At 37.8% G+C, this 61,964-nt stretch overlaps 1 protein-coding gene and 1 pseudogene across 1 annotated transcript; both read right to left on the bottom strand.

Annotated features, from left to right (window-relative positions):
• Positions 1-22,019: 22,019 nt before the first annotated feature.
• On the bottom strand, positions 22,020-34,260 carry LOC143389080 (HHIP-like protein 2; annotated as a pseudogene).
• A 6,468-nt stretch (positions 34,261-40,728) lies between these two features.
• On the bottom strand, positions 40,729-53,420 carry LOC143389082 (TATA box-binding protein-associated factor RNA polymerase I subunit A-like). Its single transcript, XM_076842391.1, has 7 exons — positions 52,749-53,420; positions 50,896-51,030; positions 49,147-49,307; positions 45,377-45,441; positions 44,521-44,644; positions 42,699-42,853; positions 40,729-40,942 (listed from the first exon to the last, which is right to left on the bottom strand). Exons 1-7 carry the CDS (start codon positions 53,418-53,420, stop codon positions 40,830-40,832), a joined length of 1,425 nt encoding a protein of 474 aa, XP_076698506.1. The 3' UTR covers positions 40,729-40,829.
• Positions 53,421-61,964: the final 8,544 nt, after the last annotated feature.

The following is a 61,964-nucleotide window of genomic DNA, read 5'->3' on the forward strand; positions in this document are numbered from 1 at the left end:
CAGATAATAAACTCAGTATTCAATATGTAGATTTTTTTTTTTACCATCAGGCTTATTAAGGTACAATTTACATTGAATAAAATAAATTCTTTCCAAAAATTCAGTTCGATGAGCCTTAACAAATAACTGTAGTCATAAAACCTCCATTGAATCAAAATGTAGACTACATCAGTCACCTCCCATGTTTCTTGATGTCATTTTCTCGTCAATCCCCTTTGCTACCTGCAGCATCTGGAAAACTGTTTTGTTGTCCCTAACCTTTTGTCTTTCCAGAAGCTCATGTAAATAGAACCAGACTGTCAGGCTTTTTGTGTCTTGTTGCTTTCACATATCATAATGCTTTTGAGACCTGTTTGATGAGTATTTGTGCTGTTCTCATCTTTTGGTGATTATGACTACAGATGCTGTCAACATTCATGAATAGGTCTGATCTCAGAGAAGAAATCTGAGCTGATTGATACTGCAAGATCCTCAAGCTTGTGGGTAGTGCCGGAACCTATGTAGTACATGCAGAGTGAGATTAATCAAGGGCCAAAAAAAATCCTTAGAAAATCTGCCTCTCAAAGGCAACTGGGGGATATAAAGTCCTGAAGGAAACTGAGAAAAAACGACAGAAAGATGTTGGATGCTCTGTAAGTGTTCAATCACAGAAACCCAGAGAGCAGAGTTAAAAGAGGTCAAACAATGTTTAAAAAGAAAGAGACACAATGAATGCTCCTGAAGCAAAACAAGAGACATGTTAAAGTTAATAATGGTGAACTGATTTGGGTTGCACTGTCAATATTAAAGAAATGAACTTAAAATAATTTAACATGTGAGATCCAAGATATCTTTATGTTTGCCTATTCTGCAAACATAAACATATTATGTTTGCCTTCTGAAGAAAATTTTTGTTTTTTGAGTTGGGATTCTGTACTGTTGTTTGGTCTCATCATCTTACTCAGATTTAAATCTTAGTGTTGAGACAGTTGGATGAGCCAGTCCTGATAAATCTAACTCCACAGAGTTCCAGAGAAAGGGACTCAATATGTCAGGAATGATTAGATAATTGGTGCAGCCAATTTGGAAAGCAGTATGGAGATTTCTTGGAAAACTGGGAATGGAACCACCATTTGACCCAGCTATTCCCCTTCTCGGTCTATTCCCTAAAGACCTAAAAAGAGCATGCTACAGGGACACTGCTACATCAATGTTCATAGCAGCACAATTCACAATAGCAAGACTGTGGAACCAACCTAGATGTCCTTCAATAGACAAATGGATAAAAGAAAATGTGGCATTTATACACAATGGAGTATTACTCTGCATTAAAAAATGACAAAATCATAGAATTTGCAGGGAAATGCATGGCATTAGAACAGATTATTCTAAGTGAAGCTAGCCAATCCCTAAAAAAAATGCCAAATGTCTTCTTTGATATAAGGAGAGTAACTAAGAACAGAGTTGGGAGGAAGAGCATGAGAAGAAGATTAACATTAAACAGGGGTGAGAGGTGGGAGGGAAAAGGAAAGAGAAAGGAAATTGCATGGAAATGGAAGGAAACCCTCAGGGTTTTACAAAATTATATATAAGAGGAAGTGAAGGGAAAGGGGAAAAAAACAAGGGGGAGAATTGAATTACAGTAGATGGGGTAGAGAGAGAAGATGGGAGGGGAGGGGATGGGGGATAGTAGAGGATAGGAAAGGCAGCAGAATACAACAGACACTAGTATAGCAATATGTAAAACAGTGAATGTGTAACCCATGTGATGCTGCAATCTGTATATGGGGTAAAAATGGGAGTTCATAACCCACTGGAATCAAAGTGTGAAATATGATATGTCAAGAACTATGTAATGTTTTGAACAACCAGCAATAAAAATTAAAGAAAAAAAATAGTGACTTTAAGAAGGCAGAATTCTTCCAACAACCATATGAGTGAATTCAAAGGTTGTTCCATTGAGACTTCATTTGAGACCAAAGCCCCAGTTGACACCATTTGTCCCTTCTTTTGAAAGACCCCAGCTCAGATTCCTGATCAACAGAAACTGTTATGTAATAAGCATGCCTTTTTTCAAGCAGTTAAGTTCTGGACTAATTTGTTATGCAGCAATAAATAACATGCATGTCTTGACTCCACATTAGTGAAGTCACTTTGGTAGCATGAATTTATCTATGGTGAACATTTCTGTCATTAAAATTGGTAAATGGCACAAGTCATGGCTTTTGCTCTCCTAAGAGAGCTGCTTGTTAAATATTTGCAAGCACATCACTGCATGCAAAATTCAGGATTCTGAAAGTCAGAGAGCAGGGTTTCCTTAGACAGTGAGATATGAGAACAAAAGTTCAAGAATTAAGATATATGTCTTGAAAGGAAAAGAAATGGCCTCATAAAGCATTTGAGCAATAGGCAAAGGATGCCAAGAGGAGAGCTTAATAGAGAACTGAAGATTTCTTAGATATGTCAAGCAGAACACCAGAGATGGTACCTTCAGATAGATGTACATGACTGAAGTATGAGAATAACTGCCAGCTACCCAGGTGTTATTAAGTGGAGCACAAACTAGCTAGCAATGTGGTATTTCCTCTGCCTTACTTTGCAACAGTATTACTATGAGATCATCACTTTAAAATAGCACTGATACACATCATTCTAATTTGTAGAAAATTCCAATTACTACTCAATAAAACAACAACAGCAACAAAAAAAAAACAACCTGAATGTAATGGAAAATTGTCTCAAATAGAAAAAAAAAATAGAATATGTGAGGATCAGTTCTGATTAAACAGCAAAAAGCAACAAATTTATTTCCTTAATGAAATTAGTAAATGAGATTGGTCTAATAGCAAATAAATATGCTCCATTCATTTAGAATTGCTTTTCTTTAATGTGGAATATTCTATTTTAAATTCATATGTACTATTAATGATAATTGTGAAATAAACTTTACATTGCTATGTTTGTATTAAAATTAGGGAAGCATTTTATTTCTTTGTGATTTCGTTAATTAATTACAGCTATGGATATATTACTCATCATTTGTGACAGCAAACTTTTGCTATTAGAATGATTAAACAATAGGTTGTTACAATAAGAAAGGAACTAGAACACAGAAAAATGGAACAACTAAGTAGGATCATACTTCAGGAAGTAGATAGGGCTTTCAACTAGACTAAGGAAGACAGCAGAAGCTCAAGTTACACAAGTGAAATGCAAGGCTAACCTCAGAGCAGCAGAGGTGGATCTGGACTATGGATCTTGTGCTAGAGACTTGGACAGAGTATTTTTGAGTCCGTCAGATTGTTCGATGAAGACTGAAGCAAAGCTTACTCTATAATAAGGGTTCAATATTCTTAAGTGTAAAGAAAGGCACATGGTCAGGGACAAATGAGTTTTGTGATCTAAGGCTATCTTTGATTATTTGTTTGTTACTGTTTTGTTTGCCTTATAAAATTTGTGCTTTTCATCTTCATGGCAAATTAAAATCCATAAAAATGTTGAGGAAATTTAAGTAAAAAGTCAACTTTATCCATTTTTCTTGATACTTTAGAAAATAGTGTGTTTTAATTACACCTTTCAAAACATTATTCCATGATATTTTAGAATTCAATTTCAAATTCCCTATCAGTCTTTTGTATTAAAGTTTATTTCTGAACCATATTTGAACTAAGTGCTCTGGGCTGACACTTTTTATGGATTGATACTTGGACCTAATGGCTCTAGGGATTTAATTAACATGCTATTTCTTCTTTCCTCCTAATCATTGATGAAGCTGTTAAAGAGCCTAACCGGACCTAACATCAGTCCCAGTGACATATACAAGACCCCTCCAATCAATTCGAATGTCACTGTTATTTGTCACTATTTTCTAATAACTTTCAAACTGCTATTTACTCATTTTTTAATGCCAGAAAGCTGCTAATGTTTTTTTCAAGTATTATTGCTTGAGATATCCTAAAATTAAATTTACCGCCTTTGAAATATTGCTTCTAAAATTGGTAGTCAAACAAAAATATAAACTTTATCTACTTATATTTGTATCCTGATCTCAAAGATTAGGATATTAAAACAATTTTCACAAATATTATTAACACCATGTTGTGTGTAATGCAATGAAAATTGAAGTCACCTAACAAAAATATTGTAGATAAACATTATGATAAAAATACAGATAGTCTAATTCTTGTTTCAGTATTCAATGTAATGGATTGACTTTATAGTAGAGCACCAAAACTTTCCTATGAACATAGTTTTAGAAAAAAATCAGGGAATCAGAACATTATTTGAACAAAAATTTCTTGTTAATTGTTCTTCTGAAGACCTCTATTGACAATATTTCACTCCTTTACAAATATTTAGAATTCCTGGGATTGTTTTTGGTATCATCTAAGTAGGTGTAACTAGGCAATGTAGATATTTATGGTGAGTATTGACAACTGATTTGCAATTGTATTTTCTCAAGAAAAATAGTTGATACTGGTGACACCCAATTTTTCAATGCTTTTCTTTTGTAGACAGAATAATTTTGGCATTAATTATCAATAGAAAATTCAGGGTTTTAAAGAATTTATATAGTACCATCTATCTATCTCTACTCTGAACCTACTTCTAATGCAGCCATTTCATGAATATGTTATTTTATTTCAGATGCAGTTTACTCGTTTGGACATATAATAAAGCATCAGTCTACATTTAAGCTTTATTATCTGTTTTTAGATGTTATTTTTTCTATGGTTTTAAGATACATCCTTGGCCATTTTCCAAATCTCAATACTGTATTAAGACCAAAGCTTCCTGCCAAAGCCAAAAAATTTATAATGAAATGAATACTCCTCTCTGTTATCAAAATGACAGTATTTCCTGGTTGTTATCTCAAATTATAAATATAGCTTTTTAGTTTATTGATTAATAAGTAATTATATCCTAAAATAATTTCAAAGTCTATGCCTTTGGAATTTTCTTTCCAAGTTTTTTATGGCTGCTTGTTTTGCAGTAGATAAGTAATACATAACCAAAAAAGATTTAAATATTGAATAACTATTCTACAATGGTTGGTGAAAAAAAAACCCCACCACCTCCAAGTAGGAAAGGATATGACAAAATATTAGAGAGGAACTTAGCAGTGAGACAGAGAAAGAGATCTTTCAGAAGAAACTTACAGATTTTTATCATGAAATCATATGCTGCAAGACAGTGTGGGTGAGAATAAATAAGAAAATGTTTCCTATCTTATAATAAAAATTCTTTTGTATATTTCAAGATACCTTTTCATGAATTGTGAGAGAAAGCAATACTAATGAGGTGCATGCTGATAGACTCGAATGGTCTCACTTGGCTACCCTGGCCAATCACATTGAGTCTTGTCTCATCATCTAAATGGTCCCTAGCAGAGAAAATTGTCAATAATCAGAGAAAATCAAGGTAGAAAATTGATGCTTTTTGGACACTTGAAGCAACATAGGTCACGATGCCCTTTGAGAGCACACTAACAAGATGATCCACAAAAAGTACCTGCCAATTTACTTGTGGAGTGTCATTTGATCATTGTTAAAGCGTTCAAAAGACCTTAAAGCTAGACCAAGTATTGTTTCAAGATGGTGATAGGCCCAGAATTAACTTTGACTGTGTTCCCCTTCACATATATATCTGTCAGTAAGGCAGAACAAACAATCGTTATATGTTTAAAGTTACATGTAATAATTGGGGATATTTATATATTATTCTTTAAACTGATATTAAGTGTCACTAGAGTGGAATGCTCTTTCATACATATTTGTCAAATCATTCTCAGCATAGCACTGAGCAGAGATCATAGCCTTCTGACAGAAAAGAGAGCAGTCCTGGTCCAATCCTTGCACAATCTACAAATTTTTGTGAGGATTGTGGAGCTGAGAAAGGAATAGGCTGTACCCATCTAAATTTACTCAGTTAAGAATATACCTCTTGTATTAGGGTAGTGGCTCAGTCGTAAAATGCTTGCCTAGCATGTGTGAAGCACTGGGATTGATCCTCAGAACCAACTAAAAATAAATAAATAAATAAAATAAAGGTATTGTTTCTGTCTGCAACAAATATACCTCTTATTGTTGATCATGTTATCAATTTTGCTACCTTGAACACTACTGTCCAAGAAATTGTAAAAGATTTTCTGACATACAGGATCTCATCTCTGAGTACTTGGATCCTTAAACATAGTACAGTACACACAGGAATAAAAATCATATATCAAAATATTAAAATATGGATGAACTCAAATAAGCCTTCATTCTTAGATACCAAGCTTAGATCCAGAATGGGTCTTTGGTTGTCTCATATAGATTTTCTTTTACCTAATAACTCTGTCTCTGTAATCTTAGTAAGAACAGTTCCTTTAACTTGTTTTATATCACCTTATGGCTTGAATGTATAAACAAATTATAAAGCGTATCTCATGTGTGAGATGTAGTTGAAATCCATTTGTGACATGTGATGTAAGTGTTAGGGAAGTAACAGTCATGTGGTTTGCTTGAGAGACATAGAATTTCATCTCTGGTGTAACATTTAGAGTGTTCTTCAGCTACTGAGAAAGTAACATATAATGAGTGGCATACCTCCCACTTTAGTAATCAGCAAGCATACAACACTACCACTGCCTGAATGACACAGAATCCATCGAGATCATAAGGGTGTTATGCTGCTACTGCATAAATTTTACTGATTAAAATGCTCTTGAATCTGATGGTGTTCAATTCAACAAGTCTTTTTATACAGCACTTACTATTTACATTTCAAATAACAGCATTATATTACTAAGTGATATAATAGATAGTGATCTTATTGAGAACAACAGCAAAATACATATCCATAGCATAGCCCCATAGATAGTATACCCATCATATAATATTGCCCATACTAGCAGTGAAATTTTAATCAATCATGTCACAAAGATTTTATTGGTTGGTATGGATACCATTTGTTTTTCCATTGAAGTTGTAAGTTCTCGGAAATATTAATATTTATTCAGAGTAAAGAAAATATTTTTTCAAAATCTAGATATAAAGATTTAAACTTTCTAGGTATACTGTATTTATGAAAAACCAAAAGATTCTGTTCAAAGAATTACAAAATACAATACTTTCTCATTTTTGTACTTGAAAGCAGTAGATATTTGGCAACATTCATGCCTTAGTAATTTGGAAGTCAAAATTTGAAAAATATGAAACACAAGAGACGTAACAATAACTAAAAAGTAAGCAATACTATTATTCATCAAACAAAATACAAGTGAAAATAAAGAAGAAGGCAAACCTATCATGAAACATCAAATAATTAACAAATGCACTTTCTAAGTATATATTGTGCTGAAGTATTTAAAAATTCAATTTTGTTTATAATTTCCTTTTCAGGAAAGAATGGAGAATTGACACATGAAACAAGTAAAATTCTATTGGTACAATCCTCATACCTGAATATTCTTCCTAGAATCAGAATGGTTAAATAATTTATACTGTTAATTATCTATTACTATGAGTGACAACAGATAATACTAGAGCACTGAACTAAACATTTCTTTGCAGAGAGAAAGAAAGAGGCTGGGATTCCTTCAAGAACACCCCCAGGGACCTAACTTCCTTCAAATGGCCTTATCTACTAAAGGTTCCACCACTTCCCAGTAGCACCAAGCTGAAGATCAAACCATGAACATGTGGGGCTTTGGGGAAGCTTTCAGACCCAAACCTATAGCATCATATTTCCTTTAGGTATGATTTTATTTGGTGTAATGGCATTTTTGCTATTGAGTTCAAAATTATTATAAGCAGTTTTTCATATTTAATATGCACATCTGCTCATTCATTCTATGTATTTCCTCAGTCATCTCTCCTGACTATTTTTGTTTAATGCCTATAGTGTTTCGGGTGCATTAGTGTTTGGTTCTAAAGAGAGCACATTGATGAACAAAATGAAATTTTGTAATGAACACATTTACTCAAGAACGTGTTGTTATTCTAGATGGGGATAGTAACATGTAAATAAGGAAGCTATAGGTGAAAGGCTGGAATGAACATTTCTATCTAGGGAAGCTGGTAAAACTCCATGAGAGATAGGGAAATGGAGGAAGGTTTTGAAAGAGGAGTAAGGGCCTGTCAAATGGAGCACAAAGTAGGAAGAGAGCATGGTAAAATGTGGAACACAGAGTTTGAAAGCAATAAAAACTAACAAAGGATAGGGAAACAAAAAAAATTTCTTTAGGTAGACAAACCCACAAAAAAAAAAAATGCAAGGACCTAGGTTGTTTCAGGTAAATTTGTTGAATTCTGGAGTTTTCAATATGGATTTTGGGTAGGGCAAATACCAAAAGGATTATTGATTATTGATTATAAAAACTAATGTACCCTAAACTTTTTTATCAATTCAGGAAAAAGATATTCAATCTCCAGGAAACTATTATTCAAATTATGTAAAACATCTAACTCCACTTGGTGTTCTCTGTTTTTGTTGTTGTTGCTTTCTGTTTAGCCTTTGGTTACACAGAGTATATCAGCTGCTAAGATGCTTCTGTGTCTTGTATTTCTAGTACATCCAGACTCTTCCTGGGGAATAGATTCAAATACCAAGAAGTAGCAGAACAAGAATGTAATATCTGAGTGTGTGTACCTCAAAAAAGAGCCACATGCTCATTTTCATTTAAGATAACAAAACTGGTAGCAAATCTTTTTATGAGGTTCATTATAATATTAAGAACAAGACAAAACACTGAGCCATTGACTCTTAAAGATAAGAGAGAACTTATGGATCATGCCATTAAATTCCTTTCACAATTAAAGAATTTTCTAAAACATCCCTGATGGATGGCTATTTAATATTTTATGGTTTCCCCAATTCTGACTTCATTGAAATCCATTCCATATCATTTAAAATGTTCTCCTTGAAAAGAAGTGTAATCTGCTCCTCTCTAGCTGTTAGTCACCAATCCTAGTTTTGTCCTCTGAAAAGTTTTACAATAAATCCAATTCCCCCCACCCACAATAGGCTTTCAAATATTTGTAGATTCCAGTCAAGCACCCTTCTCTATCTCCAGGCCAGATATTATACATTCCCTCAACATTTTCATGGGTATAGTTTTGGCGACCCAAGACCACCCCAGCATATTGTTGGGCTTAACTCTTGAGTTAAAGCTGTAGATGGGTCATCCTACAGCCTTGTTACAATTTTTGAAATAACAGAGCTAACCTCTTGCTCATAGTGTTTTCTTGTTTTCATAAAATGCTTAGCTTTTTACCCAAACTGCAACCAATTAAAGACTCCTTCAGGTTGAACTTTATATGTAATGGTTGAGCAAATCAGAGGTATATGAAATTTAAATGAAAACTTTAAATACCATATTTTGTATGTCCAGAAATTTAGCCAAATTCTCAGATTGAATTCCCAGAATATGCTAGGTACAAATTCTATGACTTCATCTGATTCTTGTGCAGAAGAATACAAAGGACACCTTTCAAAGTACATCACTAGAGTCTGGTTGCCATATTGAATATGAGCCAGGAGTCCACTCTGTTCAGCGATGGATGAGCTTCCTCGAGTACTGTGGTCACATTTCTCTACCTTCCAAAGGAATATCATGACAGTCTGTCAAGTGTCACCTTCACAATGACTTAGAGCTTAGCTTGATGCTCAGTCCTCCCTATTCATGGGATGAACTGCATTTACCCCCTTTTCTATTGTATATAACAAGTTTTCTTTACTTAGTTTTTACTGAATATAATACAAGTCATGCAAGGGGAGATCTCGTGCAATTTAAACTGTTAAGCAGAAGTTAAAATGTTCTCCATTCTTCAAAATAATTAAAACAACATCAAAAAGACTGGAAGTTCCTTTAAATGAGAAATACATAAAGATTGCTAAAATAAAGGGTAAAATCCATGCTAGTTAAGGATACTCATTAAACTTTTGTATTCCCATAAACTCAGCACATAATGTATTGTTTGATCAAAGCAAGCGTTCAACAATTTGACTTTCTTCTTATATCAAAGTATGACTCTTTCAGAATTTACATAATCCTGGCATTCTACCTTAAAATATAAGCTTCTTACAGGAATGAATCTTAATCAGTAAGCAGACCAATATAGACAGTGGCACTTGAAATTTATTTATGAAGTAAAAAATGTATACAACAAATGGATATCTGTGGTTTGCTTGGGTTGCTAACAGCAAGTTGTATCACTCTACCACTAACCTAGATAGCTAAATTAATAATCCTGTTGGATAGACTTTACACATATTATCTATCTGAATTTCAGAATATCTGTCTGAAATAATTTTGGTTTTGGCACAGTAGATATTAAACTGACAGTGTTTAGCCAGCAGGCTTAGTAGCTTATTAAGGCAGCTTCTGGAACCTAATGAGAAATCTATGTTATCAGTAGAGAAGTAGGTGCTTGTCTCCTTATTTCCTGTGGCAGGAGGGTATTCATTCAGATCATTTTAAAGCTGTATTAAATTATTTTGAAATAAATTAAAAAGAGGAAGAGCTAGGACACAAGTCTCTTTTTTGGATCTTGATTGGAATTTAGTGTTGAGGGTCCATTGCTACCTGCTCTGATTCTCACAGTGGTATTATGCTTCAGACTTTGAAGGAAACTTCATAGCATCAGATCTGTGCTGAGATCACATAGCTCAGCCTATAGTGATTCCTGTCTATAGAATCAAAGGCTAAATGTAGATCAATACTACTGACAAAGGCTTGCATTGTTCTCAAATATTTTCTCAGTATGGTGAAAATCTTCCACAAAAGACAACTGAAAAATAGGGTAGATGTTTAGCAATGGTCAACAATGGACTGAGACCCGCATTTATCTCATAAAGGATATTTTGTTGAGGGACCCAGTTCTGCTGTATTCTAAAGTATAATCCTCCCCAGGGAGGTCCTTGTTCTTCTTTTCTAAGTTGAAGTATGTGGACATATCTGAAATTTTTGAATATGCTTTCAGCAAAGACAATCTTCTCAAGTCAAATTATTTGGATCCATCTTTTTGAATTCTAGGTCCCAGCATGGTGCCTTAGTTCACACAAGTAATAGAGGCATTTTACTAGAATTATTTCTAGTGTTTTGATAAATTATACAATAAAAACAAGCATTTAAACAAAGAATGCTATTTGCTTACTTAACTGGAATGACTAGTGTTAATCAGTCACAGCCCAATTTAGTGGCTCCATCTTTCCTCTTGGTTATGTGTTAGCTGCAGCTCAATCCTCACAGTTACGCTTCTTCTGAGCTGAGGTATTGCCCTCCTTTACTCTGTTGCACCTGGTCCCTTCATTATCCAGAAAAAGATGGAAGAACCAGTCAATTTTCATGATTATTTATGTTGCAATCATGGCTTTTTAATGCACTCATTTTCTCATGAGTTAACAGTTACTTGCAGTCTTCAAGACACTGTAGATCCATCATGTTATCCGATTCTAACATCATCTCCTAAAGTGGGTAGAGCTGATATCATTACCTTCATTTGACAACATTGACAGCCAATTTCTTGTTGAGGTCACAGTTAATAAGACTAAACAAGGATTAAATATTGACTTTCTCATCCTGGATCTTTTACCTCTACCATGATACCTCTGAGTCATTCTGGAAATGAGGTGACACTTGTCCCAACAGGAATCTAGACTGGAACTGAGGCTGCTTGTACTGAACTGGCACATGCTGACTATACATCTTATGCCTGTCCCTCTTGTTTCACGTTTGAAAAGGAAAGAATAAAAAGATAGATGAAAATAAATAAAAGATAAATTGATGGGTAATACTTTAAAGGAAAACGAGATGAAACAGTAAAAGTAGACAAAGTACAAACACAAAATTCAATTAACAGACAGAATATCCTCAAAGGCCAAAGTTAAATCTTTCATCTGAATTTAAAATCATTTAAAACAAGAAATTAGTGGACTATAGGAGTAAGACAGAGAACTTTTGTAGTAATCACATAGGGTATGCTTGTGTTAAAAACTGTACATGGAAATTTCCTAATTGCTATCACCAAACTTTTGTTGCATGCAAGTATACAAATAAAGAAATGGCCAAAGACACAAAGAAAAGAGAGATTTTATACAAAAGCTAGAAAATCAGAGGTGAGAAGAAGAAAAATAAGTTTCAAAAAAATTTAGATTTCACATCATTTGAACCAATTTAATCAAAACCTTACGGAACAAGTTAATCACAACTTAACTTCTTTTTTAAGAGTCCAAGACATATGGGTTCAGAAAGAAGAAACTCTTGGAAGTGTAGGAATTGGTTAATGGTATGCAAAGCTGAAGTCAATAGCAGAAACAGTTGAGTTTCTGGTAATAAAAACAATGTTCTTGGTTCACTCCTGAATGTTTTGATTGGTATTTTGAGATACGGCCAAGAGGAATTGGTCATTTTAACCCAATGAAATCAAGAAATTTCTTTTGAATTGGGTCTAAAGTTCTTGTCTGTTGGAAACTTTGGTTAAGTCTCCTCTGTGAAACAGTCAGAGATACAGAGATAGACAGGTGCCCTTTCTAGTGAAAGAACTGAGAATTGAGACTTGGAATTGTGGTGTGTAATTCTCAGCTGACTATCCATAATGTTGTCAACATATGCACAATCTCCGCTAGCATTTTATCTGTGATTCAAATGAATTATGACTGTAATAAATGCCTGTGTTTTTTTTTCCAGAACATTGATTTGTCAGTTTTATCAAATGTTGTCAAATATGAAGGCGAATGCAATGTTTTGTCTTTGTCGGGAAACCTGACAATCTTAGCAACATGTTTGTTAATGCTTCTCTGAGTGGGGCTTAATGTGTTCTTGTGTTTATTTTGAAACTTACAGCAACAGAAATTAATAATAAAACTTAGTATGTACATGGCACTTTTCATCTTCAAAATGCTTTAGAAATACTAGCTAATTTATCCTCTCTGCACAAAATGTAGCAAGAACCTTATTACTGCAGGGGAAGAAAATCTGTCAGAAATCTGCTACGGGAGCTGTTGCACAGCATGCCATGGTTTCTGCAGATTCAGCACTTTGTCAAACTGCCAGTGGACATTGACAGAGAGCAAATATAATTTGGCAAGAAATGGCAAGAGAACCCAGAGCCGGCAGAATGGCAGTGGAAAATATACATTTCAAAACCATTTGTTTTGGCTCTTTGTAACGGGCATATAGGCTTCATCCAATATTCCCTTTTACCCAACTTGGCATAACAATAATTAATATCATAAATAAATTAATTAACATAATTTTATGGTAGATTCTAGTCCCAATCAAGAAAACAGGAACCCAGCCCTTGATAACTGTTGAGGTTCTCCTTCAAAGTCTGATTGACTTTTCCAAGGAGGAAAACATTCATATATTTAAATAAAATTTTTCTTTCAATTGAATTATCTTGTTCTTTTAACCAGAGGAAACTGATGTCAAAGTTTTTTCTTTTGTGGAGGGTGTTATGAAATATTTTAGGATACTAGGTTCTATACTCCAAATTACCACTAATTCCATTTGCGTTACAAAATTATGGTTCTGTCAGAATGAGTCATACTTCCCACAACTTTGGTTTGGCTGTACCAAAGCCAAGTTCATGTTTCAGTTTATCTTTAATAACTTCTTTAGGCCAGTCCTATTGAAAAAACTTAAATGTGCTATGATTTGTGGCATTTCCTTTGTACAGGTATTATCTCATTAATCATTTATTTATTCATTCAATCAAAAATATCAATCGATGAAATAATGCATGCAGAAAAGTGTTTCTCTTATAAAACTAAACAATATGCACTGAAAATAGTAAGAACTTAATAAGTGCCTGTAACTATTTAGTTTGCATTATTTCTTTATAGCTTTTCTTAATATTTTCACTCTTATACAAATAACACTGGAATTTTAAAAAATTAAACATTTGGATGATGTCCAAGTGTTGAATCCCGAATTTGAAGAAATTCTCTCCTTTCTTTGTTCTAATTATTCTACAGATAACCAGATCTTGGGATATGCATTATCTTTGCCCTATCTTTTACTTTTAAATTGTTTCTGACACTGAGCTCTGTTTTCTAGCATTCATTGATTTTTAATTCTTTTTTTCTGAAAACACACATTTGGTTTTGGTCTTGACACACACTTATCATCATCATGTGCTTCTACCAGTGTTGCTCCTATTCACTGATGCAAGCCAAGTCTGTGCTTAGAAATCCCCTGGTGATTGCTAACCTCCTGGAAGCCTGAAGGATAGGACAATTAGGGGAAAGAACAGTAAGTATATCTTTGAAGTTGTTGCTGACAGCCTTTTAGGGAATTATAGAAAATGCACTTTGAGATGAAGTTGACCCTGCATATATATAAAGCAATAAGAAAATTTCTGGGTAATGTCTCTCAAGCAATAAAACCAATGAATCCTAACATAATCATTTTTTTACTATTATGTTTGAAAAAATATTATGTCTTCCTATTAATGATGCCATTTTGAGTGACAATTTTTGTTATTTAAGTGGAAGATTTCTATATGGTCTGCTATACAACGCTTCATCCCACTGATGTGATATTTAGCATCTATTAAAAGATCCTTCTAATGCTCCCTACCTGATAATTTGCACATAGTCTTGCAAGAGGAATCTTAAAGGTCCCTCTTCCAATCACCCATCTGATATTTGACTCTATATGCCCATGAAAACGACCTCTGAACTATGCAGTTAGGGGGAATATACATCTTCTCATGATGACATACTTTATTTGAGGGAAGAGATTCTCTTTTAAAAAAACTATGTTGAGAACCTTTAATCAACTTTCAACTTTTCACTTACTCTTCAGCAACACCATGTGAAGGATCTTAGTATTATCCTGCCTATTATAAAGCTGAGGAAATAAAGGCTTAGAGAAGTTAAGTAAATTATCAAACTTTTATGGTTTGATTACGAGGTGTATCTTGAAAAGCTCATGTGTTAGGCAATGCAGGTATGTTCAGAAGTGAAAAGATCAGATTATGAAAGCTATAAATTTATCAGTTGATTGATATATTTCATGGACTAATAATTTGAATGGAAATAATTGAATGGAAAAGGTGCCAATCCTAGGTAGATGAGAGTGGTGGAAGAAGTAGGTCACTGGGGGCATCATTTTGAATATTAAATTGTGTCTCTGGCTTCCTCCCCCACCCCTCTTTCTCTCCACTTCCTGGCTACCTTTATCTGTAACTATTTAATTTGCATTATTTCTTTAAAGCAGTTTTCCTCTGCCATACCCTACTACCATGATGTTCTGTCTCACCTCAGGCCCAGGATAGTGGAATTGGTTGACCATGGACTGGTCCACTGAAACTATGTGCCCAGAGTAAACTTTTCCTCCCTCTAAGTTGGACTTGTTGGGTATGTTGGTCACAGGGATGAAAAGCTAATATGTCACGTATGATGCTAATAAATATTATAGCTTATATTTTATGGTTTGAATGTATATGTTCCTCCCAAATTCATATGTGGAAACCTAATCATCAAGGAGATAGTATCAAGATGGAGCCATTTGGATGTGGTTTAAGTTTCTGCTTTTATGAACCAGATTAAGTGTCTCTTATAAAAATGATCTAAGAGAGTACCCTAGTGTTTTTTTTCCCCTTTCACCCATTTGTTAGGTGGTGGGGAAGCAAGAAGGCCCTCACTGGAAACCAATTCCTTTGATGCCTTGAACCTGAACATTCCAGATTCCAGAACTAAAAAGAATAAATTTCTGTTTTTAAAAATTAACCCACCTCAGTTTTTTTGCAATTGCAGCAAAAATGAAATAATGCACCAACTAGTTTCTGTCAGATTCCTAATCTACCTGATATGCTCTGTAGCTATGACTGTCTAAGTATGATATTAAACGAGTTGTTAATTCATCTGCTTTTTTCTTTCACAGAAGTTTTATGACTTTTTCTCTTCTTTGTTCTACAGGAGAATTTTTGCTGACTGCCTTGCTTAAGAGCAATGTACTATGTCTACTACATATTATTTTTTTTAACCACAATTCTAGTAACTTGGCAAAAATGTTTATTCTGATATAATTTACAGTGAAAAAATTGATTTCTCTATGGGATTGACTGTTGAAAGGGAGACCAGGGACAGTATCTAAGGACCTTGCCATTGATCTGAATTGTTATATAGAAAATGTGTGTGACTATGTGTGAGAGAGACAGAGGGTATGAGAATGTAATGTGTATTTGATTGTGTTAAAAGTGTTTGGGTGTATGTAGTAAATTGGAACATGGCTACCAAGAATCACACTTGGCACGGACTGTCCTTTTCTATTTTCAATACTTCAAATATATAGACAAAAATTTCCAGATTTTGCTGCCCTTATATTAGCTTTATGTGAAAATTAGCAGACTAGTAAATTTTAAGCTCCATTTATCCAGGAAAGATCTGGGATTAATTTCTCTCTCTTATACCCTAAATTAGTTTACAAGTGTTGGACTCTTTCCACAAATAGACTCAAAATTTCCACAAATTATTTTTGAAAGCAATGAGCATTCTATCTTTGCCATCTCTTTTAGGGGTCCACTTTCAATATCTGCATAGCTTGCTGAACCAGGCCTGCTGAATCCTGGTACTCTGTATTCAGTATTCTGAAAGAATTTCCTCCATATTGCATTCTCCAGAGCTCTAGTACAACACTGACTTGCAGTGTCAGCTATGAAGCAATTCTCAGCAAATAACTTCCAGGAGCTGAGTTAACTCTAGACACTGGAATGATAAACAGAAAATAAGATAGAAGGCCAGGTGTATTTACTGACCTAAAAAGAGGGATTTGGGGAAAGGATACAGCTTTGGGGATAAGGCAGGAGCTTGCAAACTCAGGAATCACACAGTATGCATAAGATACAAGACCTGAGATAGTTCAATGTTTATTATGCTGCATTCTACCCAATAATAGGGTGGAAAATTTTAACACATTCTGCTTTGGTCAGACTTGGTTGGGGATTATCTCCATAGCTGTAGTGATCTGAAAAAGATAGACTCATATAGTCAAAGTTTACTTTAATTTTTATTAAAAAATATTTTTTTTTAAATTCTGGTCAAACAGACTGAAGGAAAATGTATATGTTTTATATCTTATGTTTTTTCTTCTTTTTCTAGGAATCAAACCCAGGGCCTTGCACTCTAAAAGCAAATCCCAGCCCAACAGAGGTGAATTTTAACTGTAGTTTCCAATTGATATTTTTAGTATCTATTTTTCTAAATTTTATTTGTTTTAACTAGTTACACATGACAGCAGAATGCATTTATGCATTTTGGTATAACATACATAAATATAATTTCTCATTTTTCTATTGTACATGCTGCAGAAGAATCACATCAGTCATGCAATTATACATGTACATAAGGAACTAATGTTTCATTCTACTATGCTTATTGTCACCATATCCTCTCCCCTCCCTTCAATCACCTCTACCTAATCAAAAGTAACTCAATTTTCCACAGACTCCCCCCATTATGAATTAGCATCCACATATCAGAGAAATAATTCAGCATTTGATTTGGGGGGATTGGCTTATTTCACTTAGCAAGATATTCTCCAACTCTATTCATTTACCAGCAAATGCCATAATTTCATTCTTCTTTAAAGCTGAGTAACATTCTATAACACACACACACACACACACACACACACACACAAACATATACATACCATATTTTCTTTATCCATTCATCTATTGAAGGGCACTTAAGTTGGTTCTATAGTTTAGCTACTGTGAATTGAGCTGCTATAAACATTGATTTGGCTGCATCACTGTAGTATGCTGATTTTAAGCCCTAGATACAAACTGAAGAAGGATACCTGGGTCAAATGATGGATCCATTCCAAGTTTTCTAAGAAATTTCCATACTGATTTCCATAGTGTTTGCACCAATTTTCAATCTCAACAGCAATGTGTGAGTGTTCCTTTTCCCCCCCACATCCTCGCCAACATTTGTTGTTGTTTGATGATTGCCATTCTGACTGGAGTGAGATAAAATGATAGAGTAGTTTTGATTTGCATTTCTCTAATTGCTCTCTAGCAATTTGTTGATTGATTGTATTCTTCTGGAACAAGACAAGGATGCCCTCTTTCACCACTTTTATTCAATATTGTCCTCAAAACTCTAGCCAGAGCAATTAGACAGAAGATAGAAATTAAATGGCTACAAATAGGTAAAGAAAAAACTCAAACTATCATTATTTACTGATGACATGATTCTATATTTAGAAGATTCAAAAAATTCCACCAGGAAACTTCTAAAATAAATAAATAAATAAATTCAGCAAAGTAGCAGGATATAAAAAATCAACACCCATAAATCAAACGTGTTCTTATACATCAGTGTTGAATCCACTGAAAGAGAAATTAGGAAAACTACCCCATTCAAAATAGCCTCAAAAAAATGAAATAAAATACTTGGGAACCAATCTAATAAGAGGTAAAAGACTTCTGTAATGAAAACTACAGAAAACTAAAGAAAGAAATTGAAGAAGATCATAGAAGATGGAAAGTCTGCCCATGCTCCTGGATAGGCAGAATTAATATTGTCAAAACGGCCATACTATCAAAAGCATTATACAGATTCAACACAATTCCTATTATAATCTCAATGAATTCTTCATAGAAATACGAAATGAAATTCATTTGGAAAAATAAGAGACCCAGAATAGCCAAAACAATCCTTGGCAAGAAAAGTAAAGCAGGAAGCATCACAAGACCAGACCTTAAACTATACTACAGAGCTATAGTAACAAAACAGCATGGTTTTGACACCAAAACAGACACATAGACCAGTGAAACAGTGTGGGAGGCCGACTAGCACGTGACTGAGTCTGCCTCCCCTTCTGATTGGTGTGGCATCGTCGTTACGTTGGTCACTCTAGGATCTGTTTGCCTAGGTAACCAAGAAGATAGCCCCAATCTTTAGGGTGTGCCTTCCTACATCCCTATGGGTGGAGCTATGCTCACCTGTTCCTTTGTGATATTACCCCTTGCCCTGTTTGGGATAGAATATTCCATGGAAACACCATTTGTGTGTCCCCTTCTCTTACTGTGCCCTTGGGTTTGGCCTTCCTAGATGTCAATCAACCTGCTGACAGCAGACATCATGAAGCTAGACTCAGCCCCTTGAAACCTGATCCCTTGCCTTATTTGAATAGCTTCTCCTCAATAAAAGGGGTCAACACATGTGGGCTCTGTCTTTCTCTTTCTGCAGACCCTTAAGGTCAGAAGAGCCATCACAGCACCCCCAAAGAGAAAGGTATTTCTGTCTCTTGTGTGGTTATTTCACACAGCCCAGTTCCCCTGGAGTGACCCCTGAGTGTTTTAGTCGAGAGCAACCCAGCAAAACAAAATAGAAGACACAAAGGCAAACCCACACAAATACAGCTGTCTCATACTAGACAACGGTGCCAAAAACATTTACTGGAGAAAAAGACAGACTATTCAATAAATGGTGCTAGGAAAAATAGAGAGCCACATGTAACAAAATGAAATTTAACCTCTATCTCTTGACCTGCACAAAACTCAACCCAAAGTAGATTAAGGACTTAGGCAATAGAATAGAGACTCTGTACCTACTAAAAGAAAGAGTAGACCCAAATCTTCACCATGCTGGCCAGGATCTCACTTCCTTAACAAGACCCCTATAGCACAAGAAGTGAAATCAAGAATCAATAAATGGGATGGATTCAAACTAAAAAGCTTCTTCTCAGCAAAAGAAACAATCCATAATGTGAAGAGAGAACATACAGAGTGGAAGAAAACCTTTACCATATGCACCTCCAATAAAGCATTTATCTTTAGGATATATAAAGAACTCAATAAACTTAACAGCAAAAAAAAAAAAACCCACATATAACCCAATCAATAAATGGGCTAAGGAACAGAATAGACACTTCACAGAAGAAAATAATCGACCAACAAATATACGAAAAATTGTTCAACATCTCTAGCAATTTAGTATCTATTTTAAAAAGAAAAAAACTACCATATATCACTTGAAACAAAATACATGCAATATGAATTTACTGCAAACATCATATTTTAGCCAGCCCTCTTGGAAATGAGCTTAGGTTACTGACATTCAGAAATCCAATCTATCAAAACGGCAAGGGGTGGTCCCACACCAACCATTCACTCAGCAATTATTTATTTATATCAGCTATCAACTCTGAGCTCAGTAAGTAAACTGTGGCATTAGTTGAGGGAGAGTTCTGGTTCCTCTAAAAAATAATTCACCTAATGCTGGTGAGTGATAACATAAAATAATGAAAATTTAAAAAAAAAGATTTTTAAAAAGTCTCCAAGTGGAAAGAATATGCTAATAGCAAAAAATACAAATTCATTTATGCAACAACAAAAAAACCCACCAGCTCTGGGAGAAATTTATTTGCCTGGGGAAGATTCTCACTGGCTTCAGGGCTGCCCTTGGGCAAACACCTGGCAAGTCCACTTCCTAGAATTCATCCAAGAACACTTAGTTTTGTTTGCCAGATGTACTGACTAGTTTTCCAAAACTACCTGCTTTCTCCTGAGTCGCCTGCAGGCTCAAGAAACCAAACTACCAAACCACCAAACGGATGGGTCTGTGGCCTCCTGTAAGATAGTCACAGAAGATTGCTGCCCATTGTTCCTGGGCGGCCCTGCCTCTGGAGCTCCACCCTCTAGGGGGCTCATCCACAATCATCCACTTTCCATCCTCCTGCCTGCCTATCGATCCTCTCCTTTCTTATATGTTTGGACTTCTAATTTGGAACTCACACTGGTGTTTTTCTGTTAAAAAGGCTTGAACTTTCCAAAAATGCCTTCTTCTTCTATAAAACCTTCACCTCAAACTATCTATCTCACTATCTGCTAGTTGAGAAGAAAGAATCCAGAAGCTAACAGATCTCTTTATATTCTACTCAAGAAAAGATCCTGTACAGCCACCCCGTGGCTCAGAGTGGAAAGAAACCAAACACCCAGGAACTCTTCAAGGCTCAGATGTCCACCTACAGAGAATCCCAGGTCTGGAAGAGACTCTAAAAGAGAACTTTATCATCTTCTTTGCCTCTAAGCATGTCTAGATCCAGTGCCAAATACTAAAACGATCACTATACACACCTGTATAAAACAAAACAGAATTTATTTAAAATTTGGAAGTGTAATCTCTCAAAATTAAACATAATATGAAGCTAAAATTAAGTCAGTTCTCTAATGATAAAAGTCTTGGAAAATTTTTAGAGCTGAGTCTCTTCTCCCCTCCCTTACGTGAGCCCATGCCTAGCTTCAATGATGCCATTAACATGTACCTAGCCACTTCCTGTCTATCTAGTTGTCTACTCTTTCTTCAGATTTCTCAGGAAATAAATTCTCCCTTTCTCACAAATTCTTGGCAGGGTCAGGCCAACTGGTGAGACAATCATAAGAGGTCCCTTCTGCTAGGCCATCCCAGGAGGGTAAGCGTTTACAATCCCTTTTGTCTGGCCCCCTGGCCTGCACATGGCCCTGTAACTGTGATTAAGAATAAAGATGGAGGGGCTGGAGATATAGCTCAGTTGGTAGGGTGCTTGCCTCACATGCACAAGGCCCTGGGTTCAATCCCCAGCACTGCAAAAAAAAAAAAGAGGGAACCATTTGTGAATCTCTTCATAGTGAAAGGATCAAAAAGACCCAAATTCAAACATGATATGCCCCTCACAATGAGATGTGCAGGTCAAACAAGTTAAGTAGGCTGGCATAGCAGCCTATTTATTTGTTGGTTTGTTTGTTTGCAGTACTGGGAATTGAACCCACAACCTTGCACATGATAGGCAAGCACTTTACCACTGAGCCTATTTTTTTGTTGGTGAAATGAACCTAATAATTATGTCACAGAGGTGTTGTGGTTACTAGTTGAGGTGAAAAACATAAAGTGTTTTGAAGAGTATCCAGTATGTTCAAAGAGATGATTAAATGATAATAATAGTAGAATAAGTATTTACTGTATAAATAATGACAACAATAATAAATGTTCAGTTGATGCTTGTGATCATCTAAGTAAAGTAAGCAGACATCAAACCACTCTGCACATGGATTATCTGCTTAATCTTCAGCAAAGGAGATAATGAACTTGCTATAGGTGCTGATCTACCCTGGGAAAGCACAGGATGAGGTGCTCCCCAGGCAAATGTCTCTCTTCTTCCATTTCTGGGTTTTTCTATCTTCCTGCAAAGCCATAAGTCAACTAGATGAAAAATAAAACCTTGTATTTTAGGAATTTATATTTCCACTCTGCAGAATGTTTTTCCACCTAGAATCAGCAATCATTGAGTGCCAAGGCTAAGTCTCCCACAAAGAGATCAATAACAAGCCTCCCTCAAAGAAGAACCAAAAAGCTGCTTCAGTGATACTTCAGACCCACTGATCCTCCATGGGGAAGCACATTTTCTATTAAAAGTTTAATGCCCTGAGAAGACTGCATCACTACAAAAGACTCATCTTGGGCTGGGGTTGTGGCTCAGTGGCAGAGCACTTGCCTTGCACATGTGGGGCACTGGGTTCGATGTTCAGCACCACATAAAAATAAATAAACAAAATAAAAATATTGTGTCCATGTAAAAAAAACCTCATTTTTTATTGGTTCTATGACCTTTGGCTAGTTGTCCAACATCTCTAAACCTCAGTTTCCTAAACTATATAATGAAAAAAAATCATAAAGTGAACCAGGCACAGTAGTGCACATCTGTAATCCCAGTGAATGGGGAGGCGGAGGCAGATGGATTGCAAGTTTTAGACCAGACTCTGCAACTTAGTGAAGCTCTAGGCAATTTAGTTGAGAACTTGTCTCAAAATAAAAAAATAAAAATAAAAAGGGCTGGGGCTGGGGGTGTGAAGCACTAGATTTGATTGTCAGCACCACATATAAATAAATGAATAAAACAAAGATCTATCAACAACTAAAAAAAACTTTTCAAAAAGGGCTGGGGATGTAGATCAGCAGTAAAGTGCCCCTAAGTTCATTCCCCAATACCCAAAAATATATATAAAAGGGGGGTAATTATAATATAGTTTACCATGTAGAAAACTGAAAATATTAAGTAAAATAAGCTATGTAAAGATCTCAACATTGTTGTGACACATAAAAAGGATTCAAAAACTGCCAGCTGTTATTATTAAGTTATCTGCATGCATGAATATGTCACAATGAATTTACTATTATTCATAATCATAATGCACGAATAAAAAAAGAAAAACTCAACTAGCTGTTTTATTATATTATTATTATTATTATTATTATTATTATTATTATTATTATTATTTCTATACAGTAGCAAGTAGATGCTCCATATATCTCTAGCATCTGTCTGAAGAAGAAAAGGAAGCTGGGTAAGCCCAGGGTGCTCAGTGAATTTCCTGAACAGTTTTATAAAGACCAAGATGCCAAACACCAGGTGATTCTGAGGCATATACTTAATTAAGAATCACTGCAGGGCTGGGGCTGGGGCTCAGCGGTAACACATTTGCCTGGCATGTGTGAGGCATTGGGTTAGAGTCTCAGCACCACATATGAATAAATAAAATAAGTGTCTATCAACAACTAAAAATATATTTTTAAAAAAGAATCACTGCATATCATCCAGGTGTGGTGGCACATCCCTGTAATCCCCTAGCAGATCAGGAATCGGAAGCAGGAGAATTGAGAGTTCAAAGCTAGCCTTAAGCAACTCAGTGAGACTCTTTTTTCTAAATAACATATAAAAAAGGCTAGGGATGTGGTTCAGTGGTTAAGCTCACTTGGTTCAATACTCATTATCAAAAAAAAAATCACTGCATATAAAAAAGTGATTTGTGAAAGGGTAATGTGTTTGGAAGGTCTATAAAGATAAATGAAGTTCCAATGATCTAATAAGTAATGATGAAGAACCTAACCAATTAGTAACTATACCATCTCTACAACTAAGAATTGAAGCATCAAAATAACTACATCTTTCCTAAATAAGATGAAGTAATGGGGACTAGATTTACCATCACACCTTAATGAGTCAAAACCTGTACAAAATAGAATAAGAGTGGTTTAAAAGACATTGACAAGGGCTGGGGCTGGGGCTGGGGTTGGGGCTCAGTAGTAGAGCACTTGCCTAGCACAGGTGATGTACTGGGTTCGATCCTCAGCACCACATTAAAATAAAATAAAGGAATTGTGTCCATCTACAACTAAAAAAAAATGCTAAAAAAAAAGACATTGACTATCAGGCAGCATAGGTGTGTCTTCCCTGAGAGATTGAAAACAGATGAGATGAGCCTTGAGATTGTTATAGATTCTTCCTTGAGAAAATTCCCAGCACAAAGAGGGAATACATAGGCAGAGCCCAGTAGACTCCCTGAGTTGAAAAGATAGATCTAAGAGTTCAGGAAGATCAAAGCAGTAAAAGTTTGCAGGTCAGAAAATGGAGAGAAGAAAATTACATAAAGAATGACCTTCAGAGATCTTCAAATACTCATCAGTGGGCTCAACAGCAGGCATGAGAGGGGACTACCTGGAGCAAGGGACAGAATTGGAAGGGAAAGTGCCTGATACTAGTTCGGGTCAGGAATGGTGCGTGCATCATTCACAGGACATTGGCAAAGCCTCAGGAAGGTTTGCCTTAATAGTAAGGAATTGAGACCTCTAGAAAAAGCACCACTTTGGTCAAATATTAACAGCAAGAAAGGATCAAACTATTGTTGAGGAACTTGACTGTGACCCAGAACAATACTCAAAAATATTTATAGGAACACAAAAATATGCAGCACCTACAAACTTATATTAATACTTTCTGATATTAAATAAAAAATTACCATGAAAGTTAAGGAGGAGGAAAATATAACCCATAATAAAGAAAGATCAATTAAAATTGACACACAACTGACACAGGCATTAATATTAGCAGACAAAAACATTACAGTAGCTGGATATGGTAGCAGTCATGTAAGTTACACCCAATAAAATTGTTCAAATAAAAAAGGCAAAGACAACAACAACACTTCTTACCCACTCATGAAGTCTCCAAAGATATAGAGGCCATTGAGATTTAGAGATAGACATAGCCCCAAGTGATTGACTTCCCCACTGCGTGGCCATAAGCATAGATTGGCAGAATGCCATCTATCCAGGAACAAGGAAAGACAGTAAGTTTCATTACCAAAAATTAAAAGGAAAGAGGGGGCTTTTTTTCTTAGATGTTGATGGAACTTTATTTTATTCATTTATTTATATATGGTGCTGAGAATCAAACCCAGTGCCTCACACAAGCGCTCTACCTCTGAGCCACAACACCAGCCCCAAAAAGAGGCTTTATAATTCAGTTACCTGATTCAGTGCAAGTCATAAGTAGGACAGGTAGACAAATGGATTGTGTTTATTTTTTTTCAAAGGGCCAGCCACAATATTTGTGAGCTTCCCAATTGACTGTTATCTAAGCCCAACCCTCCCCGCATCTATAAAGCTGTGTCGTGGAAGATTCAGACACATACATTTCTCCCCAAGGTTGACATAGTAGTCAAGTTTAAGAATATGGAAAGTATTGTGAGGGTCTCTAAGACTGCTTTGTAACTTAAAGAGTCAAAAAGACCAAGAAACAGTTATAGATTCAGCACACTGGAATTTTGATCCAGATGTGGTTTTTAAAACACTTCTTGATGATTGATGCTCAGGGATTATATTCTCCCTTGAGTATAGGTGGAATATCATTTCATTGGGCTGTTACCATTTGGGAAATAAAGAGAAACACGCAGCCACCAATTCTGCTCTGCTTGTGGATCTGAAAATAATTTGCCCAAACATCAAATGGGTAACTTATTTAAAATACAGATTCTTAGTCCATCCCACTCTCCCACCCACCCAAGATGCAAACCCATCAGGTCTGACCTAGAGCATCAAAATCTAGTTAAAAAAGTAGAGTCTTAACTGGCTTTATTATTTTATCCTAGAATTGGGCAACATTCCATTTCATAATAGAACAAATGTTCCTATGGTCTGAGCAAGAGTTTGGTTTTACAGAAAGAGAATAGCTTCAAGAAATCAGATAAACAAAAGCTGGTCTTTCAAAGTTACTTCTTTTCTAGGACTGGGACAGGGAGACAGAATAATAGGAAAATAACTCATGAGTTCACAGCAAAAATCCACTTCTTAACAAGCACCACTAAGGTGTCTAGGGCTAGTAGCAGGAGAACCACTCAGGGAAGCAGAGTCCCAAAGGACACAAGTAAGGATTTTAAGGACCTGCAGGACATTAGGATTATTCCTCCACTCCTCCTCCTACCCACTCAACTCATTCAAGAAAGCACCCAGACAGCTTCTTACTTACCCAAAGAGGCATTGTGACAAAGATTTTTGTTATAACACTCAAACCCTTCCTTTGCCCTCCATCCATAGTTCCCGCCTTTAACAATGAGGTCAACTTCTTCAAACCTGTTCTGACCCACATCCCCACAGAACATCCGGCCTTGGCCCTGACATGTAATGGGGTCCCCTCGGTCCACAGCACAGCGCCACATGTTTCTGATCCCATAGGTGTAGATGGCGGCGTGGGACCCTGGCTCAGAAACAAAGGGATTGTCCAAGGGCACTCGGTAGCGCTTGCCGTCAGAGCCTGCCCCATTCACATCAATCCTTAACACTTTCCCAAGCAGGGAACTTCTGAAAGACAGAAGGCCAAGAATCAGGCTCAGGTAAGCATGGACACAAGACCAGAGGTGACCACTGAGGAGGGCTGATTGACAGTGATGACAGGAAATGGCTGGGAATCACATAAGGATAAGTACCTTTAAAAAATACACACACACACACACACACATACACACACACACAGGATGTTAAGACTTCCCTATTTTTGACTCAAGGAGAACTATTAAGCAAAAGGGTTCACATAATCCTGAAAAAGTTGCAGCTTTAATTGTTTATTTTAATGATGAGAACTTTTCTCTATAATTTGTTCTAATACTACGAATTGTTCTTAAAGCTGTTTTTTTTATTATTTTTAGTTGTAGATGAACAGAATGCCTTTATTTTATTTGTTTATTTTTATGTGGTGCTGAGGATCGAATCCGTGTGAGTCAAGTGCTCTGCCACTGAGCTACAGGCCCAGCCCTAAAGCTGGTTTTATTACTTTTCAGATAGTAAAGGGGTCAGTAAATGGAACAGAGACTTTTTTGGAGTGGGGGATACCAGGGATTGAACTCAGGGGCACTCGACCACTGAGCCACATCCCCAGCCCTATTTTGTATCTTATTTAGAGACAGGGTCTCACTGAGTTGCTTAGTACCTCACTATTGCTGAGGCTGGCTTTGAACTTGCAATCTTCCTGCCTTAGTCTTTTAATTACAGACATTAGCCGCTGCACCCAGCCTTAGAACAGACTTTTAAGAGGCTTTGTCAATGACTTTGATCTCTGGGCTTTGGTGTCCTCAATTGTAAAGCAGAGGAGAGTGACATTACTTAACAGTGTGATTGGGTTCAATGAGTTATTGTGCATATAGTACTTAATGCAATTCCTGAATCATAGCATTCAATAAATGTTAGCTTTTATTATTATTAATTTTAATATTTATAATACTAGGAATAATGGGGAGCCAAGTGCTGACTGGGTGCAAAGGAGAGAAGAACAACTGACCTTTATAGGCAGCAGAGCATCAGTGAATTCTGGCACTAGATCATTCAAGCTATAATTCTAGTTCTTCCACTTACTTGCTGTGTGACTTCTGTGCCTCTATTTTCTTGTCTGTAAAATGGCTCTCATAATACCTACACATTATAAGATTCACTCATTCCACAATATTTACAGAGTTATGGGTGTGCTGAAGATAGACCAATTAACAAAATAGATAAAATTTCTTAACCTCAAAGGTTATTAAAATTATAATTCTCAAATACACATTACGTATTTGGAACATCTCTGACACACAGTTAGCACCCTATTTGCACTAGTTCTCTTTAACTCACTGTTTCTTTGTGTGGGGGGCTTACCAGGGATTGAACCCTGGGGCACTTAAATCTCTGAGCCACATCCCCAGCCCCCTTTTTATACTTTATTTGGAGACAGGTTCACACTAAGTTGCTTAAGATCTCACTAAGTTGCTAAGGCTGGCTTTGAACTCTCAGTCCTCCTGCCTCAGCCTCCTAAGCCTGTAGGATTACAGGAATGTGCCACCACTCATGGCCACATTAGTTCACCAGGCACATTAACTTTTTAGTGTCCCCAGGGCCTACCACTCCTGAAACACTGAGCTTGGTAACATAATTGGATTAAAGTTAATTGAATGATTGATTTCATGGATAGTGTCCTATTAACATATATTTAAAGTACTGATTTTTCTTTACATAGTATTTGAAACTTACACTAGGCATCCATAATATTAACTACCAAAGTATATGATGTATATTATTTATAGGACAGAAAACCAAATGTTCCTCTCATTTGCCTAAATGGGACTATATATTGCAGAAAGCATTCTTTGTTTGACTCCATCTCAACAAAAACACTATACCAAGGGTTCACTCTAAGGGGGCAGGGACCTTGCTACCATCCATCTTACTTGTTCTGAGCATTTCCAAATTTGCCAAAGGGATCCCCAGCCTGCCCTCCATCCCCAGTGAATATGTACATGTAGCCATCCAGGCCAAAAAGAAGTTGTCCACCATTATGATTTGAGGCTGGTTCTTCTATCTCCAAGATGACCCTGGAAAAGAAAAGGGAACTTCATACTTTGACAAAGCTAAAGCTACATCCTCTAGAGACACCCCAAATAGACTGGTCTAAGTCACCAAAATCTGCAAAGTCAGCCAAGACCTGCTTCAGGAATCACAAAGCAAGTAGCTTTGGGTTCTGAGATGATCCCTCTTTCCTTCTCTAACTCCTTCATGGGTCATTTTTATTCAAGACCATGACTTCATAAGCTGAGACACAGGAGAATAACCCTCCCATTGTAGCTCTTGCCTATTAGTCTCTGGCTCTATATGAACTTTCAATGTCCTTGTTTGAGCAAGTTAGCAGGGATGGATCTATCCATTCCTCATGCTTTCTCCAATCTTTCAATCTGTCTATGATGGAAAAGGAGGCAAGGTAGAAAGAAGAGTAGAAATGAGCAGGGTGGTAGAGTGAAAAGAACATGAACTGGAGTCAGCTAGAACTGGGATCATCTGATCTTGTATCACTAGTGTTATGGCCTTATGCCATAGCTTCTTGCAAGATCCCACATTCAAGCTAAAGGGCCTGGAATCTATGGGCCACACAATAATTATAAGCTGTAATTATTGAAGCAGTGATTGAACTCAGGGGCACTGGACCACTGAGCCACATCCCCAGCCCTATTTTGTATTTTATTTATAGACAGGGTCTCACTGAGTTACTTAGCACCTCGCCATTGCTGAGGCTGGCTTTGAACTCACGATCCTCCTGTCTCAGCCTCCCGAGCTGCTGGGATTACAGGCGTGTGCTGCTGTGCCCGGCTCACTGTATTTTTTATAATCACTTCTCAATCCCTCTGGCTGCTAGTTCTTGCTTATCCTCTGTAAAGACAACCAAGTCAGGCTCTAATTCTGATTGTCACATCCCATAAAAACCCTTGCTTTAAAGAGTCTAACTTGGGCTGTCCTCATTAATTGACGATTCCTTTAACATTTTTAGCTAGTGTTCTAAAACCAGCAAGGTTCCACCTCTGTCATTTCAAAGGGCTGATCCGCATTATTTCAGAACACAGTAGAGGTGCATTTGCATGAGTCCATCTCACCTCTCCGATTTGGCGTCAGCTTTATTGGGATCAGCCTGAGAGACCTTCATCTCACTAATCCAGAACTTTTCTACCTTCTTCTTGCCCAGGCATGAATAATAAATATAGAACTTTCTGTTGCAACGGAATTTGGGGTGAAAAGCCAATCCCAAGAAGCCCCTCTCATCCCCGATCCATGGAGTGGTCAGTACGATGCTCTTGAGATCCAGGAAATGTTACTCCAGGAGACTCCCGTCAGGCAGGTACACCCACACCACTCCCACCTGCTCGGCCACAAAGAAGCGATGGGTGCCGTCCCCCGGTGTGCACCATGGAGACCGGGTTCCTGAGCCCATTGGCCACCTCGACCAGGCAGAGCTGCAGGCAGCCCTGATGGTCCTCGGCCACCACCCCCAGGTTGCGATTGAGATGGTCATTCCTCAGGACGTTGGGGAAGCAGTAATCCTTGTCCGGAAAATTGAGGAGGTGGCAGAAGTGGGCACCGTCCTTTTTGTGGGACTCTCGGAGACCTCGGTCATTGGTTAGGAGGGAGATGGCAGAGTGACAGAATGGAATGCTGAGCAGTAGTCAAAGCAGAGCCCAGGAAGGTTCCGGAGGGGTGTGTGAGGGTTCTCGGCATCGTAGAGGTGGGCTGCATAGGGCGAGCACTCCTGGAAGACAGCTGAAGGTCAGTCTCAATTTGAGCAAGCAGAGAAATGGCCAAGGGGAAGAAAAAAATAGGATTCTGTCAGCAGTAGTGGTGCACGCCTGTCATCTCAGTGACTCAGGAGGCTGAGGCAGGATGATCGCCAGTTCAAAACCAGCCTCAGCAATTTAGTGAGACCCTAAGCAACTTAATGAGACACTGTCTCAAAATAAAAAATAAAAGGGCTGGAGATGTGGCTCAGTGGTTAAGTGCCCCTGGGTTTAATGCCTGGTACCAAAAAAAAAAAAAAAAAAGGACTCTGAAGGGGATTTATTTTGTTTTGTTTTGTGGTACTGGGGATTGAATCCAGGGGTGCACTACACTCAGCTATAAGCCTTTCTTTCTTTCTTTCTTTTTTTATTTGAGAGGAAGTCTCACTAAGTTGCCCAGGCTTCCTCAAACTTGAGATCCTCCTGCCTCAGCTTCTTACTGGAATTACAGGTGTGCACCACTATCCTGGCTGGATTCCAGATTCTGGAGTTTTTATTACCAACTACTAATAAATCACTTCTTGGACCAACATTTTTTATCCATTAATGCTCCTAGAAGGCAGAAAGAAAAGGGGAGCCAGGTGTGTTGGTGCCTGTCTGTAATCCCTAGTGGCTCAGGAGGCTGAGGCAGGAGAATCACAAGTTCAAAACCAGCCTCAGCAACTTACCAAGTCCCTCAGCAACTCAGTGAGACCCCATTTCCAAATAAAATATAAAAACGGGCTGGGGATGTGGCTCAGTGATGCAGCACCCCTGTTTTTGATTCCTGGTACCAAAAAAAAAAAAAGATAGGGGAGGGGGACACACGCTGTACTCACTATTTTTAGCATTTCATCTTAGTTCTTGACACTTGATATTACTAGATGAACATTTTAAAGAGAAAATGGTATCAAAGTTCTCAATTTTCCTTTCGTATAAATGCTGTATCTGCAAGATTTTCTTTCTTTATCAGTTTTTAAGCAATTTGGCAAAAGTTTCACATTAATTAAATCTGGGTGTTGGAGACATGAGACATTATTTCATTCTCTGGTTCTCCATGTTTGAAATATTTTATAGTTAAAAGGTAAATGATCAAAATGGACATTAGGTGTACCACTCCCAGAGACTGGGTGTCTAGTAATTTCTTCAGGTATTTGTAAAATTATTTGTGTCTGATGTGTTCAAAGCACTGCGCTGGGAACTATACATATTTGAATTGTGATGATTGGGCAATATGACTACTCTTTACACAAATACATATGAATAGTGTGTCCAAAAAAGTATCTGCTACTTGGTCTTCCCTAGATTTACAGAAATTTTAAGGTGAAAATACAATTTTGTGGACAATCAGCTCCCAATGGTGATGAAAGAGAGTCAGTTGATAGTAAGAAAGACAGTTGGAAAGTAAGAAAGACAGATTACCTGTGGAGTTTGGAGAGGCAGAGTAAAGGAGAGTCCATTAGCCAAACCCCACTGATTACTAATCTCTCTCCCAAGCCCACCTGTGGGCTGACTCAGTTGCCTGCACTCTCTCAACACTTCACAAAGGGAGCAGCAGCACTTTTTATGCATGGTTGTGTCCCTGTCTTCTCTTTTTTCCTCTGGACTGTAGATTGCAGAACAAATTCTTGCTTATTTGGCAAAGAAAAAGAACCCAGAGTTTCACACACAGTGTCTCTCCTGGGACTGTCTGGGTCAGCTGAGAATAATTATCAGAGTAACAACAACCAAAATGACCTGCTCCTGAGTGTCACCTCACTGACTCCATCCAACTCTGGGAGGTGGAATAAAGGGAGAAGGGACACAAAAATAAGAACAAAATACTAAAGGGCAGAAAGGACGATGGAAATTTCACCACCAGCATGGCACACTATTACGCAGCTGTTTATAGAGTTTTCAGAGTTGCTTATATCTAAACAAACATTTTTCCAGTTCATGGGTAAGAAAACCCATGCCCAGGCAGCATGTCTACTGCACGCCTTAACTATTGAGTCTCTCCTGCATGCCACGCCCTGCTTTCGGCACCGGGCACCAGCAGCGAGTGCACAAATTCTCTAATGAAGCTCACACTTCCAGGAGTTCAGAAAAGCAATTAATTGACCAGTGCTGTTGCTACTATACTTTAATGTGATGTGATCACAGGGTCACAAGATCTGGTGTCTGAACATCCAGATTCGTGCCCCAGGACTGTTTAACCTTGGACAAATGATTCTGGTAAAGGTGGAATTCATAATACCTACAAAATCATTGCCAAGAACACACTACATGTCTGGGGGAAGACAGAAATTTTAACAGACATGAGTCGAGTTGTTTGGCTGAAATTACTCTTATTCCTCAAATCTCTGAAACAAAAGAGATGTTGCATGTGACTTTTTAAAACATCACCAAAGAGAGAAGTTGGAAGGAAGAGACATTTTCACCAGGGGAGCTCTCAGAAATAAACAACCTGAGTACTGCTCAAAAAATCCAGGATTCTGCAGGGTACCAATGCACACGCCTGCAATCCCAGCATCTGGGGAGCCTGAGGCAAGAGGATTGCAAGTTCAAAGACAGCTTCAGCTATTTATTGAGGCCCTGAATTTAGCAAGCCTGTGTCTCAAAATAAAAAAATAAAAAGGGCTGGGGATGTGGCTTAATGGTTAAGAGCCCCTGGGTTCAATCCTTGGTCCAAAAAAGAAAACCCCAACTTCTGACACCACATGGCTATCCCAGAGTTAATTCTAGAGGAAACAACAAGAGGTGGTGCTTTAGGTGAAAGAGTACAGCCCTGGGGTAGTGCCACCCAAGTGGCTGACTTCTGCGCCAGGCTCAGTGGTAATTCCTGCCTGGACTCTGAGGGGCTCAGATAATCTCTCTTTGCAGCATGCAGGGAGTTGGGGTGGCCAGTGCACTTCTGAATAGTGGCAGCATCAAGGGACATGAATGCCCAGCAGGGTCTCAGATAAAAGGCCGGTCTGGACTTTTGTCACATTGTTAGAGTACACCTTCCTCATGGCCACTTCTTTCAGCTCTCTCCCTGCACTCCTAAACACCCTCTTCCCATAAAGTCTGTTTGCAGCCTGTACACATCAGGTTTCCAGACTGAACTCAACTCTGGCGATGCCTCCCAGAAATGTGGATTTTGGCTACTGATGAGCCTGGAGAAGCAAAAACTCTGAGTCATTGCTTCTCAGCAGCTTGAAGCTCTCTCAGTCCAGTTCTGGAGTGTTGGGAAGCCAATACCCCACAGAGAGCCCCATAATCTCTGCCACCGTTACCATCACACCAGAGACCACTTTGGCACAAAGTACCCAGCTAAGCAAGGCTGGACCCCAGCAGATGCCAATGCTTCCCTCTCTTACATACTCTGGAAGTGTCACAGGTGTGCTGTGCCCAGCTCTCTGATCATTGCAGAGAGGACATGGACAGCAGCGGTTCTGAGAGCTCCATGAAAAATACCTCTCTTATTCTTTTGGCTCCTGGGGAAGAGCCCCAGAGGGAGAGCTCTGAGGAACCTGTGCAAGCCAAACTCAGCACACCTGTGCCTCAGTGTACAGAGCACATTGCTATCTGGCAAGGCTCCTAGCAGGCAGATAAGCTCTAAAAGGCTGAGTGTCCAAAGAACCCTTCCAATAGGACTCACCAGCAGCCCAGCACCCTTTACCGCTGGCGTTGGAAGGCACATTGCCAAGCTGGCTCCATCGTTTCCCCTCAGGTTTACACTCAGGCCTACCTGGCAAAGGATGTCTTTAAACCTCTGCACAGCTCATGGCCCTTCAGATCGAAATAGTTCATGATGTCCCAGTACCGAGCAGCGATGCAGTTGTCCTTGCGCTGGTCACAGCAGCCAAAGGACTCATCTTGAGCAAAACTCAAGATGCAGGGGAGGCCGAAAGGGAGGCCTATAATCCAGGCACTGGGGGTGTCCCTGCAGCAAGCCCATCTGGCCCACAAATGTGAGACAGAGACAGACAGTGCCGGGAGAGAGCCTGGGGACCCAGGAACACCGACCATGATGCAAATCGGGCTTGGGCTTTCTCAGCATTTTGGCCTTGGGAACACTCCGGCTGCGGTTTGCTCAGGTTGGCTTCCCTGCTCTGCCCATGTTCCCTCCCTCTTTTCCTCCCTGCTCCTCAACCCCCTTTCTCTTTCTTCCTTCTACCCCCATCCCCGCCCCTAGTTCCAAGAAGTGGTTTCTGAGCAGTGTCCATCCTGTGGGCTGGTGGGCAAGCGTCCCTTGTGGAAGGAAAAGGAAGTTGTCCCTACCTCCTCCGTCCCACCTAAACATGAAGCTTGTGCTACTCTCAATGCCAGCGCTGAGTTGTTGGGGCACACGATTTCTTAGCCAAAAGGTGCAACAGTGTCAACAGCAGAGGGGCCTGATTCCTTAAAACTGCACAGAATTCTGTAGAGCAGGCTGGAAAATCCACACTTGTTTACTATTTCTTCACAGGCCGAGTGGCCCAGAGTCGCTGTGAGAACACCACATTACTGAGTCCCAGACAGCAGACTCTGAAGGCAGACTTCCAGGGCTCCTGTGGTGCTGAAGGGCACTGTGGGGACTCAAGTGTGGGTGGGGGAAGACGGAGGGGAGCTTTGTGGAAGCCAGGGTGCCCTATGGCCCCTGGGGTCTGATAAGGTGTGTATGTGGATGGTAAGAAGGAAGGACATGTCGTGAGTCTTGCATCTGCAGCAAGGAGTGAGGAAAGAGAAGACAGTAAAGGAAGAGGAGGGTGTCTTAGTCAAATCAAGCTGCTGTACCAAATATCACAGGGTAATTTACAAATGACATTTTTAATCTCATGGTTCAGGAGACTAGGAAGTTTAAGATGGAGGACAAGTTTTGGTGTTTTATGAGGGCCTTATTCCTTGCTGATGGCACTGTTTGTTGCATCTTTATGACATCACATGGCAGAAGGGTCAGAGTGAAACAAACCAACTCTCAAGCCCCCTTACAGAAGCCCTAATTGAATCCTAAAGGCATCACCTTTGTGTGTGTGTGTGTGCTGGAGATTGAGCCCAAGGCCTTAGCATGCTAGGCACTCACTCTAACAGAGCTACACCCTTGGCTGCTAGAGTTTGTTTGTTTGTTTGTTTTTCCTTCCAGGTACCAGGGATAGAACCCAGGGATGCTCTGAGCTACATGCCCAGCACCCTGCCCTCCCCATCTTTTGAGACAGTCTCACTATGTTGCCAAATCTTACTTCAAAATTTCCATTCTCCTGCTTCAGCCTCCCAAGTTGCTGGAAGTTATAGGTGTGCATTACCAAACCCATCTTATAGTTTAGACCCTGAATGTCCTCTTAAGGTCAATGTGTTAAAGTCTTGGTTCTTGACTCATTGTGCCACTGGAAGATAGTAGAACCTCTTGGAGGTGGAGGAAGTTAGGTCACTGAGAACGTGTCCTTGAAAGGGATAGTGGACCCAGGCTCCCCAACCAACCATGGATTGAAACCCTTACAACTGTGAACCAAAATAAACCTTTCCTCTTTATTAAACTGATTACCTCAGGTGATTGTGACAGTAACGGAAAGCTGAATAACACACCAGCCCAAGGCCCTGCCTCTGAATATTAACGCACTGGGAAATTAGTTTCAGTATATTAATTTTGAGAGACACATTAAGACACAGGAGTGTGACCCAACAAGGACTGTTCGGGATAATTTTACCAGGAAGCACAGGATGTTTGGGTTATTTTTGCCAAGTCTATACCAGCTTTAGGGGTTCTCCTCCTCACTTAGTGTAAGTTCCAACACCACTTAAGAATGTGTTTTGCTCTGTACATGTCCCTTACACATAACAGGCCTTTGGAAATTCTTCTTGAATGAGTAGACAAATAGCCACAAAACCAAACAGAGGCACAAATAGGGACACAGGTCCATGGGGACATCAGGTTCCCTGAGCTTACTCTTTATTTTCCATGTTTCCAGTTCACTTTGCAATTTCCTTTCTTGCAAAAGCTTACCTTTGAAATGCAAGTTTTTAAAATTTTTTATTTCTTAGATACATGACAATAGTGGAATGCATTACAATCATAATTATCCATTCAAAGCACAATTTTTCGTAACTCTGTATATAAAGTATGTTCACGCCAAATTATGCCATTATACATGAACTCTTATTTTTTTGCATTACAATTCTTAATACACCTTTATACCACAATTTATCATATCTCTGTATGTATATAAGGTATGTTGACACCAAACTCACATCTTCATACATGTATTTTGTATAATGATGACCCTCTCCTTCCACCATCCATGCTATTCCCCTTCTCCCTCCCCTTCCCTCCCACCCCTATTCCCTATCTAGAGATAATCTTCCTCCCTTGCTCTCCCTTCCAACCTCATTTTGAGTCACCCTTCTTATATCAGAGAAGACATTCGGCATTTGTTTTTTTGGGGGATTGGCTAACTTCACTTAGCATAATCTGCTCTAATGCAATCCATTTCCCTGCAAATGCCATGATCTTATTCTTATTTTTAGTGCTGAGTAATATTCCATTGTGTATAAATGCCACATTTTTTTTTATCCACTCATCAACTGAAGGACATTTAGGTTGGCACCACAGTTTAGCTATTGTGAATTGTGCTGCTATAAACATTGATGTGACTGTGTCCCTGTAGGATGCTGTTTTTAGGTCCTTTGGGTATAGTGCAAGAAAAGGAATAGCTGGGTCAAATGGTGGTTCCATTCCCAGGTTTCCAAGGAATCTCCATACTGCTTTCCAAATTGGCTGCCCTAATTTGCAGTCCCACCAGCAGTGTATGAGTATACCTTTCCCCGCGCATCCTCGCCAGCACTTCTTGTTGTTTGTCTTGGTTTCAATGTGTTGCTACAGAGGGTACCCCACCTGGCTTCCACTCACACGCAGCCTTTGCCAGGATTTCAAGAGGGAAGCATGAGCCTCAACCTAGCCAAGTCTACATTACAGTGCTCTCAATTATGACAGCTCAAGCAGCATTTAAAATCCAAATCTTTATAACCAAGGAAAAAGGAGGGAGTACTCAGAATGATTGTCAATACATCCCTGTACTGTTCAATATCAGACCTAGTTGAGTGTTCCTTCTTATTTGTGGTTCTAAGGATGGCACTCAGGCCTCATGCACACTAGGCATGTGCTTTAACTAAGCTACATCCCAAGTCCCTGCTTTTTAAAATATAATAAGGCATCCATGATTCACTAGTGACGGTGCAGTTTCCACTGGGTTGTTTGCCCAAAGGTCAGATAATTCATTGCTTTGTAAACCTTAGCACGAAGAGTAAGCTGGACTAAGTCAAGTGAGTTCACAGCCACTGTGACCTTCTGAGAAAGGAGGCAACACCTGACCCAGAATTATGTAAGAATGAATGAATGCATTCTTTCCTTCCATAAAGAACTGAGAGTATCTTTGACATTTGTCTCAGTTTTCCTTTTGCCATGAAAATATGGATATCACATTGATTGGGGCAAAAACTCCCTGCAAGACTAGCAAGTGAAGGTCAGCTGGCAGGAGCTCATGGGATGTAATGACAGTATGAGCTTCTAAAACATCTTATTTCATATGGAGCTACATTTCAGATAGAATTACATAATGCATATGATTGTAACATAATTACACAATAACTAATTTTGCAGTAGATATTGTGTCAATTTAACAAATATATATTCTTGTGTGCAAAGTTATTATACTAGAAGAGGAATGTTTAATGGAAAATTGATAAGCAACTTTTATGCTGAGAAGGCTAAAAGTGACCCTACCCCCCCAAAAAAAAAACAGATTATACTAAGATAACAGTAAGGAACAAATTGCTATTCAGAATCCAAGGAAAGAGATGACAACAGGCTGGAAGGGAACAAGAAAATCTTCTACCTGAAGGTGAAGTACAGGTAGGAAAAAACAGAAAACGTTTTTAACTTGAGTGTTAGGTGAACTTACTCTAAGTCTGGAACTAAAAACTAGAACCAGACTGAATCACCTCAGATCTCACTCTGAAGCATACTTTAAAAAAATCATCATTTTTAAATGCTAGGGCTGCCCTAACGAAGAACCACAAATTGGGTGGCCTAAACAATAGAAATTACCTCTCAGTTATAGAGACTCAATGTCTGAGATGAAGGTGTCAGCAAGGTCGGTTCCAGACCTTTCTCCAAGCTTCTGATGGTTTATGTTGCATTTCATGACTTGGAGATACCCAATCTGTGGCTTCATGTTGGGATGGTATTCTCCCAGTGTGTGTGTCAATCCCCTTCCCTTTCTTTCCCCCCCTTTAGTTGTAGTTGGACACAATACCTTTATTTTATTTATATTTATGTAGTGCTGAGGATGGAATTCAGTGCCTCACACATCCTAGGCCAACTCTGAGCTAAAACCCAAGTCCCAATCTTTAACTTTTGATAAGGATACCAGTCATCCTGGATTAGGGCCCACCATAATATCTGCATTTTAACTTCCATTATTCCTGTAAAGACTGTCTCCAAATAAGGTCATATTCTAAGATACAGGCTAAGGTTGCAGGGGGAGTGGTGATCTGATATAGGAGCATGTGGGGACACAAAATGGGAAGCCTACCAATCGCTTGGGAGAGTAAGAATAGTTTTTGCTTGAGCCAATGGCCTCTGGGTTATGAATCCCTTTCTATTCTTTTTCTGGCTACCCAGCTGTTCAGGTAGTAAAAAGTGACTTCCCTGGGAGGTGATACAGATAGCACCAGTGTGATCTTCAGAATCATACTAATTAGGTTAGCAACCTTGCGCTAACACCTACTAGCTGTGACCTTGGCAAAGTTACTGGCATCTCCAAGGGCTCCATTCACCTCCTTGGTAAAATAAGAATAACTCATAGAAATGTAGTGGTGTTATGAAGAAATGTAAAGTCCATAGTGCTTCATAAATTCTGGCCATTGTTATTATTCACGGAACTGGCTTTACCTTCAGTGGACCTAAATAATTTCCACAAGTGTTGACTCATACTGCTTTTATCAAAAAATCAGATATGAACATGCTAAAAAAATTCTAGGAAAGCTTTGTGTGAAAACCAAGAACTATATCTACTCACCTCACATTCTGAACCTCCATTCTGTAGCCATTTTACAGCTTTTGATAAAGGTTTCAGGGAGTAGATAGATGCTCTGGCTATCTTGGCCTTTGTTTTGAGATTTTGAACACATTATCTGGGAATTTCATTCCTCTAGTGGTAGTCTTTCATATACAGAACTCCTTCACAACCCAATCACCCACTCCCAGCAGTAAAGTTAGACCTAATTATGTGGTGGCTTTAGCTTGATTTGTTCTGGCTCTTTTGGAATACCTACTTGTTTTGAGTGTACCTTGTAAGGCTGGATATTTATTGATAGAAGTGTTTTTATCAAGTACAAAATAATACTGAACTATAAATTGACAAAGCATAATTTATCCCCCAATTTTCTTGCAGATGCTTTGAGTGAGATAAAGTACAGATAGAAAAGAACAGAAAATGTTTTTAACTTGAGAATTAAGTAACCTTCGTAAAAAAGTACAATGGGAAAAATGTGTGGCTTGTCATCTAAATATTAGGCTTATTGTAAAGTTAGTGAGCTTTCATGGAACTCAGTTACTGGTTATCTGAACACAAAATGCATAAAAGGCAGACATTTATGAAGCACTTCCTTGAACACCTGAACAACTATAACAAAATGCTATCAGGCCCAGCTTGTGTTCTCAAAAAATTGCCCCTGGGCTTAACTGTGTGATGCTGGGTTACTATTTCACTGGTAAGGAGTCTTCCACCAGGCAAATGCTTACTGCTACATTCTAGTTTCCAAGAAAGGAGAGAGGACACCTGTGTTCTAAAACATCTAAGACTGATGTGCTAGGCAATAACAAAACCTAACAGCCTTTTTAAATTATGCAAGTGGCAGTTGAAACAGCCAATTCCCACTACCTCTTTGATCCAAATTACTCCTTCATGGTAGAAGGTTCTTTTTCTATCTGGCAGAAAAATTCTCAATCCTAAATTTCCATGTCTTAATACAAAAAAAAAAAAAGAGTCACTTCCTAAAATCCATCTCTCTTTCCAAAATTCAACAGAATTCATCACTAATATTTTTCTTCATCGTGGTAAATCTAACATGGGTAAATTTAGAGTCTAAAAAAACAAAAATTCATTTTGCACCACTAGTTGTATTTTATTACATAACAGCAAGAGGCAAGTTATCTGCAAAAAATAACTGCTACAGAGCTATATTCTCTAATTAAACATTTATTTTTTCACTTGGAGAATCATTCCATAAAAAACATTATTATTATTTTATTTTACATTATTATTTTACATTACAAAAAAATATGTGTGTGTATATATATTTACATGGAACAAAGGCAGCGGCATTATTTTTCTAGTTATAACTTACAGTAAAAGAAAATACAAAAATACTTTCTATAGTCATAAATACTTTCTATAGTCATACTTTCTTAAACTATCAAATAAATACATTTAGTAACAATCTACTGCTACTACAGTGTGGCTACAACTGTGAAATAAATAAAATTTAATATCAGACTCCTGAATTTACAATACTGTATTTTTTCACTGATTTCTTCATCCGCTTAATTTTCTTCTTTAACACATGATGATCTTGTTTTAAAATATACCGAAAATATCTACAACCTAAAAAATAAAATGAGCAAAAAATTTTAATTCTTATCATCCAAATTTTTAAAGTACATGTGTATAGTTTGAAATTTTTGCTTCAACTCTATATATACCAGTATGGCCCACACATATTCTAAGAGCTGCCACCAATAAAATGTATTACTTCACAAAGATGTTTTTGATCCATTATAATTAAGGCATATATTTTAGCTTTTTTCCTTCTCTTTCCCCAAACCCTATAGTGATATACACATCATTATGTATATTTGTACATTAAAGGAATATTCTCCAAGATCAAATTAGTACTACTTCCCTCTCAACTTTAGCTTCTAAGTCAGCAAAAGAGGCATTATCACAGTCAGAAAAAGGTAAACAAACTACAAAATACACCTCCTTTGTAAATCCACTAGAGATCTTAACTAGCAAAGCAACCAAATAGCTGAATTTCAACCAGAAAAGGTCCCTCCACAGAGCAAGGGGCCCATCTTGTTTCTCATACAGAATGGGGAGAAAGCTAACATACCCCATTCTAAGCACAAAGCAAAAGCAGACCACAACCAGAATTTGAGTACTGTGGTATAATGTTGATAACCAGAACAAGAGGGGGAAAAAAGCTCAGCTTTCGAATAGATTCACTCTCTCCACACTAACACCCAGACAGGAGAGATGTGCCCATTTTCAGGCATAACAACACCTGATATTCCTGGACAACTTCAGAATTCATAAAGCCCTTTGATGTGATGTTCGCTTGATATTTCACAAAGGACAATCCCAGTGTCCAAATCCCTTTGGACAATCCCAAAGGTTAATTGCTTGACCCAAGTCACATGACGAGTAGACAATGAGAAAGTTAGTCCAGGTCTTTGGACTCCAAATTCATAAAGTAGAAGAAGATAACAAGTGAACTGAAGAATCTCTTTAGGACACCTTAAACTCGCAAGCAAAATATATCTTACTAGTTGTCATCATACACATCATTTCTGTACATTTTGTAGCAGTTTCATTTCAGTACTGGCTAACTTTAATATTTCAGTGGTACAAAGCCGGTACGAGTTTTATTGGCCAAAATATTCCATAAAAAAACAATCAATTTCTCATTCATTTTAAGAGGACTATTTAGCAAATTAATGGGAGGCATTCTTAAGGAGAATTTTTCTCCTTACAGGAACATTTAAGTGTATATAATACAGATCTATTAAAGAACAATGAGGTATGAAAGAACATTCTTGATTAGTTGACAGTTTCAGTAAACCTATGCAACAAGGCCAAACAGTCAGTGATTGTGAAACAGTCTTGCATAGTGCATCTTAATGCCCCCAACAACACCCAAGTCAGAGCATGAGAAATAATCACAATCAACAACATGAAAGCACTGTTTCTAACCCTAGAGGATTCCTTATAAGCACATTACCAGTTCCCAACTCATGATCCACTCTTTATTTTTGTTGTTGTTGTTTAGGGGGGTACTGTTGATTGAATGCAGGAATACTCAACCACTGAGCCACATACTCATCACTCATCCCTATTTTTGTATTTTATTTAGAGACAAGGCCTCACTGAGTTGCTTAGTGTCTCGCTTTTGCCGAGGAGGGCTTTGAACTTGCAATCCTCCTGTCTCAGCCTCCAAAGCCACTGGGACTACAGGCATGCACGCCCAGCTCAACAATTATTTCTTGAGCATCCAGAATCCTTATGGACCACATTAGATAAGTTTTACAATCAAAGAATGGTCATATTCAAAAGATAAAATTAAAAGAAATAAAAAATGTACCTTTTCCTAACAGTATTCCAGCTACAAAAGCTTTCTCACAGGTCAAATCTGTATCTTCCTTCCAATCAGTTTTTGCCCAAAAGTAGCTGAAGTGAAAGGTTGGCCACCAGTTTTTCCTGGAATTCCATTCTTCTTGAACCCATGCAAGACGATTCCTAAAAACAAAAATGTCAAAAAGGAAGGTCAGTGATGGGGACAAATCTGTACATTAGAATTTGATTTTAGCTATAGGAAGCTATTTCCAGACTAACATCAGCAATAACATAAAATCAAATACTTTTTAATTCTCTTTGATCTCCACATTCTAATGTCCTCTTAACTAAATAGCCAGTTCATTACAGTAAAGCGATGCAGTGATTCTGAAGTAAAAATTCTTTAAATTTCAGATATTCCATTTACTTTTGATCTTGAGCAGGTTGCTTAACCTCTCTGATTCTCAATTTCCTTGAGAATAAAAATGATACATATTTCATGGCATTGTTATTAGGACTAAACTAGTCCAGAAGCAGGTTTCACATAAAGCTCCTTTTACACTATCTGGTACACAGCAAATGTTCAATAAATGCTATCATAATTATTTAAAAGTTACTTTAAAACCTTAAATTATATGCTACCAAAATTTAATTAAAATGAAATTATTATAAAATACATAAATACATGGATCTCACAACTGAAGAGCAATGCTAAATATTCATCAATAATTTGAGGATATACTTATTTAGCACCTGTATGTCTCCTGTGGCAAACCTTCTGGAAATTTAAAAAGCAAACATTATGTTTCTTGGCTTTCAAAAGCCCCATAGTAGCTGGGTGTGGTGACACACCCCTATAATCCCAGAGGCTCAGAGGCTGAGGCAGGAGGATAGCAATAAGCAACTGGATGAGAGATTTTGTCTCTAAATAATATACAGAATAGGACTGAGGATATGGTTCAGTGGTCAAGTGCCCCCTGAGTTCAATCCCTGGCAAACCCCTCCCCTGCAAAAAAAAAGGCCATATGGTTACCAGGGGTTTAAACAGTCCTTTATATTTGAAAGGATTTTACGTTGAGTGTACCATCTGAATGCTTGCCTATCCTCCACAAAAATTCATGTTAAAACCTAATCACGGGCTGGGGTTGGGCTCAGAGGTAGAGTGTTTGCCTAGCATGCGTGGGGCACTGGGTTCGATCCTTAGCACCACATAAAAATAAAGATATTGTGTACACCTATAACTAAAAAAATAATAAATATAAAAAAACCTAATCACCACTGAAAATAATTAGGACATGAGGAGATGAATCGTGACCTAAATTAGTGATCTTTTAAGAGAAGCCCCAGGCAATTGCCTTGCTCCCTTCCACCATAGAAGGAACCCTCTATGAACTGAGAATCTTGTTCTTTATCAGACAATGAATCTGCTGGTACCTTCACTTTGGACTTCCTAGCCTCCAGAACTTGTGAAAATAAATTTGTTATATAAAAGCCACCCAAATTATGATATTTTGTTACAGAAACCCAAATAGACTAAGATATACATTTTTTCTCCCGAGATCAGTTTAAGTCTGAAACAAGTTTCCACTTAACCTGGGTACCTTATACAACTAAAATTAATATATAAACAATTTTGTGATATCCTTTATTCTGCCAAAAAATAGGTAAAGTTTTACATATCCAGCTCACAATGGACTTACAAGATGTAGTATTTGATAGTACACAGTATCTGGAGAGAATTGTTGTATGTTAAGTTTGTGACTTTGCATTTTCTAGCTTCTGACACTCAGAAGAAAAGAGCTGAAGAAATCCAAAAGTACAAGCAAATAAATGCTGTGTTTATTACTCACTCCATTAAGAGCTGTCTCAGATATCTAGCCAAATATTTCCATGCAGTTTTGTTCTTAGTGCATCCAGCAAAATCCAGGACTCCAAACAATACTTTCAACCCCAATTTATGGAGTTCTTCTTTTTCTGCAACATTCATAACAGTTCAGGTTTAAATAAGGTATTGATTGAAGAAGTGCATAAAGCTAAAAAGGTATGTACAGCTGATGAAAACGAATTATGTAAGCCTTCTAGTTTGGTTAATGATTTAAAACAATTCATTATGCTCATATTCCTGAAATAAATCAGAAGAACGCTCAATAATATCAAACATGCTAATGAGGTCCAAGTGTTCAGTTTGATCCCTATATTGATTATATGCACTAACTCAGATACTATGGAGAACATGAGTTAAAGTCCCTGCCCTATTTTCCCATCTTTGGAACATTCTCTTCCCTTAGGTAAAAAAACGATGCAATCTTTGCACTGATTTATTTGGATTAGTGGACTGATTTTCATTTAAGAAGCATGTTATTTTCCTATACTGAAGTCCAGGAGGCATTAAACCAAAGTGAAATTACATAACTTGAAGGCAATTTTCTTTTTCCAATTGGGAACTGATGTTCTATAACAGGAGTAGTCAAACTTCTGTAAAGGGTCAGATAATAAATATTCTAGCTATACTAGTCTCTATTACAACCACTAGTTCTGCCATTATAGTGCAAAAGCAGCTATAGAAAATACATAAATAAATAAGTTCTAATGGAACTTGATTTATAAATACAGGCATGAGGTCAATTTGGCCACTGGGACATAGTTGGTTAATTCCTTGACTATAGCTTATCTGTACAAAGAGGCATAAAACAAAAACTTGTTTACCTGATTTTCTAAGTAACATATGGAATTCTAACATCAGTCTATGGGAGGGTACAATCTGATACAAATTCGGGAAAAAAAATAATCTTGTAATTTATACAAAGACATTTCTCAAATTTCAGCTTATGTTCAAATAAAGCTCTCATTGGTTAATATACTCTCAGTAAGTTATTCAAGGATTTAAAAGATATTTTGCTTTGATCCAATTTTAACTTGGGTATAAAAAGTATTCTCTGTAAAGAATTTTTTAAAATAAAAATCCTGCTAACATGATAGACAAGATTATCAGAAGAAACAGATGGGGAGAATTCTTAATTTGCATCTTATACATAGCTACAATATTTACCACACTTAAAATAATTTATTTTCAGAAGCAAGGACTGGGGGTGGAGGGGGGGAGAAATCACACAGAAAATACCAATCAGAAGAGATCACAGATTACAAAGTTTTATATACACATTACATATAAGATATTGTGAAATGCTTTTATATAATACATAAAACAAAAATTCAAAAAGGGGCAACAATTTTGGAGACTGGATTTAGGAACACAGTACCCTAAAGTTATTTGGGTAAACAATTTAACAATTTTTTAAAAGTATTTATTTTTTGTTTTAGGTGGATACAATATCTTTTTTTATGTGTTGCTGAGGATTGAACCCAGTGCCTCACACATGCTAGGCAAGCACTCTATCACTTGAGCCACAACCCCAGCCCACAATTTAACAATTCTTCTACACAACAGGAACAAATTTACAGGTTTTCCTCTCTGAAAACAAGGACTATTTTTATGAATATACAAAACCCCAAAATTTTAAATTATTTCTCATTTCAATACACATAATACTAAACAAATTCACTGTCTACTTTCCAAAGTACTTTGAACTTAAAATGAAATAATTCCCAACAAAACAAAAAATAGTTTGTTAACTTCTCTTAATAATTTGTAAAAATTCAATCAACCAGTTTCAATAATAAAGATCAACATACCCGTATCAGAGAATATTATTAAAACTTGGTTCCTACCAAAATTACATTGTATATGGCTCAAGTCACTTAGTTTTAACTTTTTAATTGAAATGTATGTACTAGAAAGGTATAAGTCCTATGACACTGAATAAATCATCACAAAATTTAACACACCCAGGTGACCAGTACCCAGATCAAATAAAAGACCATCAGAATTATAAAATTTCTCCATCAGAAAGATTCCTAGGAAAACTGGGAATGGAACCACCATTTGACCCAGCTATATCCCACTCTGGTTTATACCCTGCCTTTTCCAAGACTCCGATTACAGTATACTATAGAGACACAGTCACATCAATGTTTATAGTAGCACAATTCACAATTAGCTACATTGTGGAACCAAGCTAAATGCCCTTCAGTAGATGAATGGATAAAGAAAATGTGGTATACACACACACACACACACAAAATGGAATATCACTCAGCATTAAGAGAGAATAAAATCATGGCATTTTCAGGTAAATGGATGGAGTTGGAGAACATCATGCTAAGTGAAGTAAGCCAATCTCAAAAAAACAAATGCCAAATGTTTTCTTTGATATGAGGATGTTGATCCACAATAGGGAGAGGTGGTGGGAGCATGGGAGGAATGGAGGGACTTTAGATAGGGCAAGGGGAGGGGAAGGGAAGGGAGGGAGTATGGGGGTAAGAAACACAGAGGAATAAGATGGACATCATTACCCTAAGTATATGTATGAAGACACAAATGGTGTGACTCTACTTTGTGTACAACCAGAGACATGAAAATCCTGCTTTTTATGTGTAATATGAATTAAAATTCATTCTTCTGTCATATATAACAAAATAAATAAATATATATTTTTTAAAAATTTCTCCATCAACTTTAGAAAATTCTTAGCCATTTACTGTTCAAATACATATATATTTTTATTATTATTTGTTTTTGTCCCATTTTCTGCCTCCTCCAAAACTTCAATTAAAGGTAACAGACGTTTTCACCAAGTCCCCAATACAATCTTTTTTTTTTAATTTTTATTTTTTTTAGTATTTTTAGTTTTAGGTTGGCACAATGTCTTTATTTTATATTTATGTGGTGCTGAGGATTGAACCCAGTGCCTCGTATATGCTAGGCAAGTGCTCTACCACAGAGCCACAAACCCAGCCCCCAGTACAATCTTTTTTGCACTCTCCACCCTTTTTTGCTCTGTCCTTTAGGCTGCTTTTTCTACACATTACACTAACCCTCTCTTTTGTCATACCCAATCTGCTATTAAACCCAACAATTTGAGCTCTTAGATCCCAATACTGTACTTCTCAAAAGGAAAACAGCATTTCTCCCTAAGTCTATCTTGTCTTAAGAATAAATGTTCACCCTATTGATTTCCTAATCGACTTTTAAAGGAAGACTAACAGATAAGAATTTCTGTTAGTCATCTGTATAGGCTGAAAAGAACCTTTCTTCTTTCTTCTCTAAAACAGCAGATTAAAAACTGACCACTAAATATATAAAGGACTACTATAGGAGATGGGGGTGCAGTTTACAGCACCCGTAGTATATCTGAGGCCCTGTGCTTAATCCTGACACACAAATTTCTACAATTCAATACACCAAAACCAAACAATCCAATTCAAAAAAGGGCAAAGGACTTGAATACTTGGAATAGACATCTCTACAAAGATGATAAATGGCCATAAAAAGATGTCCTAGCATCACAAGCCATTATTATGAGACACCACACTACTGGAATACAATACTACTAGAATAGCTACTATCAAAATGAAAAAAAAGTTAAGAGTTGGCAACAATGTAGAAAAACCGAAAACCTCATGCATTGTTGGTAGAAATGTAAAACAGACATAACTAAAATGACTACAACCCCCCCAAAATATAGAATATCAAACAATATCGAATGTTGGACAGGATGTAGAGAAGCTGAACTCTGAAACATAGATGGTGGGAATGTTAATGGTACAATCAATCACTTCAAAAAACAGCTGATGGTTTCTTAAGAAGTTAAATATCTATTTTCCTTACTCAGCAATTACACAGCTACCCAAGAAAAACAAAAATATGTGTGCACTCACAGAAATACATGAATGTTCTTAGCAACATTATTCATAACAGTCAAAAATCCAAATGTTCATCAAAAATTTAATGTATAAAAATGAAGTATTACTCAGCATTAATAAATTGCTAAAACAACATCATGGCAAAAACTCAACAACATGCTGAGTAAGAGAAGCCAGACACCCCCCACAAACAAAAAAAAAAGTATAAAACTAAGATTACATTCATATGAAAATCCAGAAAAGATAAAATTAATCCATGATTTCAAAAAGCAGACCAGTGACTGCCTGAAGGCAGGAATATGTGGGTAATGGATTGTGAAATAAAGAACTTTTGGGAGTGACAGCAATGCTTTATATTATATTATTATGAAAGTAACATGGATATTTGTTAAGACATATCCAAGCATATGCTTGCAATAAGTACACTTACTATATATAAGTTAAATTTCAATTGTTGATTTAAAAAAAAAATGCAGAATTCTCCAACCAGAGTGGCAAAGGGTTTCTAAAACACAGATCCTCTCTCCTTAGTAGAAGTAGAGTGTCTTCCTAGAGCCTGCAGAGGGAGCAACTTTCTCTGTATACCTCAGCATACTATTCATACAATGTCATTTTCTATGAGTGCTATAATATAAAAAGTTAGAAAATAATAACCCCGAAATGTCTGAACATAAACCTCCAAAACTATTCAAATAGTGAAATAAAAAATCTATACCTTAAGCACACTTAACAGTTTCGCTCTTGGTGCCTTTTCCTTCTTTAGAAAATTGTATAAGTATACATGGGCATTCGGATTTGATGGGAACTTTTCATCATAAGCATAATTAGTAAGTATCTTTCGGGCTTCATCTTGATCACCATAGAATTCCAACATCTATATAAAATAAGTTATAATATCTTAGCTGAATTTTATAAGATACAAAAGATAATACACAACTTCATTGCTGAGTACAAAATTGACAAATAGTACCACAGAAGGAACATGCTTCCACTAGCATATATGTTACATCATCTATGAAAAAAAATCACCTTAAAATAGAGGACTATAAAGTTCATTTTTCCTTGTGCTATTTTGTTACTGAAAAAAAAGTAGTAATTTCAACATAAGAACTATTCCTATAAGAAATTCATGTCCTCAAAGCAAGAATATATATAATTTGGGGGTGGGAGGACAGGGATCGAACTCAGGGGAACTCGACCACTGAGACACATCCCCATCCCTATTTTGTATTTTATTTAGAGACAGGGTCTCACCTGTCTCTGCTTCACACCTCGCTTTTGCTGAGGCTGCTTTGAACTTGTGATCCTCCTGCCTCAGCCTCCCCAGCTGCTGGAATTACAGGAGTGTAATCCCACCTCACCCAGCTTCATAGCAAAAATATTAATGACTAAAATATGATGCTTACTAACCTCAGTGCCCCATTTATAACTTCAGTCACAAAAGAGTGCATAACAATTATAGCTTCTTCCATTTTGTTTCCATCTTTTCATGTTCAGCACTTTAAGTACTCAAATTTTCAAAGAATGATTTATTTTGAAAATTTATTCCTATTGTTCAGTATCAAAGCCCTCTGACAAATGACTTTTTTAAAAAATAAATTTTTTAAAAAATATTTTACACAATACCATTATTTTATATATTTACTATTTTTTAAATGTGGTGCTAAGGATCGAACCCAGTACCTCACACATGCTGAGCAAGCACTCTACCATGGAGCTATAACCACTGCCCACAAATGGCCTTTTTACAATGACTTTGAGATGATAGAGAATCTTCATAAACTTTCTGAAAGCCATTATTATTCATCTCATATATTGTGACCTAGATTCAGATTTTTTTGTTCACTTCTTTTTATATCCCACCAAATCATAAAAGATCTTTCAGCTTTTAAGCTCAACAAGAATAATACAGAACAGACACTTATAATTATATTGTTATTTACTTTGTAGATATTTGGCTATCTTTCAGGCTTCATCTTGATCACCATTTGGTGATCAGTCATTTGGTGAGGCCCAGACAGTTTATCCATTAATGAAAAAAAAGTAACATCAACAGCTTATTAATAAACAAAATGCCAGGTGCAGTGATGCACACCAGCAATCCCAGCAGCTTGGGAGGCTGAGGCAGGACAGAGTTCAAAGCCAGCCTCAGCAAAAGCGAGGTGTTAGCAATTCAGTGAGACCCTGTCTCTAAATACAAAAAAGAACTGGGGATGTGGCTCAGTGGTTGAGTGTCCCTGAGTTCAATCCCTGGTACCTGCCACCACCTCCTCCCCACAAAAAACCCAAATTATTTAGACCAAGAAAGAAATATGCCATACTCTTTTTCTATTTATTTAGTTAGATTTACATTTTTTTCCATTAAATTTCCTCCTGATCAATTAAGATAATTAGGCATGCAATCTCTGCATAGGCTTAAGACAAAAATAAAACCAATACAATTTTATGAAAAGTCTACTTACCTCTACATAACTCTTCACAAAAGGGTCCCAAACTCCAGGAGTTTTAATCAATCCACAAATATTTACAGATGTCTTCCAGCTGTCACTGAGCATACTTTGGGTTGCTGAACTGTATGCATAATCATTTTCATCTGCCTGAAGATAAAAAATTTTTTAAAGTCATTTGGTGAAGGCCCAGAGTTCAATCCCCAGCATCACAAAAAAAAAAGAGAGAGAGAAAAGTCGTTTAGTATTGAGAACTTCTGTTAAGACAATAGTAAACTGAGCTATTGTTAAAAGAATAATACATCATGCTCAAGTGGGATCTATTCTAGGAATGCAAGGTTGGATTAACAACTGAAAATCTATTAATGTAAATAAAGATCTACTGATCTAAACCAAATCAGTAGACCAAAGAACAAAAACCACATGATCATATTGTGACCATCAACAATCTAGGAACTTTCCACAATCTGATTAAACAGTATCTATGAAAAACCTACAGCAAACATGAAATTTAATAGTGAAAGATTGGATGCTTTTTTCCCTAAAATCAAGAACAAGATAAGAATGTCCCCCATCACTATGTCTATTCATTATACTGGAGGTTTTAGCTAGGGCTTACAGCAAATTATAGAAAAGACATCTAGACTGAAAAGGAAAACTATATTTTCTGTCTAGAAAATTCTAAAATTCCATTAAAAATTTATTAGAATTAATAAATGAATTCATCAATGTTGCCAGGTACAAGATAAATACAATAAATGAATTTACAATGAAGAAGCAAACAATAAAATTAGGAAAACAATGCCATTTGTAAAGGCATCAAAAACTAAAAATAAAAGGTGTACGTTTTAAAAAAGAGATGAAAAGTTCCATCTGAAAAGTAATATTGTTGAAACAAATTTCAAAAGACCCAAATAAATATAAAGACACCTCAGATACATAGGTTGGAAGACTACTATTGTTAAACTAGTCTACGGAGTCCTATAATTTCTATCAAAAGTGCAGGTAATCTTTTTGTATAAATGGACAAGCTAACTATAATTTATATGAAAATCCCAGGGACTGAGAATAGAATAAAAATTTTTTAAAAAGAACAAAGTTGGAAGATTCATACCATGACTTTACAAATTCATTACAAAGCTACAGTAAGCAAGACAGTATGATATAGGTGTAAGGACGAAAATACATAGATCAATGACAGAAAACTGAGTGTACAGGAACAACACCTTCATGTTTATGGTATCTGATTTTCAAGAAGGGTACCGAGACAATTCAGTAAGAAAATACTTGTTTTCAACAACTATGTTGGCACAACTGGACATTCACATGCATAATAATTTAGTTAGATTGTTTCCTAACTCATGTCACACACAAGAATTAACTCAAAATAGATTAAAGACCTAAATGCTAGAGTTAAAATTATAAAACTCTTGTAAGTGAAAATCTCTGTGTCCTTGAAGTGGGCAATGGTTTCTTGGATATGCCAACAAAACCACAAGCAACAAAAGCAAAAACACATAACTGGACTTCAAAAAAAAAATTGTGTTTCAAAGGACATCAGCAAGAAAGTAAAAAGGCAACCTACAGAATAGGAGAAAATATCTCCTATTAAGAGATTTCTATTAAGTCTATCTATTAAGAGACTTCTGTCTAGAATATATAAAGAACTCATGACCCAATAACTAAAAATTAATGGTTTAATCAAAGTATATGCAAAAGATATAAATATAAATTTCTCCAAAGGCATACAAATGGCTCACAGGCACATGAAAAGAGCTCAACATAATTAGTCCCTATAGAAATGCAAATCAAAACCACAGATACTATGGACTTTAGTACCCTTCCATTGATAATGGTGGTAATTTAACATAGTGCAGCGAATTTTCAAGAAACGGGTACTGCAGGTCGGCATGTTTTCGGTTGGTGCCCAGCATCTGAGGCTGTGCGGAGCGTAGGTGGCGCTCCTCCAGCCCCAGGGCCGCACCTGGCGAGGCCTCACACCAGGGAGGGGCCGGCAGGCCGAGCAGCCCCTGAGCGTGTAGGCAATGGTACTCTTGCACTACCCAGGGTGCTACCTCCAAGCACCACGGATGTGAGCCGAGGGGCAACACGGGAAACTGCAGGACCCGCCCACCCAGGAGAGGGCCAGGCCTCGCTGTCACGTTCCTGGCAGGAAGACGTCCCCGGCCCCCCCCCCCCCCGCGGGGGGCTCCAGGCACACAAAGGGGAATGTTCGCCTCCTGTCCTGGTGTAAACGGGCTGTCTACCCGCAGTACCCGTGGCCCTCCAGCTCCTGACCTTCTGAACCAAAAGCGCTGGGTCAGAGCCCCACGTGGGGAGGCCACGGGCCAGACAGAGACGCGCGCTGCCCAGCACTCAGGAGCCTCGGGCACCTTCCAAGGCGGGTGCCAGACCCCTAAGCGACCCGGCGGCACCGCGGTCATGCACGGCATCTTGGGAGGGCCCCCGCCCAGACGCCATCGCGGCCCCACCAGCCACAGCTGAAGCGGGCGCTCGGCGTCCGGCAGCGCTTTCGTCATGTTGCCGAGCACCTCCGGAGAACATGAAAACAATGTGGGTCCCCTGAGCACGGCAGCTCCGTCGGAAAGCGAAAAGGAAGGCCTACTTATTTTCCAGCGGCTCCTGGTCCTGGCGAATCTGCCACTACCCTAGCTGGAAGTGCGGCCCCCCCTGCCGGAAGTCGAGCTTCCTCCATTTTGTGGCCCGCCATGGCGGCCATGTTAAGGTTGCGGCCAGGATGCAGCGCCTTTGACTGAGGGGGTAAGCCAGGCAAGCCATCGGGGACATCGCGCGGAGCAGCACCCGCGGGGAAGCCGGGGACGCTGTCATGTACCGCGCGGGCGGAGGCGCGCCAAGCCCGAGAGGAATGGCAGCGCGAAGGAGGAGGCCTGGCCGGTGGCGCCCGGGGCGGGGACAGTCGAGCGGAGCTGCTGGTGTTCGGCTATGCCTGCAAGCCGTTCCGGACGACAAGCGGGCCCTGGCCCAGGAGCAGGGACAGCACCTCATCCCTGGATGGGGGACCACAAGCTCCTGATCGACAGGTCGGTCGCACCCCCCACCCGCCGCCCCTGCCGCCCTCCCCTCCCCCGCCGCGGGTCCGCCTGGCATGGGGGGCGGGATCGCATCGCCAGCCCCAGGGCTCCGGCTGCAGCCGGCTTCACGCCCATCGCTGAAGGGATCGTCTCTGCGCGCTGCGCTGTGCGCCCCGGGCGGCCGCCGGCCACGACGCGGGGTGGAGCGGTGGGGTCGGCGGCACTCGGCGCCGTGTGGCGGCCACCGGGAGCGCGCTTTTGTTCTCTGCGAAGCCGCCCTCGGACCCCGGGAGTTAGCCTGCAGCCGCCCAGCCCGGCAGGACCCGGGCGCCTTGAGCCCTCCCAGGCAGTGGGCGAGGCCCCGCGCGGCCGACACCCTGCCTCAGCGGCGTCCCTGGGGCTGGGCCGCTGCGGGTTCTCTTCCAGTGTCACCGCCTGAGCCGGCGGAGGGCCGGCTGGCGGCAGAGTGTGTGGTTGGAAAGGGCGACATACGTGCTGTAGGGTGTTTGATCCCCGCTCACTTCCCTCCCTCTCCCCGGGGTGCTGGGATGTCCCTGCCGCTCGGGCAACACTACTTGTGGGGCCCGGACTGAAAGGCTAACTGTGGAATAGTCTCTCCGAGTGAAGGAAGCCGTCCTTTGAGACGATTAGAACTGGATTCTGCAAAGCCCTGGAACCTGACTGTAGGGATGACCTCTGAGCTGCCCAGAATGGACACAGTAATGACCAAATAGGCCTTTTTCCGTCCCTGACATTTCCATTTGGAGGTAGAGCTAGGAAACAAGGACTCCGAGAAGGGAGGGTTGCAGATCAGATTGGCTCTGGATCTAATGCTCCACGCTCTGCTCAGACGTGCTGTGCCTTTGAACTGCCATTTCTATGGAAAGATGTTGCCTGAGCTCTCGGGCTTGCTTTCCAAAGTGTGACTTGTAATGTGCATTATTAAAGTTCGGTGAGCGCTGGTGTCTCAGCTTTTCATTCAGTTTACATGTCATTCTGTACATGATTTGACTTAGATCTCTCAAGACTGGCAAACACTACACATGTAAATGTGTAATATTTTTAAATAATAATTTGCATTTGTAAGTTAAGGAGGTTTACATTAAAATAAATCTAATTTTAAATTTTAATAAAATGCAAAAATAAATAAATAAATAAAATAGTGCAGCTATTTTGGAAAACAATCTAGTGCTCCTTCCAAAGGTTAAACATAGTTATATAATCCAGAAATCTCACTCTTAGGAACATATTCAAGAAAAATAAATCTGAACATAAATATTCACAGCAATATTATTCAAAAAGTAGAAACCACCCAAATGTCGATCAATTGATAAACATGGAATGGTTAAATGTGGTATCTCTATACAATGGCATGTTATTCAACAACAAAAAGGAATGAAATACAGTTACTTGCAACCTTAAAATCATTATGCTAAGTGAGCATATATTGTATAGATGGTTCCACTTGCATGAGATTCCCAGAATACATAAATCTCTAAAGACAGAGAGTAGATTAGTGGTTGCCTAGAAGCTTATGAAGAAATGGAGAGTTCAGGGTTTCTTTCTGGGGTGATGAAAATGTTCCAAATTTAATGGTGGTGATGATTACTGGGCAACTTTATGAATATATTAAAAACTATATGCTTTAAGTGGGTATATATATGTGGCATATAAACTATTTTCTCAATTTTCAATAAAGCTATTATTTTCTTAAAAAATATATGAGACCACTATACCCAATAAACTAGCAGATATAAAAAAAAATTCTGAAATTAACAAATGTTAAGGAACATACTGACAAAAGAAAACCCTAATCAGATTACCAGTGGAATATAAATTGGTACTACTTTGGAAAGAGTTTAGCATATTATATATTGCCATGGTTTTTGTTGCCCAAAGACACACTATGATTACTGGCTTGGGCCTCAGTGTGGTGCTATGGGAGATGAAAACAGTGGGGGATGGAGCTCTTCCAAATGGATTTCAGGAATGTTTTTTCTAGTTCTGGAAAAATGACACTTATTATTATTATTATCATTATTATTATTTTAAATATATATATGACAACAGAATGCATTACAATTCATATTAAATATATAGAGCACAGTTTTTCATATCTCTGGTTGTATACAAAGTATGTTCACACCAATTTGTGGGTATTTTGATGGGAATTGCATCAAATCTGTATGTTGCTCATAAGACCAATTTCAAACATATACAATCATATTAGTAGTGATTTTAGTGTCCAAAAAGAGATCTACTAAACAATAATTACTGGGCTGGTTTGGTGACTTGTAGTCCTAACTACTCAGAAGGCCAAGCCAGGAGGATTGCTTGACTCCAGGAGTTGGAGATCAGGTTAGGCAACATAGCAAGACCCCCATCTTAAAAATAATAATAATTACTGATGTCAAAACACATCTCAATCATTATGATAGTCACTAACTCTTCAGTGTTTTCCTTGAAACTCTAATATACAATTAGTGAATGTCAATTTAGGACTAATTGTGCTGTTTTATAGAGGAGAAAGTTGATTATAATGGTAAATGAAATCAGCTATCATGAACTGATTTGTGTTTATTTAATTACAATTATCATGCTGATGACTCTACATATTAAGTCTCTACCTATAGTCCCCTAGGTGCTAATTTTAAAAACATGAGTTTTCATTATAAATAAGAAAATAAACCCCTCCATATGCATTTCAATAATTCAAATTGTATCATAATTTGACTATTAACACAAAGGAAAATCAATGCAACTAATTCAGATTTAAATTTAAGATTACACAGTGCAAAGGAGGGAATAGTCTTGGAAAGGGAAGTAGAAAAATGTAAGATCCCTCTTAGATGTCAGAAAAAATAAATTCAAAAATGTGAATTTTTTTTAAAGGTAGTGTTAACTTGAAGTGGAAAACAAAAAGCAAAAAAACTTTGAAGCAAAGTCAGTTGTGTTTACAAGGGCCTTTGGGTTTCTTTGATATTTTAGTGCTTCTGGTTTTTAAAATGTTGATTTGTGGAGGATTGAGGGGATTGAATCTAGGTGCTTAACCACTGATCCACATCACCAGCCCTTTTTTACATTTTTTATTTTGAGATAGGGAATCCATAATTACTAAAGGCCTTGCTAAATTGCTGAGGGTGACTTTGAACTCAAGATCCTCCTGCCTCAGCCTCCAGAGCCACTGGGATTACAGTGTGCATCATGAAGCCCGGCCTTAAATGTTGATTTTATAATCCTTTCTTTTTAGCTGATAAGAGAAATTACAAAATACAGAATACTTGAAAACTACAAAATATAGGATACTTACAACTAAAGGTGCTTTGTTAAATGATCAGAGTTTAACTTAAGTTTCAAGCAGTGACTCTCAAACTGGAAGAGTGATACTATCTTATCAAGAGAAGTTTAGAAATGCCTGGGGGCATTTTGTTGTTGTTTCACCATGACTGAGGAAACTACTAAGATTTTTTGGCCAGGCCCATAGATAGTATATAACCTTCAGCTAGAAGGAAGAGTCCAAACCAAAGTACCAGTAGAGTTCTATCAAGAAACCCTGGTGCAAAGAAGTAATCTACCAAGGTCTCTTACTTAACTGCAAGGAAAACACAGTTGCAGTTAAGTAAGAGAACAGAGCAGGTGCCGGGTGCAGTGCTGCATGCCTGTAATCCCAGTGGCTCTGGAGGCTGAGGAAGGAGGATCCTGAGTTCAAAGTCAGCCTCAGCAAAAGTAAGGCCCTAAACAATTCAGTGAGACCCTATCTCTAAATAAAATACAAAATAGGGCTGGAGATGTGGCTCAGTGGTCTAGAGCCCTTGAGTTCAATCCCTGTTACCAAAGAAAAATAGACCACCCAGGTTACTTGTTTGTACCAGTAGGTCTACCTAAAACAAAAAGGAATTTTATGCAGTCAAATTGTTTTCTTATCCATTTAAATATAATTCTTTAGTTCTTTATGTTTGTCAAGAAATAAATATATTTAAGATAAAAATGAAAAATAATAAAAGAATGACAAGTGTAGGAACCTAATGATGACTTACACTTTTTGATTACAGACTTGAGATTCATCTGAAATGACAGTGCAATCCCTAGCTATTGCAACAGAAATCTTAACCTCTGAGTGAAAAAAAAAAAAAAAGAGGGATGTTGAGATACCTTCAATCATCTTTTCTCACTTCTGCGTAAGTACCAAGAGAGGTTGGCCAAAAATATTTTAAAACCTAAAACATACTTTTAAACTTGGCTTTTCTTTAAAATAAGTGCAAATATATGATATGGCCTAGTGTTAATTTACAATCCCTACTTTCTTATGCTGCGACTGTCTTTAAATGTGCCCAGTTTGAACTGAGATGTGCCATAAGTCAGATATCAAAGACTTATTATGAAGAGTGTAAAATAACAGTTATATTTTTATTTTGATTACAAGTTAAAAGGATGACATTTTGAATATATTGAATTATGTAAAATGTATTATTAAATGAAGCTCATCTGTCTTACTTTTTAAAATATGACTTCTAGAAAATTTAATTTACATGTAGAGTTAATATTATATTTCTATTGGTGGTTCTAAGGGATCAGTGAGAAATAAGAGAAAGATCATGTTCAGATTCTCTATTTCATCATTTGGGTTTGATGTCATTCACTGATCCTCTTATGTATTCCAAATCATTTCAAATTTCATGTGAATTTGGGTAAGACTGAGCTTTCATACTAATCACAGAGAACTTACATTCCCATATATGTTTGATCAGTGTCCCCCACTGAGTATAGTCTTCATAATAGTGTTTATGATCCTGTTTCTAATTTTATACTGCATGCATCAGTTAAAATGCTGAAGATTCAGGAGGGCTTGCTTTGCTTCAATGTATGCTCTGGTAGACTATATGTTATCCCAAAGAACATATTTTCTCCTCCACTCTCCCTGTCTCCTCCAAGAGGTGCTTGTGATCTTCCAAGCACACTTTGGTAGTATGTTATCAGCCTTACTTTGTTTCAGTGAGAAGAGAACAGTTTCCAGAGTAGGCACTATCTAAAAATGGCTCCTTAGTGATGAAAGCATTTATTGCCAAGACTTTTGCTGCTTTGTCAATTGTCTATATTGGCTGTAACAGCCAGGATTTTGCTGTTTAATTATTTAAACCACATAAATGGGCAATCTTTCATATATTATCTCATTTTCTTCTTAAAAAATGAACTATATACAATTTTAACTTTGACCCATATTTGTATAGATAAAATATCTGAGACTCAGAAAAGTTAATGATTTGCCTATAGTCACACAATTAGACTTCTGACTCTTACTACAATCCTTTTGGCTATATTCCTTATTTCTGCTGTTGTTCTGGTAAGGAAGTAATTTATATTTCTGAAAACTAAATGGATCAAGCCAAACAGTGCGGGGCTGGGGATGTGGCTCAAGTGGTAGCGTGCTCGCCTGGCATGTGTGCGGCCCAGGTTCGATCCTCAGCATCACATACAAACCATGATGTTGTGTCTGCTGAAAACTAAAAAATAAATATTAAAAAAAAGCCAAACAGTGCACTGTGGAAATTGAGATGTATAGGCCATATGTCCCCAATATCTGTTCTGCATTTATTTCAACACACCAAATATTTGACCTCCATGAAAAGAATGCCAAGGTAAATTAGGCAGAACCAGAAACAGGAACTCATATACATGCCATATATTAGTGGCAATTTCAGATGTTTGAGTTTCTTTCTTTGTACAGTTGAAAGTGGAATAATATTTGTCAGGGCTAGACAAACAGTAGATGCTGGCAGAAGACCTTGCCTTGTATATGACTCACTCCCATTAGTACAGTACACTTCGACGTGACTTTTTAATTGTGGGGAATGCCTCAGCCCTACTGGTCATGCCCAGCCTAAACCTCCATCTTCCCTGGATTTAAGGACAAGATACTTGTTTAAATTCCACTTAAGTTATATGATCCCTTTACTTAAAGTCTAATATTTTCTGCATTTTTATTCTATTAAGTCTAAATCCTTATGCTTGATTTTCAAGGAATTTCATAATCTGACCTAAGCACACAAATATGTCATCCTTTATAGAATCCTTTTCTCTTAGCAAAATGAGGTGTCCTTACTGTCCTTTAAACATATTTCTTTCTGCTGAGTCTTTCTTATGCTGTTTAATTCACTTGCCTTTTATTCTCTTTTTAGAATCTGAATCCTATGTACTTATCCAGGTCTAACTCAAATCCCAAGACTCATCTCTTACTTTTAACTCTTTAGTGTTTACAATTTGTACCAAAATACATTTCAGCATTTATTTTGTGGCAGGGTAGGGCCCTTGCCACCCTCCCACTACACTAACTCTTACCAAAGAGGAAACTGGTGTTACCAAGAAAGACCTGTTTATTTTTTAGGAGTTCCCAGTCTCGAGATTATAATGAGGATCTAGAGTCACCTCCACCCTTGTAGATAGATCCAAGATTGGGGTCCTTAGGCACAGGTGTAAAGGTTGATCCATTGCCTAAACCTCTTACACTGGCACAGAAGATGATGTACACACACACACACACACACACACACACACCAAAACTCAGAAAGGAAGGAAGGAAGGAAGGAAGGGAGGGAGGGAGGGAGGGAGGGAGGGAGGGAGGGCAGGGAAAGAAGGAAGGAGACCCTTTCAAATCCATTGAGAAATGATATTGTTCTGGTCAACCTGAGAGAAAATGGATATTTGTTGTCATTTTCTGACTTACCATATTGTGACCAAGCATAGTGCTCTTATTTTTATTAATTTTTTACTAAGACCTTTACTATGATTCACCTGGTTTATAACTTTCTACCTTTAAATATAACTGAATCTGCCGGGAGGTGGTGGCAGAGTCTGTAATCCCAGATATTTAGGAGGCTGAGGCTGGAGGATCGCAAGTTTGAGGTAAACTTGGGGAACTGAGCCAGACTCTGTTTCAAAATAAAAACTAAACTGGGCATGGTGGCACACACCTGTAATCCCAGTGGCTCAGAATGGTGAAACAGGAGAATTGGGAGTTCAAAGCCAACCTTAGCAACTTAATGATGCCCTGAGTAACTCAGTGGGACCTATGTCTAAATAAAATACAAAAGAGGGCTGGGGATGTGGCTCAGTGGTTGAGTTCCCAAGAGTTCCATCTCTGATAGCAAATAATAATAATAATAATAATAATAATAATAATAATAATAATAACAACAATAATAAATGAATAAATAAAATAAAAAGGGCTGGGGATGTAGCTCAGCAGTAGAGCACCCTTGGATAGTTGTACTAGGGAGTACAAAAAAGAATTTTTCAATGCATATTACTTTTTGTCTAGTTTATTTCATTTAGAATCTCCCTGTTTTTGCTATTATCAATAGTTCTTTATTCTTGCTAAGTATGTTTCCAAAATTTATTATCTATTTTCCTATTGATATACATTGGGTATTTTTTTTAAGGAAACCAGGTTATATTTATACAGTGGAAAATTATTAAGCAATGAAAATAAGAAGTACATTCACATTCAACAACTTGGATAAATCTTATAAAAATACATATGGAGCTAAAAAAGCCACACACGAAAGAACACATGTGTATGATTACACTGAATAAAGTAACAAAACAGGCAAAACTAATCCTTGTTATTAGAAGTTAAAATAGTGCCTAACTCTGGGGGAGCGGAGGGAATAATTAGGGGAGCAATGAGAGAGGGCTCATGAAGGTGCATTTGATGTCCAATTTCTTGACCTGGGTTAGGGTTTAGTGGATATGTTTACTTTGTGATAATTCATTGTGCTATACATGATTTTCTTTTGTCTGTTATATTTAATAAAAGAGAAGTTCTATTAACAGTAAAAAAATCAATCTCTACATTCATGGAATAGTTAGTAATCAAATGCATACTATATGGTTAATATGAGTATAAGGGTTCTGAGGCATGACATGTTCCCACAGTCCAACATTGGGGATTTTTTGACTATTACAAATAAAACCACCATGAATAGTTGAGCACAAGTCTCGGTGTGGATGTATGCTTTTATTTCTCTGGAGTAA

The sequence above is a fragment of the Callospermophilus lateralis genome, unplaced genomic scaffold (genome assembly GCF_048772815.1).
Source record: "Callospermophilus lateralis isolate mCalLat2 unplaced genomic scaffold, mCalLat2.hap1 Scaffold_43, whole genome shotgun sequence".
NCBI classification, from domain to species: Eukaryota; Metazoa; Chordata; class Mammalia; order Rodentia; family Sciuridae; genus Callospermophilus; species Callospermophilus lateralis.

Bases quoted from the DNA above. Each gene is read 5' to 3' on its own strand.
- LOC143389082 (XM_076842391.1), bottom strand. From the start codon at position 53,420: ATGACGAAAGCGCTGCCGGACGCCGAGCGCCCGCTTCAGCTGTGGCTG. The intron at 51,031-52,748 runs GTTAAATTACCA...TTTTATCTTCAG, and splicing joins TTGAAAATTCGCTGCACTAT to GCAGATGAAAATGATTATGC. The intron at 40,943-42,698 runs GTACATTTTTTA...TTTATTTTTTAG, and splicing joins TGGAATACTGTTAGGAAAAG to GTTGTAGATATTTTCGGTAT.